Genomic DNA, 72,089 nt, shown 5'->3' on the forward strand with positions numbered 1-72,089 from the left:
AACGTCTGCCAAGTTCTCTACTGCGCTGGGAATTAAGTATTCATACACCAACAGAAAATGACACTTCTAACAAAGCCAGAACATGTTTAATACTTCGTATGCATACCCTTCCGATGTATTACTTCTCGGAATCTCTGTGGCATGGAATAGACCAATTTTCTTGTAGTTTCCGACGTGATACTTTCCCATTCCCGAAGGAGGGCCTCTTTTAAAGAGGCCTTACTACGGATGTCGTGTTTTCTCACCCGTGTTTCCAGCTCACTTCACAAGTGTTCGATGGGATTCAGGTTCGGACTCTGAGCTGGTGTTTTAAGAGTGTGTGGAGTGTTGTAGAGCAACCACAGCCGGACAATTTGCGCCGTATGTTTGGGATTATTGTCCTGTTGGAAGTAATAATTTCTAGGAAGACCCAAGGTGTCAACACTCTGTTGTAAGTTCTGTTTGAGAATGTTCATATACACAAATCTGTCCATGGTACCTTCCACAAACACTAATTTTCCGACACCGGAGGCTGACATACAGCCCCATACCATCACTCCGCCACCTCCGTGCGTCACCGTGGGTTGAATGTTGTTTCGGTCGAGGTCTGCATTCGGTCTTATCCATACCAAGATCCTACCATCATTGTGCACGATATTAAATTTGCTTTCATCACTAAACAATACAGTATCCCAGAAGTCTGCTGTCTTGGATACATGCTGTTTTGCGAATTACATCCTTTTTGCTGATGTGGGGCTTTCGTTTCGGGACCCTGGCTCTGTAGCCCGAACGATTGAGAATGGTACGAACTGCCCTTGGAGTGATGTGGTCATGTACTCGTACATATGCGGATAGTGCCGACGCTGTCGTTTTAGGGTTTGTGTTGATGATTCTTAGTAGCATTCTGGTCTCTCTTGTTGTAAGCTTCTGTGGACGACCGTGTCAAAAAAAAAAAGAAAAAAAAAGTTCAAATATGTGTGAAATCTTATGGAACTTAACTGCTAAGGTCGTCAGTCCCTAAGCTTACACACTACTTAACCTACATTTTCCTAAGGACAAACACACACACCCATGCCCGGGGGAGGACTCGAACCTCCGCAGGGACTAGCCGCACAGTCCATGACTGTAGCGCCCTAGACCACTCGGCTAATCGGGCGCGACACGACCGTGTCGTTCACTGTTTATTACTACGTGTCTGTCCTTATATCGTTTAATGATAGATTGCACAGTCGCTCGGCTTCGTCCTATGATGTTCGCAATTTCGGCATACGACTTGTGTTGAAGATATTGGGCGACAACGATGTTTCGTTCCTCAATGGTCGTTTCCTTCCCCTTGCGTCGCATTCTGTTGTTCCACGGTACCTACGTCCGACGTGCTTTCACGGCCGCCACACGACTACACAAGTGTGCATGCACTCCGGGGCTGCGTCAGCCATTTGTTTGGTTGAAAGTAGTCCGCTGTATGAATAAATTTTGCCCTGTCGTAGACCGTGTGGAGTGTAACATATTTTATTTTCCCAGAATAGATTCATGGCATACGGGAAGCTTCATTACCAAGAACATGGTTATCTGACGCTACATCATTGTACTTACTCGTATCGGCGCTGTGGGTGATTTACTCTCCCAACACACTATCGCAGTTTGTCACCACCTACTGTATGAATATTTATTTCCACGACTCTATATCACTGCCGTGCCAGTCAGTCGTTCTGAACCACCTTGCTGATTCTGATCGTTTTCCTATGCAACTTGTTGTCATCCTGACAGAGTGGCTCGATTGACGTGAGCATTGGTCATATTGGTCTAGTCTGCAACTGGTAAACCGTGAGTTGGTTTCCTCGAGGTCTCACGACAATTTTCGTGAGCACTATGGCCCAAGTGCTGCAGTGCTCCCTTGCTGGTAATCTTCTGAACGGGACGCTAAACTCCAGAGTCTCTCGTTCCCATTGCTCTACAAGACACTACTGCGGGTGTGCCGCTACCGCTGCGGCTGTGTCGGCTTGCTGAGAAAGCCAGTCTGTCGGAGTGATCTCCGGCAGAGTGACCGCAGCGCCGTTTTCGCCCCTGGCGGCGCACGCCAGAGCGCATGCGCGCGCGCATGTGTGCTGCGCCTGGCCGTGTGTGGCCGCTGTGCGCGCACGCGCCTACCTCTTCTCATCCTGCCCCGGTCTCGCCATAGTCCGGCCTCTGCCGGAGCCAACGCCGCACGTCCAGTTGTCCGACGTGGTGCGCAACTCGGCCAACCCAACACAGGACCGTGCCTGGAGCGACAACGATGGTTTTACGAATTAAGGACGGCCAACGCACAGGCTGAGTCAAAAAGAAAGAACATATTTCAATTGTTTATTACAGACAAACTATCAAAGATAGAAATACACTGCGCATGTCACTAGATAGAGGACGGCTCAAAGTTTTGTGTTTGCACAGACAATATACGATTCACTCAACGTGAGGTCCGCCCCGATAGCTGAGTGGTCAGCGTGACGGAATGCCGTGCTAAGGGGCCTGGGTTCGATTCCCAGCTGGGTGCCGGCTGGGTGAGAGATTTTCTCTGCTCAGGGGCTTGGTGTTTTGTTGTCCTCATGATCATCATATCATCCCTTTCGACGCGCAAGTCGCCAAAATAACGTCAACTCAAAAGACTTGCACCAGGCGACTTTCTACCCGACGTGAGGCCCTAGCTACCCGACACTTCACTTCACACCACTCAACATGAGCACCGAGTGTTGCTCCAGAAACATCGAAACGGCAGTCCGCTTCATTCCACACACGAATCAACAGGTATCTGGTTTACTAAATCTACAGCTTCAGCAATTCGTTTTCTCAGCTGTTGCGAAGTAGCTACTATAATTTTACGTAGCGCCACAGAAAAAAATCGCAAGGCGTGAAGTCTGGTGACGTGGGAGACCGAAAGCAATGAACAAGGTCTTGCTGTACACGTCTTCCAATCCAAAGTTGTGGAATGCTGCTGTTAAAGAGAACGCAGCAACTCAAGAAAAAAGTGATGCGGGCCACCGTCACGAATAAAAATGAACTCACTAGACTCTTCGTGATATTGAGGAAACAACCAATTTTGCATCATGTCCAAGTAAGACATTCCCCTTACAGTTTCCTCCGCGAAAAATATATCTCCATAAACTTTGCGAATATTGAATTTAATTGATGAAAGGAGAAAATATAAAAATGCAGTAAATAAAGCAGGCAAAAAGGAATACAAACGTCTCAAAAATGAGATCGACAGGAAGGGCAAAATGGCTAAGCAGGAATGGCTAGAGGACAAATGTAAGGATGTACAGGCTTATCTCACTAGGGGTAAGATAGATACCGCCTACAGGAAAATTAAAGAGACCTTTGGAGAAAAGAGAACCACTTGTATGAATATCAAGAGCTCAGATGGAAACCCAGTTCTAAGCAAAGAAGGGAAAGCAGATAGGTGGCAGGAGTATATAGAGGATCTATACAAGGGCGATGTACTTGAGGACGATATTATGGAAATAGAAGAGGATGTAGATGAAAATGAAATGGGAGATAAGATACTGCGTGAAGAGTTTGACAGAGCACTGAAAGACCTGAGTCGAAACAAGGCCCCGGGAGTAGACAACATTCCATTAGAACTACTGACGGCCTTGGGAGAGACAGTCCTGACAAAACTCTCCCATCTGGTGTATGAGACAGGCGAAATACCCTCAGACTTCAAAAAGAATATAATAATTCCAATCGCAAAGAAACCTGGTGCTGACAGATGTGAAAATTACCGAACTGTCAGTTTAATAAGTCACGGATGGAAAACACTAACGCGAACTCTTTATACGGACGAATGGAAAAACTAGTAGAAGTCGATCTCGGGGAAGATCAGTTTGGATTCCGTAGAAATATTGGAACACGTGAGGCAATACTGACCCTACGACTTATCTTAGAAGCTAGATTAAGGAAAAGGAAATCTACGTTTCTAGCATTTGTAGACTTAGAGAAAGCTTTTGACAACGTTGACTAGAATACTCTCTTTCAAATTCTGAAGGTGGCAGGGGTAAAGTACAGGGAGCGAAAGGCTATTTACAATTTGTACAGAAACCAGATGGCAGCTATAAGAGTCGAGGGGCATGAAAGGGAAGCAGTGGTTGGGAAGGGAGTGAGACAGGGTTGTAGCCTCTCCCCGATGTTATTCAATCTGTATATTCAGCAAGCAGTAAAGGAAACAAAAGAAAAGTTCCGAGTAGGTATTAAAATCCATGGAGAAGAAATAAAAACTTTGAGGTTCGCCGATGACATTGTAATTCTGTCAAGAGACAGCAAAGGACTTGGAAGAGCAGTTGAACGGAATGGATAGTGTCTTGATAGGAGGATATAAGATGAACATCAACAAAAGCAAAACGAGGATAACGGAATGTATTCGAGTTAACTCGGGTGATGCTGAGGGAATTAGATTTGGAAATGAGACACTTAAAGTAGTAAAGGAGTTTTTCTATATGGGGAGCAAAATAACTGATGATGGTCGAAGTAGAGAGGATATAAAATGTAGACTCGCAATGGCAAGGAAAGCGTTTCTGAAGAAGAGAAATTTGTTAACATCGAGTATAGAGTTAAGTGTCAGGAAGTCGTTTCTGAAAGGATTTGTGTGGAGTGTAGCCTGTATGGAAGTGAAACATGGACGATAAATGGTTTAGACAAGAAGAGAATAGAAGCTTTCGAAATGTGGTGCTACAGAAGAATGCTGAAGCTTAGATGGGTAGATCACGTAACTAATGAGGAGGTATTGAACAGAACTGGAGAGAAGAGAAATTTGTGGCACAACTTGACTAGAAGAAGGGATCGGTTGGTTATTCTGAGGCATAAAGGGATCATCAATTTAGTATTGGAGGGCAGCGTGGAGAGTAAAAATCGTAGAGGAAGACCAAGAGATGAATAAACTAAACAGATTCAGAAACGTCGATTCATCCAAAAAATCAGACTTTCGGAAAAAGTGTCCTCTACAGTATCCTGGTCATCTGAAATGCGAAATTCGTACCATGTGTTAAACGGGCGGCGGGACGCAATTGCTGCAGTTAATGGTTCCTGGCCGGCCCGCCTTACAGACTCCCGAGGGCTCCGTGTGAATGCATCCCGGATACGCACGACATTTTCATCCGACGTGCTCTTTCCTTCGCATATGCAACCAGCTTCCAATAATTTTGTGTGCCAGCCACATACCTGCTTGTGCAGAGGCCGCTTCTTGCTGAATCGACGGCGGACTGGACCTAGCACGTGAACAATGGAGTGACTTCGCGCAAACTACAACACAGAAAATGATTTCTCTTGTGGTGTAGTCGCCATGTGAGTACAAACAAATAACAGCGGCCGGCCGCTGTGACCGAGCGGTTCTAGGCGCTTCAGTGCGGAACCGCGCTGCTGATACGGTCTCAGGATCGAATCCTGCCTCGGGCATGGCTGTGTGTGATGTCCTTAGGTTAGTTAGGTTTAAGTAGTTCTAAGTCTAGGGGATTGATGACCTCAGATGTTAAGTCCCATAGTGCCTAGAGCCATTTGAACCGTTTTGAAACAACAGCGCAGCTGTGTCACGACTTTGAACCTTCCTCTGTCTAGTGACATCCGCAATGTATGTCTAACTTTTATAGTTTGTCTGTAATAAACAACAGAAATCTGTTCTTCCTTTTTTGAGCTACTCGGTACAACATGTGCAAGAAACGAGAAGAAACAGAACGGAATACCAATACAGACGTGGTAGGATACTAACGATGATAATTTTAAAATGATTTTTAAATTGAACGTTACTTTGGCGAGTTGCATGTTCCTATTCACCCCAGTTATCCAGTCTCGGGAAAGGGGCTCTACTGTTTAACGTGCGATCCGAATCACGCGTCGTACTTGGCGACTCCTCATATCGCTGAAAATTTCAGTGCTCCGACCGGCATTCTGTCCCGTCACCTCTCGGTTTCCATCGCGTCACTGTTAGACTACCAGACACGACGTGTTTTGATTAAAAACGGCGTAAGTCACGGATAGAGTCTTTACCTTCTGCTGGTCAGAGTACATCGAAGAAGCGATGGTGGAAACACAAGGAAGGTTCAGTAGTAGGATTTCGACTCAGAGTATAAAGATATCACTGATAAGATTTGTTCATAACATTGCTACCCTCAGGGAAAATGAGGAAAAATTACAGGACTTACGATAGTACAGTGCCTGTGTTGTTCAGAAATACTATGCTATGTTCCTTTGGACATGCAGGCAATGCCCGAAGAAACAGGCAGTGCGGCGGCTACAGCGGTTATGAAATACATGAATTCTATTCGCAGTTACGAATATGGACAAACAGTTGTATGATGGAATGACGATAGTGAACATTTGTGCTGGACCGGGACTCAAACCCGGATTTCTCACTTGTCGCAAGTGGTCGCCTTTCCATTAGGCTTTCCAAGCACGAGCGACAGACTGACCCCAAACTTCCATCTGTCACCAACCTTGTATCTATAAGCTGCACCCATACATCCATTATATACATTCCAGTACAGGGGAGACATTTTAATTGAAAATGCATCATCAAGGAACGTTACATCGTATTTCGGAACAATAGAGCCAGTGCAACATCATACACTCCTGGAAATGGAAAAAAGAACACATTGACACCGGTGTGTCAGACCAACCATACTTGCTCCGGACACTGCGAGAGGGCTGTACAAGCAATGATCACACGCACGGCACAGCGGACACACCAGGAACCGCGGTGTTGGCCGTCGAATGGCGCTAGCTGCGCAGCATTTGTGCACCGCCGCCGTCAGTGTCAGCCAGTTTGCCGTGGCATACGGAGCTCCATCGCAGTCTTTAACACTGGTAGCATGCCGCGACAGCGTGGACGTGAACCGTATGTGCAGTTGACGGACTTTGAGCGAGGGCGTATAGTGGGCATGCGGGAGGCCGGGTGGACGTACCGCCGAATTGCTCAACACGTGGGGCGTGAGGTCTCCACAGTACATCGATGTTGTCGCCAGTGGTCGGCGGAAGGTGCACGTGCCCGTCGACCTGGGACCGGACCGCAGCGACGTACGGATGCACGCCAAGACCGTAGGATCCTACGCAGTGCCGTAGGAGACCGCACCGCCACTTCCCAGCAAATTAGGGACACTGTTGCTCCTGGGGTATCGGCGAGGACCATTCGCAACCGTCTCCATGAAGCTGGGCTACGGTCCCGCACACCGTTAGGCCGTCTTCCGCTCACGCCCCAACATCGTGCAGCCCGCCTCCAGTGGTGTCGCGACAGGCGTGAATGGAGGGACGAATGGAGACGTGTCGTCTTCAGCGATGAGAGTCGCTTCTGCCTTGGTGCCAATGATGGTCGTATGCGTGTTTGGCGCCGTGCAGGTGAGCGCCACAATCAGGACTGCATACGACCGAGGCACACAGGGCCAACACCCGGCATCATGGTGTGGGGAGCGATCTCCTACACTGGCCGTACACCACTGGTGATCGTCGAGGGGACACTGAATAGTGCACGGTACATCCAAACCGTCATCGAACCCATCGTTCTACCATTCCTAGACCGGCAAGGGAACTTGCTGTTCCAACAGGACAATGCACGTCCGCATGTATCCCGTGCCACCCAACGTGCTCTAGAAGGTGTAAGTCAACTACCCTGGCCAGCAAGATCTCCGGATCTGTCCCCCATTGAGCATGTTTGGGACTGGATGAAGCGTCGTCTCACGCGGTCTGCACGTCCAGCACGAACGCTGGTCCAACTGAGGCGCCAGGTGGAAATGGCATGGCAAGCCGTTCCACAGGACTACATCCAGCATCTCTACGATCGTCTCCATGGGAGAATAGCAGCCTGCATTGCTGCGAAAGGTGGATATACACTGTACTAGTGCCGACATTGTGCATGCTCTGTTGCCTGTGTCTATGTGCCTGTGGTTCTGTCAGTGTGATCATGTGATGTATCTGACCCCAGGAATGTGTCAATAAAGTTTCCCCTTCCTGGGACAATGAATTCACGGTGTTCTTATTTCAATTTCCAGGAGTGTATTTATCCGCCGACCCCTGGCAAGCAACATTCAATTAAAATGTCTCCCCTGTACGGGAATATACTCTTATATAATGGATGTACGAGTGCAGGTTGTAGACACATGGCTGACGACATGTGGGTACGGCCATGGAGCATGTTCGGATAGCCTAATGGTAGCCGACACGGTAGCTCAGCGTCTTCGGTCAGAGGACTGGCCGCGCTCTGTATTTTTGTTTGTGTGTTTTTTTAAAGAAAACTAAGTGAAGGAGTTATTCGACGAAGAAATTAGAGGGGTGTCAAGTGACGTCCACTCAGACTAAATACCGAGAACAATGACGAACAATATGGTAAGGCGACCGCTCGCGGTAAACGGGAAACCCGGATTCGAGTCCTGGTCAGGCCCAAATTTTCATTGTCGTCATACCATTATAAAGCTGATGGTTGTCCATGTTCGCAGCTGGGATACATTTCATGACGCTGTGTGAACGTCGTCATCATTATTGGAAAGTGTCCTCACTTCATCGTCGTATACGAAATATATAGTTTCAAACGATGTATTTCCTATTCTTAGTTCCTTAAACTAATTTGTATTCAGTATCTTTAGACCTACTTTCATTTGTTTCTGTGATGTGTTATTCTGTTGCTTTAATTACGATGTTCCATCAGCACATGATAATCTCTCCATTGGTTTCACTTACATTACGTATTTGCGATTACAGTCATCATTATTACATTAGAATTCTCTCGAAGTTTCATTACGAACTGTTACGTTAGATTTATTAGACTGTCATGCTTCTACATTATTACACTTTTAAGCTGTCTCTACATGCTCGTTTTTGTACTCTTATTGTTTCTATTCTCTTTCCACTTATCATGGATGAGTACCTGTTGTACTGTCTGTATCCCTTCCTTTGCCGTTGTCAGCAGTGTAGTTGCCTGTGTCTCCAGTACCACTCTCGTTAGTTGCACGTCCTATTCTACATGTATTGATGCTCGTAACCTCTCTCTAACGTATTCTTCTTGTAGCTATCTAGAGATTTTGTCTGCTGTGTTATCTAGTTCTGTCCATCCCTAATACAGCACAGGCAGACCGGTTTGGTCGAGCGGTTCTAGGCGCTTCAGTCTGGAACCGCGTGACCGCTACGGTCGCAGGTTCTAATCCTGCCTCAGGCATGGATGTGTGTGATGTCCTTAGGTTAGTTAGGTTTAAGTAGTTCTGATGACCTCAGACGTTCAGTCCCATAGTGCTCAGAGCCACTTGAACCATTTGAACCTAACACAGCTGTAGATATTGCCATGTCTCAGATCCAGTCATGTGGCCTGTGTACGTAATGCGCATCATCATGTCGTATATTCTGGGGTCCCGAACATACGTGAAGCTGTCTGAGATTCATGCGATACAAATGTGTAGAGTAGGGACTATGAACAGTCAAAAGTGTATCATTCCACGAATCAGATCAATACTGAACCGCAGCAGAACTATAAAGGACAGTCTGGACTGTATGGAGAGTATGGGCCGGCCCACAGTTCGCCAAATTTGTTTCGACTACGCCGCAGAAGTTTCGCTGGGAAGCCCTTACACATCCCCCATACAGTCCCCGATTCCTACCAGTGCGATCTCTTATGTTTTTGGAGCCCTGTAGAAAGAAATTTGTGGCCATGTATTTGCTTCGGACGAAGAGTTGCACGCCTGGGTACAATCATGGCTCCGTAAGCAACCGCAAACATTTTTCCATGCAGCCACTGACCGCCTTGTCTCACAGAGGGATAAATGCATTAACAGTTATGACATTACTTGTAAAATAATACATAGTTTACTTACTTTTTTCCGTCTGTCTCGTTTCCATTTGAGTGCCCCGTAAATGTTTGCAGAAAACCCGGAACATATACTCGCTTATAACAACGCGCCACTCTTGTTGCCTAATAGTCTTAGCGTGGGACAACTTGTGTAACCCACCTTCTGAGCAGGCAGGTGTATAACTCAGCACGGCGAATGGAGATATCTTTGGAGTTCCCGCTGTAGCAAAACTGGTACATAACGCTTGAGGGATAGCCCCTGGTTCCATCCGGCTTATGTAACCTGTGGTGAAGTTTTGTGCGGCAAGCGGTGTCTTGGCGACTGACTCCGCCGACCAGCGGAGAATTTCCGTCGTTTGCTGTTGTTCATAGCGCGACACATTATATCTACATTTATAGCTGTTATCGCTACATCGATTGCGCGACTGGCGGTGTCTCTTTCGTAAGGCTTCCATCAACAACAGTGGGCCGATGTAACGCAAGATCCGTGTGTGCTGCTACGTAACTGCCTTTCCAGATGCGGGATAGCGTCGGCTATGTACAAACAGAGCTATAACTTTCTTTCCGTTTGCAATACACTCAATTTTTTGAAAGAACCCAACAGCGGCTGATACTTCAAGGAATTTGTTAAGGCTAAAGTGACACTATACACCTAATTACGTGTTGGAATGAAAAAAAGTAAGAGTAGGTTTAGCATTCCGTCGACATTGAGGTCATCAAAGACGCAGCACAAGTTCGGATTGTGTCAAAGACGGGGAAGGACATCGGCCGTGGCCTTTGAAAGGAACTATCCCGGCATTTGCCTGGACCGATTTAGAGAAATCTCGGAAAACCTGAATCTGGATGGCTGGACGCGGGTTTGAACCATCATCCATGCGAGTGCGAACCCAGTGTGCTAGCACTGCGCCACCTGGCAGTGTGTGTTTAGTAAAGAGTGTAGCTGATTCACGTACAGTTTATTCTAGCAGTCACGGTATCCCCGGGGAAGAGTAGCGTCCGCAGCAATGTGGAGATCTTTTTTGTTCGGTAGGAGTAAGGAACCAAGAGCGAATAATAAGAATGGAAGGCCAAGAGAGAAGTGCTCGGATAAAAATAGATGTCAAACAGGAATGCAGTTCAACCCGTACATCTAGGAAGCAATGACGGAATCGAAAGAAAGATTAGCAGTGGAATTAAAAGTCAGGGTGGTAGGATTCAATTATGAGACACGCTGACGATGTTGCTGTCCTCAGAGAAAATGAAACGTACTGAACAGAATTAACAGTGTAAGGAGTACAGAATATGGATTTAGAATAAAGAGAAAAAAGTCCGAGCCCTTTTCAAAGGAACCATCCCGGTATTCGTCTTGAGCGATACAAGGAAATCACTAAAACTTAAATCACTATGGCCAGAGGTGGATTTGACAAGTTAAATGCGTTACCACGGGATGGATGAGGAAAAAATATATTCCTCCAGCAACATTGCACGAGGTATTTGGAACATATTAAAAAAGAAATGAGAAAAAGGAATGACAAAAATGAGAGTTTCTTTGAAGGCAAACAATGATGTGATAAAAAGTAGTTTCGGAATTGTAGACACTTTCAGTTATCTTTATTAGTAGAACGTAATTTAGGTCTGAGTACTTTCTTAGTGGATGGATTACAATAGCAAGACAAGTTTAATAAGATTCAACTGCTGCTTTGTCTTAAGAATATTACTCGACATACGCAGATTAGCTACCATTGATACTGAAAATAGCACTCTGTTTTTGATTGCAGAACTTTACGTATCGTTCGAAGTGCTGGTGGAGATCGCTTGGTAAATCGCTTGTATGTGGCAGGATCGATGAGAGCGACCGGGAGTAGGTGATACTGCCGCCGAGACTGCAGTCATATATCGGTCATGCGCGCGAGCCCTAATCAGTTTGATGCGTCCGACAAAGTGTAAGCAAGGGCATAAGAGATTATGCGAAACTGATATACCTAAAAACTATTTATCATCAAAATAAGACGCGCCATTAAGGAATCACGACTATACTGATGGTCTATTACGCACAAAATCGTTTCATCGACTAAGTTGGCAACAAGAGAAATAAAAAATCAGCAGTTCGAATTCCAGCGACCTCTAGAGATTCAATAAGAAGCCACGAAAATATGGGGGCCCTGTATGGGGACTGCGGATACGAAATGCACGCCCGCAAACACGACAAAGCTGACACACGTTTTTTAACTATACGTCGGCAGAAATAACAGTTCCAAATCGCATTTCATTCCAATAATACCCAACATTTTTAAGAAACTATTATTTAAATGGTAAATTAGCTTCCTGAAAAAATACAGCTTAATGCTTGACATGCATCTCTAATGCTTTAGAAAATCTTTCAAAATACACTAATTCTCATGTTTTGTACACTGAAAAAAGTGTTTTCCAAGAGACCATGGCAATACACTGATCGTATCGGAAATTATCGATACGAGCTTATGCAGAAATGCACTTGACGCGGAGACTTCGTAGGACAATGATTCATTTGTTGTGTTCCGATATTCACATAATTACAAGATTTTTAAAATTCAGACTTCTCTAGCACAAACTGTTTGCCACAAGTCTTGGTACTTTCCAAGAATGATTGCCTATCGATGTCGCTGGGTCCAAACGATACATATCGAACGTGCGAAAGTAAATCAATAATGTGAGTCTCGTGGCGGGCGTTATGAGTATGTTTATGGTGGTCACTACAGCAACGACAAAAGAAAAGCGTTACAAAAATACTTGTAATTTCAAAGGAGACGACTAACCTTACTCGTCGTAGGTGTTATCGTCATGTGAAAGTCCATGTGATGTATAAACTACAGGGACAATTCCCTTTTTCCCATCGTCAGGGTAAACTCTGCCAATATCACGCAAGAATATCGGCAGAGTGTCACATGCGTTAACTTTTTCCTGCAAACGGAAGTTCTGGAAGTAGAGTTACTGAAACAACTATAGTTAGTCTGTTTGCCCTGGACGCCCTTCTCTTTTTATGGAAGACTTCATAGATTTCCACAGCCGGTCAATATTCTGCATGTGGACACTGGGGTTTTCCGAAGACACGAACTCTATAGAATGGTTCACTAATTCGTGGTCGAACCCTTCAGCTTTCAGAGTCTTGTACGACTGAAATCCCCCTGTAATGACTTTAGTACCAGGCAGTACGAAGTGTTTTATGAGACCCACTAAAGTGACCTTCTCTCGTTCTCGCTTCCCACGCCCGGGTTCCCGGGTTCGATTCCCGGCGGGGTCAGGGATTTTCTCTGCCTCGTGATGGCTGGGTGTTGTGTGCTGTCCTTAGGTTAGTTAGGTTTAAGTAGTTCTAAGTTCTAGGGGACTTATGACCACAGCAGTTGAGTCCCATAGTGCTCAGAGCCATTTGAACCATTTGAACCTTCTCTCGGGACAATACTCTCACAACGAAACACTTCCGGGACACTCTTTCTATTCCACAGAATACGCAAACATGATCGATGTCACTTTTTGAAGGTCGTCCTCTTTGATTCTTCAGTCTAGCTATATGAGATTCGTCTACTTCTACAACTTTATTCGCTCCACCAGTTGGTACACTATCATTTGTCACTACCACGTGACAGACTTCTCGGCAAAACCCGAAATAGTGACACACGGTATTTGCAGATAGTTTCTGATGCTGTTGCTTGCTACGCGTAGCCTCGAATCTAGCACGATGGAAGAATTATGCTCGTCTGAATGGATAACTTGGAAGAGTCGAACCACGTATTTTTCCTGATATTAGTTCGTTTTCCGCACGGTCGGCAATGAAACTGCAACGGTATTTCAGCATCGACACTCCTTTTACGAAATTTAACAGACTTTGCACCACCACGGTCAACACAGTCCCTCCTTTCCTCGTCCGGCAGAAGTCCATAGTTGCAGCAAAGAGTCAAACAATTCTCTACGCTTGATATGCATGGAATTAGAGTTTTCCATGTCCCATGTCAGAGAATCCGCCGAAGAAACGTCAGGAACGCCAGGCATCACAGTCGCTATCGACAGAAACTGTCTGGGTTTCCCAATCAAGTCACAAATAGTTCGCGCTGGAATGTAATGTAGAGGAACTAAAGGAACGACGGAAAACAGATAAAAATGACGATCACAAATAATTGATCATAAAGCCCGCCACGAGACTCGCATATTCGATTTACTATTGCACGTACGATATGTATCGTTTGGACCCCACGACTTCGATAGGCAAATATTCTTGGAAATTACCCAAGTCTTGATGAAGGGTGTGGATGACTAATTAGTGAAATCAGATTACCGAGACTATAGCTGACGTGTCAAAAATCAAGAGGTTCATCAAATACATGCCTGTGGGAATTTACGCTGTGCTTGCGCGGAAATGTGAAGTCGATTTGACTCCTGTGTTTTCGGTGCCGCGGAATGGCAGAACTAAGATGTCTATTAACAGGTTACCTTGTTACTGCCACAGATCCTCCGTGCTCTACTGCATTTCACGGTCTTCGTAACATTCTGATGACTGGGAATGAACACGTCCGTGTTGATCGCCAAGCGCCTCGTCACGAACTGTTGCTCGGCAATAGCATGGGCCGCTGCAGGTGCCACTGCATTGTTGAGCTCCGCCTCATGTCTCGGTCAGACGAGAAGTTGCGGCACACAAAATGGAAACCACACATCGTAGCAATGGTCCTGATGCCAGCTGATAGTGTGTGTAGCGTCACATTATGAAATAGTGTGTTTCAGTGTGTGGAGTGATTTGGAACAATAAATGAATTAACGTATAGCACTAGTCTTTTACCCTATAAATAATTAATATTAAATAATTATGTGCAGTATTTTGCAAAGTAGGAATAAACCGAATGAAACAGCACTGTTTTAAACAGACTTGCCTTGTATTCGGGACGGTGGAGGTACCAATTTTCATTAGCTCGTCATGGTTTACATTTTACGTTGTTTCTCTGAATTACTTTAGGCAAATGCCGAGATGGTTTATGTTTTAATACCACGGCCGATTACCTGTCCCGTTCTTGTCAAGCTAGATGCCTAAATACGTAAGTGTCTTTATATACGAATTCCATTATTTTCTGTTCTCACATTGCAGTACCAAGAAATGTCCAGTATTCGTGTAAAAGTAAGATAAATAGAACTTTCCTCCACATCAACGACCACCCCAACCACCTCCTCCCTTTTCTACCCCTACTCCATCTTCTTATCGTCCTACTACTACTAGGGGACCTTAGGATAAAGTGGCCTCTCTATGGGAAATTGACTTTTCTCCAAAGTATGGTTATCTATAGAAGCTAACCGCTTACACATTTTGAATTTACGTGCTATACTTCTAAATGAAAAAAAAGAAATAATAATACGAAGTATATCGATTTTTCGGAAGACTAGGTACCTCATTGTCCACAAGAGAATTAGAAGCTGAAAATGATGGTGTCACGACAGCAAGCAGACACATTTATTTTACTTGTAGCAGCTCTTAGAATTGACAAACAAAATTAGGCCTGCTGCCCACCAAGCTTGCATTTTCATTTATCTTGGAACAGTTGTTATATCAAAGGCATAATACCATGTAAGCTTTAAATCAGCATAATTGTTTTATTTCATTTTCCAAAGTTATTATAGTAGATAAATACACAGAAAACAGCGCATGTACAGTCCCTTTGTTTAATTTTTAATTAGTTATTTTTGTGGTTTGCGAATCTGTGCGGACAAAAAAGTGTCCCTGGTCCGTTGACATGTTTACAGAAAGAATCTCAGACTTCAGTATTCATATACTAGTCAGAAGTTAGCTTCTAACATGGTCTGTTATTCTAAGTGATTGTTTTTACTGATTTGACACACAGGTCGTTGCCGATAAGTGTCATGTGGAGACAGATTCATTGAGTTAACTCCAAATGTTATCTGTCCTTCTGAAGAAGACGGGTTTATATGCGTCGAAACTGTGGTCAAGGTTATTTGACAACGACAATTTTTTGCAGTTAGTTGGCAGTCCTATATTCCTGCCGAATCTCAGACCTGCTTCGCCCATTCTGAATGATTTCTGCTTGCAAGGCAAGCAACTCAGTCACAACAGTCCGACAAGTTCGCCATGAAGGTAGAGCTCTAACTGAAGCATCTCGGATACAAATATTGCCCAGTTATACTGTGCTGTGCTTGGCATCCCACTTCCGCACTGTTACACCGAAGCGCCAAAGAAACTGGTATAAGCATGCGTATTCAAATACAGAGATATGTGAAAAGGCAGAATACAGCGCTGCGGTCGGCAACACCTATAATTATAAGACAACAAGTGTCTGGTACAGTTGTTAGAACGGTTACTGTTGCTAGAAAGGCTGGTTATCAAGATTTAAATGAGTCTGGACGTGTTGTAGGGGACGCACGACCGATGGGACACGGCATTTACGAGGTAGCACTGAAGTGGGGATTTTCCTGTACGACTGTACCGGTTGGCCGTGCGGTCTAACGCACGGCTTTCCGGGCGGGAAGGAGTGTCAGTCCCTGGCACGAATCCGCACAGCGGATTTGTGTCGAGGTCCGGTGAGCCGCCCAGTCTGTGAATGGTTTTTAGGCGGTTTTCCATCTGCCTCGGCGAATGTGGGCTGGTTCCCCTTATTCCGCCTCAGCTACACTATGTCGGCGATTGCTGCGCAAACAAGTTCTCCACGTACGCGTACACCACCATTACTCTACCACGCAAACAGCCCGCATCTCGTGGTCGTGCGGTAGCGTTCTCGCTTCCCACGCCCGGGTTCCCGGGTTCGATTCCCGGCGGGGTCAGGGATTTTCTCTGCCTCGTGATGGCTGGGTGTTGTGTGCTGTCCTTAGGTTAGTTAGGTTTAAGTAGTTCTAAGTTCTAGGGGACTTATGACCACAGCAGTTGAGTCCCATAGTGCTCAGAGCCATTAGAACCATTTTTGAACCACGCAAACATAGGGGTTACACTCGTCGGGGGTGAGACGTTCCCTGGGGGGACCACCGGGGGCCGAACGGCCCAGTAACCCTGGGTTCGGTGTGGGGCGGCGGAGGGGTGAAGTGGACTGCGATAGTCGTCGTGGGGTTGCGGACCACAGCGGCTGCGGCTGGGACGGAGCCTTTCAGTCGTTTCTAGGTCCCCGGTTAACATAACATAACATAACATAATCTCCTAAAACATCAAACCTCCGACACCGTTGCGGCCGGAAAAATATCCTGCAAGGACGGGACCAATGACGACTGGAGAATCGTTCACCGCAACAGAAGCGCAACCCTTCCACAAATTGCTGCAGATTTCAGTGCTGGGCCATCAGCAAGTGTCAGTGTGTGAACCATTCAACGAAACATAATCGATATGGGCCGACTCGTGTACCCTTCATGACTGCACGACGCAAAGCTTTCCGCCTCGCCTGGGCCCGTCAACACCGACATTCGACTGTTGATGACTGGAAACATTTTGCCTGTTCGGACGACTCTGGTTTCAAATTGTGTCGAGGGATGGACGTGTACGGGTATGGAGACAACCTCATGAGTCCATGGACCCTGCATGTCATCAAGGGACTGTTCAAGCTGGTGGAGGCTGTGTAATGTGTGGGGCGCGTGAAGCTGGAGTAATATGGGACCTCTGATGCGTCTAGATACGACTCTGGACAGGTGACACGTACTTAAGCAGCCTGTCTGATTACCTGCATCCATTGGTGTCCATTGGGCATTACCACGGACTTGGGCTATTGCAGCAGGACAACTCGACTCCCCATACGTCCAGAATCGCCTTAGAGTGGCTCCAGGAACACTTTGTGAGTTTAAAAACTTCCACTGGCCAAAAAATTTTCCAGACATGAACATTATTGAACATATTTGGAATGCCTTGTAAATTGCTGTTGAGAAGAGAACTCCACCCCCTCGTACTCTTACCGATTTATGGACAGCACTGCAGGATTCATGGTGCCAATTCCCTCCAGCACTACTTCAGACGTTAGTCGAGTCCATGCCGCGTCGTGTTGCGGCAGTTCTGCCTGGCCGCCGATGCTCTACACGATATTAGGCAGGTGTACAAGTATCTGGCGCTCCAATGTACACTACCGGCCATTAAAATTGCTACACCAAGAAGAATTGCAGATGATAGACGGGTATTCATTGGACAAATATATTATACTAGAACTGACATGTGATTACATTCTCACGCAATTTGGGTGCATAGATCCTGAGAAATCAGTACCCAGAACAACCACCTCTCGCCGTATTAACGGCCTTGATACGCCTGGGCATTGAGTCAAACAGAGCTTAGATGGCGTGTACAAGTACAGCTGCCCATGCAGCTTCAACACGATACAACAGTTCATCAAGAGTAGTGACTGGCGTATTGTGACGAGCCAGTTGCTCGGCAACCATTGACCAGACGTTTTCAATTGGTGAGAGATCTAGAGAATGTGCTGGCCAGGGCAGCAGTCGAACATTTTCTGTATCCAGAAATGCCCATACAGGACTTGCAGCATGCAGTCGTGCATTATCCTGCTGAAATGTAGGGTTTCGCAGGGATCGAATGAAGGGTAGATCCACGGGTCGTAACACAACTGAAATGTAACGTCCACTGTTCAAAGTGCTGTCAACGCGAACAAGAGGTGACCAAGACGTGTAACCAACGGCACCCTATACCATCAAGCCGCGTGATACGCCAGTATGGCGATGACGAATACACTCTTCCAATGTGCGTTCACCGCGATGTCGCCAAACACGGATGCAACCATCATGATGCTGTAAACAGAACCTGGATTCATTCGAAGAAAGGACGTTTTGTCATTCGTGCAGCCAGGTTCGTCGTTCAGTACACCATCGCAGGCGCTCCTGTCTATGATGCAGCGTCAAGGGTAACCGCAGCCATGGTCTCCGAGCTGATAGTCCATGCTGCTGCAAACGTCGTCGAACTGTTCGTGCAGATGGTTGTTGTCTTGCAAACGTCCCCATCTGTTGACTCAGGGATCGAAACGTGGCTGCACGTTCCATTACAGCCAGGTGGATAAGATGCCTGTCATCTCGAGTGCTAGTGATACGAGGCCGTTGGGATCCAGCACGGCGTTCCGTATTACACTCCTGAACCCACCGATTCCATATACTGCTAACAGTCAATGGATCTCGTCCAACGCGAGGAGCAATGTCGCGATACGATAAACCGCAATCGGGATAGGCTACAATCCGACCTTTATCAGAGTCGGAAACGTGATGGTACGCATTTCTCCTCCTTACACGAGGCATCACAACAACGTTTCACCAGACAACGCCGGTCAACTGCTGTTTGTGTATGAGAAATCGGTTGGAAACTTTCCTCATGACAGCACGTTGTAGGTGTCGCCACCGGCGCCGACCTTGCGTGAATGATCTGAAAAGCTAATCATTTGCATATCACACCATCTTCTTCCTGTCGGCTAAATTTCGCGTCTGTAGCACGTCATCTTCGTAGTGTAAAAATTTTGCCGGCCGGAGTGGCTGAGCGGTTCCAGGCGCTACAATGTGGAACCGCGTGATTGCTACGGTCACAGGTTCGAATCCTGCCTCGGACATGGATGTTTGTGATGTCCTTAGGTTAGTTAGGTTTAAGTAGTTCTAAGGTCTAGGGGACTGATGACGTCAGCAGTTAAGTCCCATAGTGCTCAGAGCCATTTGAACCATTTTTGTAGCAATTTTAATGGCGAGTAGTGTATATTCAACCAGGATTATTGTGTCAGTAGTACTACTGAGCGTGTCAGTGGTGCAATAGAACCTTCTTAGTGACCAGTGTTATGTCTGCACGGTATACTCGCCGTCAATCTGCGTCCAGCGCTTTGCGGAGTTCGGATGAAGCCGTAGCTGTAGTATGCCTTGTCGAGGCACGACAATTGCGCCAGGCAGTGGCCAGGAAACTTGAAGTGACGTAAATGAAGCTACGGTGGCGCGCTGAGTGTTGGGGGCGCATTGTCTGGAGGCTGCAGTGGGGCCGCACTGTGACCGATATTCAAATGGGCGGCGCGGCACAGTGGCTGGGGCGGCAGCTGGCGCGTGCTGCAGGCGGCGGGCGGCGGGCGGCGGGCGGCGGGCGGCGGGCGGCGAGCGGCCGGCATGTGAGATGAGGCGAGGCGAGCAGAACGGAGGAGGGGCCCAATTAACATGCATCGGTCTTGCCCCGCCCCGCGCCGCCCGGCCCGGAACGTAATTACGCCCGGCTGGGCCGGCCCGCAGTCTGCACCGCGGGGGCAGGCCACAAGAGCCCGGCTCCGGGCTGCTTGGGCGGCCTCCAGCCGCTGTCGACGGCTGCCAAACGGCCGCTATTCAGCGCGCCTAATGTCTGCATCTGCCGCCCGCCGGAAATCGCTCAGCGCGCTGCTTTCCTATCGCAGTTTAGCTCAGTTCGCAAATCTCTCGTCGCGAACGCACTAAATTCGTTTTTCTTCGTGGTGAGCCCTTTCTTTTCTTTTCGTTTCCGAGAAAAAGGATGGCACACGCAGTAGATTGATGAAGATCTAAAAAAATGTCAATCTCCATCTCCATCTACATCATTACTCTGCAATACACAATTAAGTGCCTGGCAGAGGGTTCATCGAACCACCTTAAGCTATTTCTTTACCCTTCCAATCTCTAACGGCACGCATGGAAAACAAGCTCTTTAACCTTGCTGAGCGAGTGCTGACTTCTCTTATTTTATTATGATTATCATTTCTCCCTACGTACACTAGTGGCCATTAAAATTGCTGCACCACGAAGATGACGTGCTACAGACGCGAAATTTAACCGACACGAAAAAGATGCCGTGGTATGCAAATGATTAGCTTTTCAGAGCATTCACGCAAGGTCGGCGCCGGTGGCGACACCTACAACGTGCTGACATGAGGAAAGTTTCCAACCGATTTCTCATACACAAACAGCAGTTGACCGGCGTTGTCTGGTGAAACGTTGTTGTGATGCCTCGTGTAAGAAGGAGAAATGCGTACCAACACGTTTCCGACTTGGTAAAGGTCGGATTGTAGCCTATCGCGATTGCGGCTTGTCGTATCGCGACACTCCTCGCGTTGGTTGTGATCCAATGACTGTTAGCAGAATGTGGAATCGGTCGGTTCAGGAGGGTAATACGGAACACCGTGCTGGATCCCAACGGCCTCGTATCACTAGCAGTCGAGATGACAGCCATCTTATCCGCATGACTGTAACGGATCGTGCTGCCACGTCTCGATCCCTGAGTCAACAGATGGGGACGTTTGCAAGACAACAATCATCTGCACGAACAGTTCGACGACGTTTGCAGCAGCATGGACTATCAGCTCGGAGACCGTGGCTGCGGTTACCCTGGACGCTGCACACAGACAGGAGCGCCTTCGATGATGTACTCAACGACGAACCTGAGCGCACGAATGGCAAAACATCATTTTTTCGGATGAATCCAGGTTCTGTTTACAGCAAGATGATAGTCGTATCCGTGTTTGGTGACATCGTGGTGAACGCACATTGAAAGCGTGTATTCGTCATCCCGATACTGGCGTATCACCCTGCATGATGGTATGGGGTGCCATTGGTTACACGTCTCGGTCGCCTCTTGTTCGCATTGACGGCACTTTGAACAGTGGACGTTACATTTCAGTTGTGTTACGACCCGTGGCTCTACCCTTCATTCGATCCCTGCGAAACCCTACATTTCAGCAGGATAATACACGACCGCATGTTGCAGGTCCTGTACGGGTCTTCTGGATACAGAAAATGTTCGAACGCTGCCCTGGATAGCACATTCTCCAGATCTCTCAGCAATTGAAAACGTCTGGTCAATGGTGGCCGAGCAACTGGCTCGTCACAATACGCCAGTCACTACTGTTCAAATGTGTGTGAAGTCCAATGGGACTTAACTGCTAAGGTCATCAGTCCCTAAGCTTACACACTACTTAACCTAAATTATCCTACGGACAAACACACACACCCCTGCCCGGGAGGACTTGAACCTCCGCCGGGACCAGCCGCTCAGTCCATGACTGCAGCACCTTAGACCGCTCGGCTAATCCCTCGCGGCCCAGTCACTACTCTTGATGAAGTGTGGTCTCGTGGTGAAGCTGCATGGGCAGCTGTACGTGTACACGCCATCCAAGTTCTGTTTGATTCAATGCCCGGGCGTATCAAGGCCATTATTACTGCCAGAGGTGGTTGTTCTGGGTACTGATTTCTGAGGATCTATTCACCCAAATTGCGTGTAAATGTAATCACATGTCAGTTCTAGTATAATATATTTCTCCAATGAATACCCGTTTATTATCTGCATTTCTTCTTGGTGTAGCAATTTTAATGGCCAGTAGTGTAGATGGACGCAAAAAAAAAAAATTTCACAGTAGAAGGAGGAAGTTGTTGATTCAAATATCAAGAGAAGATCCTGCCGCAATGAACAACTCCTTTGCTTTAACGATTGCCACACCAACTCACGTATCATGTCCGTAGCACTCTCTGCCCTGTTTGGTGATAATACAAAAGGAGCTACCGTTCTTTGAAATTTTTTGATGTCCTCCTTTTGTCCTATCTGATGCGGATTGCACACCACAAAGCAATACTCCAGTATATAGTGGCTAAGCGTGGTGTAATCAATATCTTTAATGCATCTGTTGCACTTTGTATTTGCCACTAAACAGCAGTCTTTGGTTTCCTTTCCGCACGACATTATCTATGGGATAGTTCCAATTTAAGTTATATTTCACTGTAATCCATAAACATTTACTTGAATTTACAGCCTTTAGATTAGTGTCATTTATCGTGTAGCCGAATTTTAGGGGGTTTCTTTGTTGCGCTCATGTAAATGACTTCACACTGTTCAGTATTTAGAACCAACTGCCCCTTTTCGTACCACAGAGTTATTTCGCCTAAATCGTTTTGCAGTTGGCTTTGATCATCTGATATCTTTTGAAGACCGTTAATCACAGCATCATCTGCAAGAACCGAAGAGGGCTGCTCAGATTGTCTTCTAAATCGTTTATGTAGATCAGCAGCAGCAGAGCGTATATAACACATCCTTGGGGAACGCCAGATAATGCATCTCTTTTACTCGAATACTTTTCGTCAGTTAGTATGAACTGTGAGTTTTCTGACAGGAAATCTCGAATCCAGTCGTACAACTGAGACGATACTCCATAGGCACGCAATTTGATTAGAAATCGCTTCTGAGGAATGATGTCAAGAGCCTTCTGGAAATCTAAAAAATGTGAAATTAGTTCGATGTCCCCTGTCGATAGCATCTGTGAGAATGAAGAGCTAGTTCTGTTTCAAAAGTACGATATTTTCTGAATCCTTGCTGACTATTTGCCAATAAATCGTTTTGTTCGAGTTAATAAAGGTTCGAACACTGTATACGTTCCAAAGTTTTACTGCCAATCGACGTTAGTGGTAAGGGTCTGTACCGCAGCAGATTACTCCTATTTCCTTTCTTGAGTTCTGACGTGGCTTGTGCAATTTTCCAGTGCTTACATACGCATGTTTCAATGAGCTATCGGTTTATATGATTGCTAAGTATGGAGCTATAGTACCATCATAAAGAAACCTGACTGGTATAAAATCTGGATCGGAAACCTTACCTTTATTAAGTGATTTAAGTTGCTTTGCCACACCGAGGTTATCTACATCTAAGTTACTCATGTTGGCAGTTGTTCCAGATTCGAATCCTGAAATATTTAGTCAGTCTGCCTTGGTGAAGCTATTTCGGGAAACGGTATTTAATATCTCTGCTTTAGTGGCACTGTCGTCAGCGACTTCTACATTGTTGTCGCACAGTGAAGGTATTTTTATCTTTATCCGGAGAAAAGAACTGTAAGGAGTGTGTATCACTGCACACTCATTTCCACATTCTCTGTGGTCTGGGTCATTTTGTTTTGGCTCCTCTAGCGGCATGATACGGTACTGTGTGGCAGGAATTACAGTGTCCACCAGGACTGGAGGCATATTACTTGTTTTTTAAAAAAAATGTCACATATTACTAAAGGGGTTAGTGCTGATCAAATCTAGAGGAAAAATTCGTATAATTATATGTACTGAAACCAGTTGGTCAGTAATAGTCATCCGAAGATGACATCAAATCTTGTCACCAAAAATTCGTGCAATATCAACGACTATAAGAATTTAAAATCCTTCGTGTGTTGTAAACACATTCTCGCCAGTGCTGATCGTCATCGAAGTCTGTCGTGTGTTTGCCACCCACGATCCGGTTCTGGAGAGTTGCGCTGATCAACAATGTCAGAAATTAAGTCCGCCTTGATACACCTTGTTATTCGTTTATTTATTTATTTTCCCAAACTAGTTTTGGCGAAAAAGTCTTCATCATCAGTGGGATTTTTAATCCAAAACATGCCGAAAATAACATGGTCATACACAGTGGCACATTGTTACATTTTTACTATTCGTTTTTTGAAATATAGTTTTCTATGGTTAATTTCATACTACCTTATTTATTGTATGTTACAGCATGTTTTTGAGAATTATTGTCGCTGTTTGCGACATATTTTCTGTGCGCTTTTTTTGGCCGTTTTTGCTCAGCGAACATCATGTCATCTGCAACTATGTTAGCGGCTGTTAGTAAAGAAAATACTGAAATATGAACTTCGTATGTCAGCCATATACACTTTGAGTTGCGGTAGTATTGTGGAGTCCAGTTATTTGGCGTGTACTGAGCTGGTACTTACCCACAACACTACCGCAACCCCATGTGTATATTGCTGACATACGAAGTTCACCTTTTAGTATTTTGTTTGCTGACAGCCGCTCACACAGTTGCAGATGACATGATGTTCACTGAGTAAAAACGACAAAAAAAGCAGCACACAGAAAATATGTCGCAAACAGCGACAATAATTCTCAAAAACGTGCTGTAAGATACAGTAAATATGGTAGTCTGAAGGCGTCCATAGAAAACTATATTTCAAAAAACGAATAGCAAAAATGTAATAACGTGCCACTGTGTTTCTATAAGCATGCTATTTTCTGCTCGTTTTAGATTAAAAAACCCACTGAGGATGGTGATATTTGTCGCCGAAACTAGTATGGGAAAATAAAGAAATAAACGAATAACAAAGTGTTTTGCATCAAGGCGGACTCAATTTCTGATATGCAAACACGGACCAAATGGAAGAGTTCCAAGATAAAATAAGTTGCGCTGATATCGTATCTGTTTCCTGCGTCTGCAGGTGACTGCCGTTCCACCGAGCAGTTCAGTGTCTGACGACATTCTAGTTCCATCAACTATTTACTCCATCCCCTGTGGCTACTTACTCAGCAATTATCTCCTGTGTAAATCATCACGAGTGTACAGAACCCTTGAGCACTGGAAATTTGTTTGCCAGTGGCGTGCCAATTACGTCCTCCTTTTCTTTAATGGTTTATCGTAGGTTGAGGAAACAACGGAGAGAGACGCGTGACTAGATAAAGGCACAGGTCGTTTCGATCTATAAGAAGGGTCGCAACACGACCCGCAGAACTGCAGACCTGTATCACCGAGTACTAAGGGACGAAAGTAGCTTACGCATGATGCTGACGTACCCTCACTTTGGGGGAGAAGGGAAAAGGTAATGCACCCAGGAACAACGTCGGCCAAGCTCATTTTGGTGGTCCACATGTTGTGGTAAAAGGAATCATAATTTTACTTGGACGTACTGATCTCCAAATCTTTGAACATGGTATACTCACCGGTCAGAGTTACTGTGACACTGTACTCTTTCCCCATGTGCGTCTTTACAGGTGAGCGTTTGGTCCTGACGATGCGCTAAACGCATCGCTGGTGGAGAAACTCTTGGAACGAGAGGATATTCGGTGAATGGACTGGCCTCACCGTTCCGCCGGCTTAAATCCTATTTAGCACGTGTGAGATGTGTTGGGCAGACGTATTGCGGGACGTCCACGACGACCAACGAACATCCAACCTTTGTCAACAGTGCAGGTGGACAAATGGTTGCCGCGAGGAGTGGCCGCGTGGTCAGGGGCGCCATGTCACGGATTACGCGGTCCCTCCCGCCGGAGATTCGAGTCCACCCTCGGGCATTGGTGTGTGTGTCGTTATTAGCATAAGTTAGTTTAAGTAGTGTGTAAGTCTAGGGATCGATGACCTCAGCAGTTTGGTCCCTTAGGAATTCACACATATTTGAATATTTTTGGAGAAATGGTACGCCCTACCACTAGAACTTCTTACCAATCTTGTGGTCAACATGGGTGCACTTGCAGAGCATGAATTGACGTCCGTAGTGATCACACACCCTATTAACAACCCTCTTTCGCCTTTTTTAATGTCTAGGGGACCATTATAAATGCTGGTGGCTTCTGTGTAACTTCTGAATGAAAGTGTCATTTCTGTTCATCTCATCGCGTATCTCTTTCAGCTGCCTTCTGTACTATACTGTAGAAATTCTTTCTATTTATCGTCCAAGTTTCATCGAGCTGTATTACTTGGCAATAACATGTTATGCGAAAGTTACTTTCATCCTTAATCATTGCACACCAGTGTAATTTGACTCCGATACTAATGCCCTGAAAACATTTTCCTACTTTACAAAATTCTGACGCATTAATGATCCACAACGCAAACTGACTTCTATCAGTGATATTACGTAGTGACCACGCATTCATAGCGCAACGTAATATATTAAGAGGCCTTCAGTATGTGCAGTACAAATGCAAACATGATTTTAAATCATTCTAACACAACCTATGAGGTGCGTCTTCTCTTACAGAGAAAACACGTGTACTGCAGATATAAACTGCAGCTTGTATGCTTAACATCTGTTAGTAAGAAGCATGAATCTCAAAAGATCCAACTCTGGATGCAATGAGGACTGCAGCACGTGACTTGATGTTTTCTACAGCTCAAATCTACCTTACAGTAATTGAAAGCTGCATCCAAAAAAGAAAGATACCGTATCTGTCGAAAACAGTTTTTCATTATATTATCCCTGCGGAAGGCAGTGAAGTGTACTCAGTGAGCTACGAACGTGAGAAAAGGATAATTAAGCACACATAGCATGACAATAACTGCTATGCGAAAGTGATATGGACTTACGCTTCGCCCTCCTTTTATCACTTCCTGCAGATCCTCTAACGCCATACACTCCGCCTAGCCTTTCGGATCTGCTTACCCTCCCCCAACCGCAGCTTCTACTAACTTATAAAATTCTCCAGCCTTCCATCTTGAACACCTTCGAATATCCTACGTAAACTCGACAGCCGGCCGAAGTGGCCGTGCGGTTAAAGGCGCTGCAGTCTGGAACCGCAAGACCGCTACGGTCGCAGGTTCGAATCCTGCCTCGGGCATGGATGTTTGTGATGTCCTTAGGTTAGTTAGGTTTAACTAGTTCTAAGTTCTAGGGGACTAATGACCTCAGCAGTTGAGTCCCATAGTGCTGAGAGCCATTTGAACCATTTTTTTTTAAACTCGACATTACCCCTCCCCCTAGTTTCCGCCTGCTCCCTGGTGCTGGTATTCTGCCGCACCTCTACCAACATTCCCCCAACGCTACAGCTCCACATCCTCCGCGTCCTCTCCCAACGAAGCTTCCAATCACTTTCCCGTACTGGACCTTGAAATCCGGCCCTCTATTTACCCGTCCTACCAGATCTAGGAGATACCTACCACTCTTACCTTGTCAGGGCTCCCTTCGCCTCCAACCCTATTCACCCACTTCCTACGTCTTGATTCGGAACCGCATCCCTCTTCAGTCTTCCCCCGTCCCTCTCCAAACATCCACCCACACAAACCTCTTCCTGTGCACTTCCTTTAAATGCTACGTTCCTCTGATTCCCTTCTCCCTGGCAGTCAACAGCCTCTCATCTCTTCACTCGTCTATTTATGTCTTTTAATCAGTCAAAACATCTGCCTTTCCTTTTTACCTTATCCAACTGTCTATCTATATTTAAATATTCGTGAGCGACAAACATTCTCCATTTATCCGTGTCCATTTTTAAATTAATCACAAAACCAATATGTTATATTCAACTTTCGCAACCGACGATTTGTATTTTTGTCGGGCAAAACGTCTATTTCTGTCAACCGCCATGTCTAGCTTGATATTATGTTTTTAAAATTATTAGTCTCCTGTGGCTGAAGAGCGGCACATTGTGTCCGCTGACAGCTCACCTGGCCTCCCTCCAATTTGGGGCGGTGCAGGTAAAATAACAATAAAGAAGAAAATTGACGATAAATATAAAGTTTAGAAATATTTACGGCAGGAAAAATAATAAAATACAGAGTTCGAATTAAGGCACGTTATCAGTCGAAAATTAAGCATGAAAGTTCAAAAACGTGGACTATATATACATGTTCTCCATATATATATATACAGGGTCTCTCGCTTCCTGCGCCCGGGTTCCCGGGTTCGATTCCCGGCGGGGTCAGGGATTTTCTCTGCCTCGTGATGACTGGGTGTTGTGTGATGTTCTTAGGTTAGTTAGGTTTAAGTAGTTCTAAGTTCTAGGGGACTGATGACCATAGATGTTAAGTCCCATAGTGCTCAGAGCCATTTTTTTATATACAGGGTCAGTCACTAAATACTGCCACCTAGAATAACTCCGAAAGTATGATACTAGCTGAAAAGTTTGTGGGACAAATGTTGCATGGGATAACGGGAGCCATAATATGACGTTGATTTTCTGGTTGCTAGGTGGGGTGGCGTTAGAGATATGAAGGCCGACTTCGTTTTTTTTAAAATGGGATACCATAGTTTGGTACTTATTTTCTGATAGCGGCTATAGAGATGAATCCAATGATGTGTAACAGTAAGGTCTTTGAAGGTCAACGGATGTCAAGAAGGTGGCATGAACGTTCATTTACAGAAGGTGTTCGAAGTGATGACCGTTGGTATCAGTGCAGTGCTGCAGTCTTCTTATTATGGATTAAGTGGTATTCCCTATCACAGAGCACATGCTATGACAATTCTCTCTCGTATATTGTGCAAATAGTAAATACTCGCCGAATACGGCGTATCCATCTAACGTGCCATTGACATGTAAACATCATTCGACGGTTTCGCAATACAACACTAATAGGAACGGTAAGACTAGTATCGTCGAATCAAGAGAATGTGAGTGGTGTATTCCTTCGAAGAACAAGTAGATATGCTTCTCATTTATGGAGAAACCCAACCAAATTCAGTGAGATCTAGAGACATACGCTGCAAGATATCCTCAACGTACTCACCCTACACGTCGTACATTTAAATATGTGTATGATAAATTGAGAACAACTGTATCTTTAACGCATCGGAAACATATCCGGCAAAGGAGGGAGAGTTACTAACGAGGAAACGGAAATTAGTACTCTTGCCTTTCTGGTTCGAGACCCTTGTATTAGTTCCCCTCAAATCGCATGGGAATCTGGCATGAGTCAGAGTAGTAGCCGGCCGCGGTGGCCGTGCGGATCTGGAGCTGCAGTCCGGAACCGCGGGGCTGCTACGGTCGCAGGTTCGAATCCTGCCTCGGGCATGGGTGTGTGATGTCCTTAGGTTAGTTAGGTTTAAGTAGTTCTAAGTTCTAGGGGACTTATGACCTAAGATGTTGAGTCCCATAGTGCTCAGAGCCATTTTTTTCAGAGTAGTATTGTTCGTGTTCTGCATTGCCATAAATATGATCATGCTCCACCAAGAATTAACTGGTACGGATTGTATGCGTCACATTGAATTGTGATGATGGGCTCAACTTCAGATTCAGAGGGATGACACATTTATTAATTGGATTTTATTTACTGAAGAGGCTACATTCACGACCCATCGAAATGTTAATTTGCATAACATGCATTATTGGGAAATTTAAAATCCATATTGGCTGCCATAAGTTGCACACCAAAAACAGTGGTCGATGAATGTATGGTGTGGGATTCTGGAGGACAGGGTTAGAGGCCTCTATTTCATCGAAGGAAATCTTAATGGTGGGAAGTATACCACGTTCCTGCAAGAAACATTAGGTCTGTTATTGGATGAAATACCTTTAGGAATAAGGTGCAGAATGTGATATCAACACGATGGGTGTCCGGCACATATTACACTGATGGCTAGAAATGAGTTGCAGTGGCAATTCCTAAATCGTTGGATTGGACGCAGAGGAGATGTGTTGTGGTCGGCTCGTTCGCTAGACTTGATGCCTCTGGATTTTTTCTTGTGGAGATTCGAAAAAACATTGTTTATAAAGACCTTCCAACTACACCTGAAGATATGCGAGAGAGAATTGTCAGATCATGTGCTTCGATAATTGCCGATGTAATAAGGAATACCACTCAATCCATGATAAGAGGAATGCAGCACTGCATTGATACCAATGGTCATCACTTCGAACACCTTCTGTAAATGACGTTCATGCCACATTTTTGACCTTCGTTGACCTTCAAAGATATTACTGTTACACATCATTGGATTCGTCTCGATAGCCACTATCAGAAAATAAGTACCAAACTATGGCATCCCATTTGAAAAACAAAGTTGACTTTCATATCTCTGAAGCGACCCCACCTAGGAACAAAAGACCAACGTTATATTATGGCCCCCTTTTCCCACGCAAGTTTTGTCCCACAAACTTTTCAGCTCCTCTCATACTTTCGGAGCTATTCTTGGTGGCAATAGTTAGTGACTCACCCTGTATATATCGTAATATTATTAAATGAGTGCGTGAGTAACATGGCATATATTCGTGAATGACTTGAAGAAAAACGAATATTGATCCCTGTACTGTGAGCAAAGCTTTAATTCTACAGTAGCCGAGCGGTCTAGGGCGCTGCAGTCATGGACTGTGCGGCTGGTCCCGGCGGAGGTTCGAGTCCTCCCTCAGGCATGGGTGTGTGTGTTTGTGCTTAGGATAATTTAGGTGAAGTAGTGCGTAAGCTTAGGGACTGATGATAAGGTTTCCCACACATTTGAACATTTTTTTTAAATTTAATTTAATTAATTTTTTTTTTTTTTTTGAGCCTGGGGAGGTGTTTGAGCCGTACGGCAATAGGTTAGTGAGTTACTTAGACACAGAAAGACAACCTTAAGGGAGTGGAATTTGATGTACTATCTTTGAACACTATGTTTCAGTTCTGTGTCACTCAGCGGCGATTTAATGATTGCTGTAGACGACAAAGAGACTCGAAGTTTATTACTCGTACAATAGTCATCCCTGCTCTACCTACCCTGTTACATTTTCCTTTTCACGCACCAGAAAGTCAGACCAGCGAACAACTCCAACAGTAACATTCGCGAATTTAATAGGAAGGGGCGGTAAATGAGGGTGGTGCTCTATTTATCAGCAGCCACACAGCACACACCGGCCTCCACAGTACAGCTTTAGATACAGAGCATGGTGTTAATCGTTGAGTGCACTTGTAAAATGGATTCGCGTTAACAGTCATAGCTCCTGTATTATCGCGATGAAACGCGACATTAACAGACGAGTTGCGACGCAGCACCGAAGAAATTATTCAGTTTTATTTGAGTCACGACGCCACGCCACTTCCAAATTGATCATCTGCGTCTGTAAAAACACCAAGGGGAGGCACCCCCCGAGCGGAAGTTCCGCTTCTGTCTGGCGCTCGCTACGTGAACAATTTTCTCAACAGACGACCGCGCCGTCAGTCTGTAAGGGGATGGGAGGGTTTCGGCAGGGACGGGGTGAGTGAGAAACGGCCCGAGGGCTGAATATTGGTATGTAGCCCGAGTTAATTAATAGGCCGATTTAATTTTTCCCCCGCAGAGCAGATGCTATCTGGTGGGCGGATATTAACTCCTTGTTCTTAGTCCGCGCGTACCCTCCCTCCGAGCGGCCCAGCGCGGACCCAGTGCGCCCAACCCTTACGGCGGGGAGGCGGCGCTGCTGCTATTTAATATGCACGCTTTTATAACATCCCCCCGATGCGCAGAAGGTAGGCCTATGTTATTTTAAACGACCTCAATTTCCCCTAAAATATGCTATTAACCGGCGCGGCCTGGAAGCGCCTGGAAGCGGCCGGCTGGCTCCAGTTCGCCTCCTTGGATGGAGCGGACGGCTGCGCCCGCTTCCTCCAAACTGCGCGGCGCCACTTTCAGGGCGAACGCCACTCCGCCACTCCACACCGCGCCGGCCAAATTTAATTACGCGCCGCCTCGCTGCTAATGGAGGAGAGCTCTAATTGAAAATTACATATTCATACTGGCAGCTTTAGTGGTGTCCGTTACTCCTCGGTAGCTTCGGTTCTCCGGCCATTACGGCAGGAGGTACTAAAGCGAAATACTACTGGCGGGGCGGCGGCGTCTCGAGAGACCGAAGTGCCCCTGGGCCCCTGGAGGCAGTTCTTAAGCACGCTGTCTCTGCTCTCGCTTTCACTCCTGTGTTGGTTACCAACCTTTACTTCTCGCCTCTCACGATAGATACGTCGTTTGCCAATATCACACTGAAGAGCCAAACAAAGTGGTACACCTGCCTAATATCGCCGGCGGTTCTAGGCGCTACAGTCCGGAACCGCGGGACTGCTACTGTCGCAGGTTCGAATCCTGCCTCGGGCACGGATGTGTGTGGTGTCCTCAGGGGACTGATGACCTAAGATGTTAAGTCCCATAGTGCTCATAGCCATTTGAACCATTTTGAACCTGCCTAATATCGTGTCGGTCCCCCGTGGACACGCAGAAGTGCCGCAACACGACGTGGCATGAATTTGACTAATGTCTGAAGTAGTGCTGGAGGGAATCGACATGATGAATCCTGAAGGGCTGTCCATAACTGTATAAGATTACGGAAGGGGCGGGGGGAAGGGGATGGAGATCTCTTCTGTACAGCACGTTGCCATGGATCTCAGATATGCTCAATAATGTTCATGTCTGGGGAGTTTGCTGGCCAGCGGAAGTGTTTAAATTCAGAAGAGTGTTCCTAGAGCCACTCTTTAGCGATTCTGGACGCGTGGGGTGTCGCATTGTTCTGCTGGAATAGCCCAAGGCCGCCGGAATGCACAATTGATATGAATACCGGAATGAAATTTTCACTCTCCGGCGGAGTGCGCACTGATATGAAACTTCCTGGCAGATTAAAACTGTGTGCTGGACCGAGACTCGAACTCGGGAACTTAGCCTTACGCGGGCAAGTGCTCTACCATCTGTGCTAACCAAGCACGACTCACGACCCGTCCTCAAAGCTTCAATTCTGCCAGTACTTCGTCTCCTACCTTCCAGACTTCACAGAAGCTCTCCTGCGAACCTTGCGGAACTAGCACTCCTGGAATAAAGGATATTGCGGAGACATGGCTTAGCCACAGCCTGGGGGATGTTTCCAGAATGAAATTTTCACTCTGTAGCGGAGTGTGCGCTTGGTAGAGTAATTGTCCGATAAAGGCAAAGGTCCCGAGTTCTAATCTCGGTCCGGCACCCAGTTTTAATCTGCCAGGAAATTTCATATCAGCGCACACTCCGCTGCAGAGTAAAAATATCATTCTCGAAACATCCCCCTCCCCAAGGCTGTGGATAAGCCATGTCTCCGCAATACTGTTTCTTTCAGAAGTGCTACTTGTGCAAGTTTCGCAGGAGAGCTTCTGTCAAGTTTGGAAGGTAGGAGACGAGGTACTGGCAGAATTAAAGCTGTGAGGACGGGTCGTGAGTTGTGCTTGGGTAGCTCAGTTGGTAGAACACTTGCCCGCGAAAGGCAAAGGTCCCGAGTTCGAGTCTCGGTCCGGCACACAGTTTTAATCTGCCAGGAAGTTTCAATGGATATGAATGGTTGCAGGTCATCAGACAGTATGCTTACGTATGTGTCACATGTCAGAGTCGTAGCTAGACATATCAGGAGTCCCATATCGCTCCAGCTGCACCACACCATTACAGAGCCTCCACCAGCCTGAACAGTCCCTTGCTGACATACAGGGTCCATGAATTCATGAGGTCGTCTCCATACCCATACACGTCTATTCGCTCGATACAATTTGAAACGAGACTCGTCCGACCAAGCAACATGTTTCTAGTCTTCAACAGCCTAATTTTGTAGTTGACGGGCCCAGGAGAGGCGTAAAGTTTTATGTTGTGCAGTCAGCAACGTTACATGAGTGGGCCTTCGGCTCCGAAAGCCCATATCGATGATGTTTCGTTGAATGGTTGACACGCGAACACTTGTTGATGGCTCAGCATTGAAATCTGCAGCAATTTGCGGAAGGGTTGCACTTCTGTCACGTTGAGCGATTCTCTTCATTCGTCGTTGATCCTGTTCTTGCAGGATTTTTTTTCTGGTTTCAGTGGAGATCTGATGTTTCACTGGAGTTCTGATATTCACAGTCAACTCGAGAAATGGTTGTACGGGAAATCCACACTTCACCGCTGCTTCGGAAATGCTGTGTCCCATCGCTCGTGCGCCGACTTTTTTTTTTTCACTAGCTGCTTATATTTTATGACCCACCGTCTAATTTCTTATGGTGGGATGTTGCCACTTAGCCGCTGTGACTGGGTCCGGGGTCCGGAGTGACTGAAAGTAACACCACACCGGCTCCCGTCCCCGCTCACACCGTTGCCCGTATCCTGCCACGTGGAGGCGGGCTCTGTTTAGATCCATTTGATATTTTTTTTTGTGCAGCATTAGAAAAACTTATAACTAATACAAAATCAAGTAAGATATTAATAAACAAAACGAATTAAATATTTAGAAAGAAGGAAGAGAACTGAATAGAGAAGGGATAGGTATAATATTGCCCGTCACCTGGTTGTGGGCGGCGGCCCGGGTCTTGGAATGACCCTCAAGACGCTGGCCGTCGCTCACGATGCCTTTAACAACTACCATCCTAAAAACTAACTTAACTAGAAGAGGTTAGGGTACGTTAAAGCTAGAAACTAAGACCTCCATGTCCAGCCTGCTAAACTATTTACGATATACAATAAAGAGGTAACTGATTTTGTGCTTGGCTCAAAGCTGCTAATGAAAGGGTACATGTGGTAAAAGTAATAAGGTAATGACGCTAACGGTTTGTGTTGAGCCTACAAGGCTCCTAGTAGAGTACATCAGGCGCAAGCACCTCCCGGCCCCGCCGACAACACGACCTGAACGGTGGTTTTCCCCGATCTACCATAGGTATCCGTCGGGTTGGGCTCAAAAGAGAGAGACCACAGTTAAGATCCTTCCATCCAGACTGTGCGCTGCCTCTTAACGGAAGGCGTAGGTCCCTTGAAGAGGTACCTACCTTTAAGCTCTTATTAGACATGGAGATGCTGTTAACTATTTACATATAAGGTGCAATCTGTTGTTAGGATTGTGTGTGACTTGTGCACCTCTTGTCGGTTGTTCCACTCTGTTCTTTGAATTTGACTTGGTTGACACTATGGATCATCCGTGCTGGACGCTTCAATATCTGTGTTTGTGCCCTGGTCTGTATCTGTTTCTTCTTCATCACTCGTGGTGCTAATCGTATCTGTGTTCCCCTGGGCATCGTGATGTCTGTTTGGACCGACTTGCCTTCGGTAGGGTCTGTTGCGCAAGTATTCTATCTGTTGGATCTTCGAGATTTCGTCCGTTAGTTTGTTGAGTTCAGTCCACCTTTCCGGGTCGCGTATTATGGCATGTAGTTCGTTCTGTGTGTTCAGGCGATTTACGTGTACTGTGTGTCTTATGTTCGCGCGTTGTCCGCAGAAGAAGACAGTATGTTCAGGGGAACCTTCTTCCCCGCATGTGCATCTATTAGTCTGCTGCAGACTCACGCGGTACAGGGCCATGTCCTGTGATGAAATGTACCATACCGCGGCTGGGATCGACATGTTTTAGTTTTAGTCATTCCCGGATGTCAGGGAAGAAGTTGTGTACACGGCGGCCCTTATCGCTGTTGGCCCACTCGCTTTGCCAGGTATCCACTCACCATGCTCTGAGTTGGCGTGTTGTCTCAATCGGTACACCAGTGATCTGACGAACCTGGTCTATTCTCCCCATCCTAAGCCAGTACATTGCTGCGCGGTACCTGATGCTGATATCTATGGGGAAGATTCCCATGACGACAAGTAGTGTGTCATTTGATGTTGTGTTGAATGCCCCTGTTAGTCGTAGTAGAACACTTCTTTGGCCTCGACGTACAATGGTTCTGTTGGTTGAGAGATTTAACCTGTGGGCCCACGTACTGGCAGCAAAACATAGTACTGACTCGAAGAGAGCGCAATGGTATGTTCGTGTCACTGACAGGGGTAGTCTGAATTGTTCCGAATTTAGCCTAGCCAGTTTGTGTAGTATCTTTTCTGCTTTGTTTGTGCATATTCGCATGTGTTCGTGGAAGTTCAATCGTTCATCAATGTATACTCCTAGATAGCGTGTGACTGCTAGTGTTTTTATGTTTGTGTCCCCGATTTTGACTATTGGGTTCCTGCGCAGGATATCCTTTAGCAATGTATAAGTTGTTTTGTTTCCTGCTATCTTTAATTTATTATCTGTGCACCATTGGGTTATTGTCCTAAGTGTTCCATTGGCTCTTTCTTCTAGCTGGGCACGGTTGTTTGCTGAAACTACGACGAGTAGATCATCAGCATAAGCAACAACTCCATCTGTCAAGACGTGCTCCTCTAGTAACTGTAGGAGCGGTTCTATAACTATGTCCCAGAAGATGGGACCGCAGATCGACCCTTGTGGACAGCCTTTTGTAATTCGTTTAATAACTTTCTAGTTGTCCATTTGCCAAACGACCGTTCTGTCTCTGCAGTAGTCCATGAAACTATTATACAGAGACTCCGGTACCTGCAGGTGTCTGAGCCTCTTGAACAAGGCCGGCCACCAGAGGTTGTCGAAGGCACCTGAGATGTCTATCATAATTGCAAGTGTGTATTTGGAGGGTGTGTCGTGTACTATTTGGAGTGCTCTGTTAATTGCGTCGTCTATAGATTTCCCTTCCCTGAAGCCGTATTGGTGTGGTGTCAGTCCCCGTAGTGTTCGGTGTGCTTGTAGTCTTTTGCAGAGTAGTTTTTCTTGTACTTTACCGAGTGTATTGATAAGGCAAATTGGTCTGTATGACTTGGGGTCTGATGGGTCTTTGTCTGGAGCCTTTTTGATGATAACCGCCTTCGAGGTCTTCCACACTGCAGGCACACGGCCCAGCCTTAATGCATCGTTTAACAACGTTGTGAGAAACGGGGTGATCTGCGGTGCAGTTTGTTTCAGTACCTCAGAGTTGATACCATCCGGTCCAGGCGCCTTTTTGTTTTTGAGTTCTGAGATCGCTGTCGCCACTTCTTCCTGCGCAAATGGACAGGTGACGGTTGGTGTGGTGTATACGGTGTCTACTTCGCGCCTCAGTGCTGCATGTTGTGGTGTGTCTGTGTCTGCGATGTCGTCAGGCAGGAGTTTGCTCAGCAGGAATTCCGCTGTGCGTCTCCAGCCCTTAGTCATCTCACCATCCTCCTGTCGCAGCGTTCCCAGAACCAGTGGGCTCTTAATTTTCTCTGTCACAATTTTGTATGGTTCCTCCCAAATGTTTAGTTGTGTTTGTGCTGCTACATGGCTGTTCCAATGGTCTTTCCTGGTCTTATTCAGCTCAAGTTTATATTTGTCCTTTCATGTAGTCGTAATTGTCTTTCTCTATCTGAAATTGCTCGTTGGTAAAGCTTACGTTTACGTTTTGAGTCTTGTTTGAGTCGTGTTAATTGTGTAGTCCAGGGAATATTTTGGTGTTTTGTCATTCTTTGTGTGGGTATGCAGGTGTTCTGTGTGTGTGTGTGTGATGATATCTGTCAGCATGTGTGCTCTGTAATCAACACTGCCGGTGATGTCTTGCGGTATGTGCTCATGTATTTTTTGTCTGACCCTGTCCCAGTCTGTTTTGTCAAATAATAGTCTTTTTGGTAGTGTTTCTGTGTTGACGTTTGGTGTACCATTTAAGGTCTACATCTACATCTACATTTATACTCCGCAAGCCACCCAACGGTGTGTGGCGGAGGGCACTTTACGTGACACTGTCATTACCTCCCTTTCCTGTTCCAGTCGCGTATGGTTCGCGGGAAGAACGACTGTCTGAAAGCCTCCGTGCGCGCTCTAATCTCTCTAATTTTACATTCGTGATCTCCTCGGGAGGTATAAGTAGGGGGAAGCAATATATTCGATACCTCATCCAGAAACGCACCCTCTCGAAACCTGGTGAGCAAGCTACACCGCGATGCAGAGCGCCTCTCTTGCAGAGTCTGCCACTTGAGTTTATTAAACATCTCCGTAACGCTATCACGGTTACCAAATAACCCTGTGACGAAACGCGCCGCTCTTCTTTGGATCTTCTCTATCTCCTCCGTCAACCCGATCTGGTACGGATCCCACACTGATGAGCAATACTCAAGTATAGGTCGAACGAGTGTTTTGTAAGCCACCTCCTTTGTTGAGGGACTACATTTTCTAAGCACTCTCCCAATGAATCTCAACCTGGTACCCGCCTTACCAACAATTAATTTTATATGATCATTCCACTTCAAATCGTTCCGCAAGCATACTCCCAGATATTTTACAGAAGTAACTGCTACCAGTGTTTGTTCCGCTATCATATAATCATACAATAAAGGCTCCTTCTTTCTATGTATTCGCAATACATTACATTTGTCTATGTTAAGGGACAGTTGCCACTCCCTGCACCAAGTGCCTATCCGCTGCAGATCTTCCTGCATTTCGCTACAATTTTCTAATGCTGCAACTTCTCTGTATACTACAGCATCATCCGCGAAAAGCCGCATGGAACTTCCGACACTATCTACTAGGTCATTTATATATATTGTGAAAAGCAATGGTCCCATAACACTCCCCTGTGGCACGCCAGAGGTTACTTTAACGTCTGTAGACGTCTCTCCATTGATAACAACATGCTGTGTTCTGTTTGCTAAAAACTCTTCAATCCAGCCACACAGCTGGTCTGATATTCCGTAGGCTCTTACTTTGTTTATCAGGCGACAGTGCGGAACTGTATCGAACGCCTTCCGGAAGTCAAGAAAAATAGCATCTACCTGGGAGCCTGTATCTAATATTTTCTGGGTCTCATGAACAAATAACGCGAGTTGGGTCTCACACGATCGCTGTTTCCGGAATCCATGTTGATTCCTACATAGTAGATTCTGGGTTTCCAAAAACGACATGATACTCGAGCAAAAAACATGTTCTAAAATTCTACAACAGATGGACGTCAGAGATATAGGTCTATAGTTTTGCGCATCTGCTCGACGACCCTTCTTGAAGACTGGGACTACCTGTGCTCTCTTCCAATCATTTGGAACCCTCCGTTCGTCTAGAGACTTGCGGTACACGGCTGTTAGAAGGGGGGCAAGTTCTTTCGCGTACTCTGTGTAGAATCGAATTGGTATCCCGTCAGGTCCAGTGGACTTTCCTCTGTTGAGTGATTCCAGTTGCTTTTCTATTCCTTGGACACTTATTTCGATGTCAGCCATTTTTTCGTTTGTGCGAGGATTTAGAGAAGGAACTGCAGTGCGGTCTTCCTCTGTGAAACAGCTTTGGAAAAAGGTGTTTAGTATTTCAGCTTTACGCGTGTCATCCTCTGTTTCAATGCCATCATCATCCCGGAGTGTCTGGATATGCTGTTTCGAGCCACTTACTGATTTAACGTAAGACCAGAACTTCCTAGGATTTTCTGTCAAGTCGGTACATAGAATTTTACTTTCGAATTCACTGAACGCTTCTCGCATAGCCCTCCTTACGCTAATTTTGACATCGCTTAGCTTCTGTTTGTCTGAGAGGTTTTGGCTGCGTTTAAACTTGGAGTGAAGCTCTCTTTGCTTTCGCAGTAGTTTCCTAACTTTGTTGTTGTACCACGGTGGGTTTTTCCCGTCCCTCACAGTTTTACTCGGCACGTGCCTGTCTAAAACGCATTTTACGATTGCCTTGAACTTTTTCCATAAACACTCAACATTGTCAGTGTCGGAACAGAAATTCTCGTTTTGATCTGTTAGGTAGTCTGAAATCTGCCTTCTATTACTCTTGCTAAACAGATAAACCTTCCTCCCTTTTTTTATATTCCTATTAACTTCCATATTCAGGGATGCTGCAACGGCCTTATGATCACTGATTCCCTGTTCTGCACTTACAGAGAGGTTAGTGTGATGATGTTGTGGTCGCTAGCAGTGATCTGGTCATGTACGGTCCAGTCTCGTACGTGGTTGATGGCGGCATTATTAACGAGGGTGATGTCTATGTTTGATGAATGACCGTCGTGTCCGATGTGAGTCGGGTGATTTCCTTCCTTGTTGAGTACGTGTAGTCTGTTTTCTTGGATGATGTCATTTATTATTCTACCTTTGTCGTCAGTTCTGTCTGAATGCCACAGGGTTGATCTGGCATTTATGTCTGCACAGATGAGAAGTTTTTTGTTGCCAGCGTATTGCGCAACATCTCTGATGAGGTCTGCGTATGGTTTGATGCAATGACAGAATTGGGCGTACAGCGACGCGATGATCCAAGTATCCCCCTTGTGTGTGACTTCAACTGTAACTAGGTGCTCGGAACAGAGTTCTGTAATTTTGACTGGATGTATTTCTTTGTTTAGGATTATGACAGATGCCATACAGCCTGTCCCCACCGCAACTGTCACCGCACTTGGAGGAAAGTTGGGGATATGCCCTTGTCTAGTGTAGGGCTCCTGTATGCACAGAATGTCACTTTTTAGTTCACGTAGGACCCGTGGGAGCTCCGAATTTACAAGTATACTCCGCATAGCATTAAGCTGTGCTATTAGCAGTTTGGGTGTTTAACGGTGGCGTAGCACTTGCTGCCAGTTTGACTGTAATCGAAGTATGTTCTCCCATGAGCCCTTACGTGATCCTTGTAAAGCTTGTCCATATCGAGTGGTTCCTCCCTGCGGGCGCACACCTACATGAGCAGGTCTAGTAGGCTGTCTGGATCTGTTGGAATATTCTCCGTTTTGAGAATCAGTCTATCGGTTTGCTCTGATGTACGGAAACAAACAGATTGGCCGTACGGGTGTAGGGTGTGGATGAGCATTCGCTGTGCCGTCTCTAAGATGTCTCTTTTTTCTAGCCTACTTAATTTTACATTTATATCTAGCTTGTCGTAACTAAAACTATCGGTGCCGATGGCGTGTGTTGGCGTCTCTGCAGTCGTGACGTGTCGTGATGGTGTAGTAGCGTTGCTGTGCACCTCTGCGGGGGACGCTGGATTGGCTTCCTCGTTGGTTGTTGTGGGGGTTTCCTTGGGCGTCGGCATTGAGATTGTTGGTTGGGGGGCTGCGAAGGTGTTGGTATCATCAGGGGTATGCACTTTCGTATTACTAGGTTTTGAGGCAGTCTGCGATTGCCGCGATTGGTCGTCACACGCTTTCGCTTTCTTGACTCTCTTAGGCTGTTTGGGTTTTCTATGCGGTTTTAGTTTCCTAAAGGCTGTGATGATTCGTTTGTTTTTGTGTGTGTTTCGTTTGTGCAGTCTTGATGTGTATCAGATGTGTTGGTTGTTTGTGCCTCTATTCTGCACTGATCTGACGTGATTTGGTTCCCACTTGACTGCTCTTCTACGCTGTCTGTGACAAACAGCTTTTGGTATGTTATGCGCACTGTCGCCTCTATTGCCAGACCCTCCGCAGACTTTTGTTGCGGTTGTTGCTGCGGCTTTTTGTGTGGCATTCGTGGTGTCTGCCGGCGCTGTGGCCTGTTCAAGGTCGGTATTACGGTTTCGAATATCATTGATATGAACACTACAATCTCTGGCGTAAGGGCAATAATAGACGTCGTCTTCTTCCTCTGTCAGTGAGTCAGAGAGAGTTATTTTGCGTTTGATTTGATTACAGTCTGAGGTGTCTGATTTGTCCATGTTTTCCGTTTGGGCTTCAGTTGTGCTGGCTTGCGTTACGGTTGTGTTTAGCACCGTTCGATTCAAAATCTCACCTTGTATGAATTTGATTGGTTTGATGCGTCCTTCGCATTTTGTAGTGAAGTATGTGCTTCGTTGTGCTGGAGTGAATGGGTGATATTGAGTCGTTAGCAACGCTGTTTTGTGCAGTTGCTTTGGTTGGTCATGTGTGGTATGGTTTTCTGGTCTGTCGGTATCAGGATTTGGGGTTATCAGGTCTATTCTCAGTAGTTCGTCTTCGAGGTCGTCCATCCTGTTCATAAGGGTCGTCTGGAATGTCATCCAGTACATTATTTGTCTTTTGATTAGTTTGGCGGCTTCTGGTGACATTTGTCCTGTGAGTGTTAGGTCGTCTATGTATTCAGTGATTGCATGATGGCTGTCCTCCAGGTTTGTATTGTGTATCAAGCCTGGAATGTGACCATTGTTGGGGTAGTCGTCAAGTCAGCGCCGACTATAAAACCACGTTCAGGCACACTTAAATCTTGATAACCTGCCATTGTAGCAGATTGTAGCAGAAGTAACCGTTCTAACAACTGCGCCAGACACTTATTGTCTTATGTAGGTTTGCCGACCGCAGCGCCTTATTCTGTCTGTTTACATATCTCTCTATTTGAATATACTTGCCTATACCACTTTCTTTAGCGCTTCAATGTAAATTCCACGTACACGTTAAATGATGCCTATTTGATTTCTTGTAATTTTAACAATGTTTAACAGTTTTATAGTTTTAAATACTTGTAAACTTAGGAACTTGTGATATCGATAGTTCCGATGCCTCAGCGTAGGTGCACGCTCGTGGGTTGGCAAATGGCTCTGAGCATATGGGACTTAACATCTGAGGTCATCAGTCCCCTAGAACTTAGAACTACTTAAACCTAACTAACCTAAGGACATCACACACATCCATGCCCGAGGCAGGGTTCTTACCTGCGACCGTAGCGGTCACTCGACTCCAGACTGAAGCGCCTAGAACCACTCGTCCACTGCGGCCGGCCAGCCCAAACCATAAAACATAAAACATCACCCACCGGTGAATTCACCGTTCCCGAGGGACAGTTTCAAACTGAAAGCCCCTGCCATCATCTACCAACGATGATGTTTACTTAATGCCTAACGCTCAGCAACAACGTCAGTACTGTCTGTCATAAAATCTTTGTGAAACGACTCTCTGGTTCTAGTCCATTCTAACCTAAAACTACCTCTACACTGCAATCTAAACAGAAATAATCCTATGTCAACTAAGTTAAATACGTTGGTGGCTGCTGCTTAAGGAGGATATCTCTCAAGTGTGTCCAGAAATGCCATTCATACACTTCCGTTCCCTCATTCAGAATACGAATGTTGGAACAGGACTTTTATAGTTTGTCCATTGTCCGAGAACAATTTGTGTTTCAAATGTTTGTGTGACGATTGCCACCCAAAAAACTGTAAACTCGCAACTAAAAATAAATTTTTGTGACTGTTGCAATGTGAATACTAATGAATACTAATGCAATATTAAAACTAATAACTATTTAGATTTTTAGTCCCTTGATCGGTATTTTTAAATGGTTAAATATTATAATATGTAAATAAAAAAGAATTAAAGCCATGTGGACAAAGATTCCAAAAGAAAAAAGAATGACAGGAAGTCAATATGAGAACAAATAAGGAAGTTAACACAGTGGTTAAAATAACGTGGCAAAGGATTCGAAAATGTAAAAACATTACATTTGAAGCAAGTAACTGAAGAAAAATAAAATTTAAAAACTAAACAATATATGTATGCACTTCACGGGATTGGTAGCAGCCACATTCAGCTTTTAATCTGTTACGCTACCCGTTACGCTACGGCTGCATTCGGTAATTATTGTGAAATTTAATGCTCTATAGAGACAGGATAACTTTTTTCCGCTTTTACAAGTAAACGAGGGCTCGCCAGTATGAATGGCTTTAGGGTGTGATACTTGGGATCTTAACCTACACCACCATACAGGTGGTTGCATAAAGTCCATTGCACGACTCGAGACAGTAGTATTTCTGCACGAGACAGTTATCTGCACAGTGCCGTTGTGACGTAATTAAACAGGATTAGAGAATATGAATTAGTGCAACAGAAAACCTAAAAAGAAGTTTTGTTGGCTGTCCCTTTTTCATTATTCCAATATTCGAGAGTTGATTATTATATAAAATTTTTTTCGTGATGTTTGTTTTTACTTTTCTAACGAGACGGCGAAAAAATGTTATAGTTATTTTACTTGTCTATAAAAAGCAGAAGGATAAATAAAGAAAAAATGAAAAAAATAATGGACAAGCAGGTGGTGCAAATCGCTTACCGTATTTACTGTAACAATTTCACGGTTCCAAAAGTATTGTTTTTTCATGACACTTCGGCACCGCCTACAGCGTCACTGAAACGAAATTAATTAGCTCAGAGATTCGAAACTATGAATAAGTGCAATAGAAACGTAACATAGGTTGATGGCTGTCACTTGTTATCCTGTTACCGTAAAAAACCCAAATAAAGTAATATTTGAGCTGTGTGCGAAAACGCTCAATACCATTGACTTTCACATCTTTAAGCCAACTTCACTTCCTGCTATCAAATTGTTAAGCAGTATTGCTGAAGGTGATCTGTCTGTTACATCCGGCCGCGGTGGCCGAGTGGCTCTAGGCGCTTCAAAAATGGTTCAAATGGCTCTGAGCACTATGCGACTTAACTTCTGAGGTCATCAGTCGCCTAGAACTTAGAATTAAACGTAACTAACCTAAGGACAGCACACACATCCGTGCCCGAGGCAGGATTCGAACCTGCGACCGTAGCAGTCGCTCGGCTCCAGACTGTAGCGCCTAGAGCCGCTCGGCCACGCCGGCCGGCTAGGCGCTTCAGTTTGGAACCGCGCGACTGCTACGGTCACAGGTTCGAATCCTGCCTCGGGCACGGCTGTGTGTGGTGTCCTTAGGTTAGTTAGGTTTAAGTAGTTCTAAGTTCTAGGGGACTGATGACCTCAGCTGTTTAGTCGCATAGTGCTCAGAGCCATTTTTTGTCTGTAACAGCAAAGTAATGACACATTAAATACGCTAAGCGTTATACGGACTAAAATCTGCCGAGCTGCAGGAGATGTTGTGGATAGAATATTCGTTCCGCGCATCCGAATGCTCAGTCCATAGATATTTATGCTCTGCGGACAATACTCGACTGCTTTTGTGGCATTTAAAAGGCCTGCTCATAGCGGGGCACGCGATAGTATTCACTTCTCATGGGTAGCTCTACAACTCGCCAGTTGTTTCACTTGAGATACCCCCCCCCTCCCCCCCCCCCCCCCCAAGCTCGTCGATGGCTGCTGGGCTTTCTTGGTATAGAAGCAGCTCTGTAACACACTTGCGGTTTAGAATACTCGGAAAAAAGAATGCTTCTGGAAGTGGTCATTGCGACAAGTAACTTTCAACTGTAACCTTAATGTTGCATACAAGTTTCAGGCAGCCAGTACATTTCTCCTCTGTATAGCACGTGAAGAGCTGTCAAGCCAATGAAGTATATGAATGTAGTGCAGTTAAATAGTACCTTGTACTGACGGGATTATAATAGTGACGTTCAATACAGAACGCCGGTTTACAGTAATGCGTAAGTTGTAAGACTTCGACGACAATAAAAGTATGAACTCAGAACTAATAGCCTCCATGAAGTTTACATACACGTTTTATAAATCTCTTCCATTCGATGCCACAGATGATAGCAATTCTTAAGACTGACTGACGCAGTAGCCCAGGTGTATGAAGCTAATATCTGGAGAAGAATATTCAGAAGTCTTGAAGGACAAGAGAACCAACTCTTGATCTTTCGTATCTTATCGATGTCGAATGAAGTTTCAGGAGAATTGCTGTATCATTGCTCGACGGCGATCATAATGTTTGCAAGTAGTTGGAACCCTCAAACAATGCGCTCTAAGATTCATCGTCTCTCCCCTCTGTCGCTTCTCGACCGTTCGGATTTTGCGCAGAGTGCTTGCGGCTTTGCCGGCTTACGCTCAACTAGTAATTAATCTTCGGACTCTGCTCATAGCTGTCGGCGAAATTTGTTATGGGAGGGAATGCGGCCGCAGAGAACTCATCAGAAGGGTAATTAATCGCTTTGCCGTCTCCCCTCTTTCTCCGGCCACTTGCCCCCTATGAATTACTTCTTCTTGGGCAGTTATGTGAACAGAATGCAGCGAACGTTTCTGCTGTCAGCTTTCACAGACTTAATGAGGTCACCATTATTCTGAGGAAATTGGCGGGGAGCCTCGTTAACTCTAGTCTCTTTGTGAAATTCGAAAAGCGATTCAAGAAAGCACAATGGTTATCGCTCAAAATATTTGAATGAAACTTGCATGAATCACGGAGGGTTTTGATTGGAGTTTCACATGACTGGTCCTTTTAAAAATTTTCCTTAGGTTTTAAAGACGTAGTTTCACTCCATGATCTGACAGAAAAAAATAATTTTTTTTCTCTATTAAGAAAGGATTCCAGATCGAGAGAAAAAGAAATACGAAATAATGTGTTTATCCAATGTTTGAGTAAGTTATGTACTCTAGAAGGGTGTCCCATCTCCGTAATAACAATATACACAGTAAATCACAATGCTCAACTGATAATTCTAGTTAATCTTTCCCTAACGAGATTCAACGAGCATTAAATAACAAAACAATACCAGTCAGTGTTTTCGGTGACCTATTCAAGACATTTGCTTTTATAAACAGCAACATTTTGTTATAAAATCTGAGGTTTTATGGAATTAACAGCGAAGCTAACAGCTTTCCCACGCCATTTCCAATAGAAATAATGAATAGAAGGAAAAGCCAGACAAATTTCCAAATTTCGCTTACTTTATTTACTCGATGACTAGTTTCGGGTCGGGACCCATTTCCAAATCATCGTAACATAGTCAAAAATGGTATTTCCGAAAATGCAATAACCACGTCAAAAATGTGCAAGCGAACTGTTACAGCGCATACAGATAACATACAACACGCAACTTTTGCCGCTTTTTCATTGTACTGATTAACAGAAGTTGCGGACCTACAATTATTCCAGTACGCTTTAAATTCGTAAGAATAATGAAGAAGCTGTACTTTTGAGTCATCAACTGTAGGTAGGAGATGAACTTCTGATCAGAGAAGAGGAGTAGATAATTAATAAAGTATCTCTGGGTTCAATACAATGTCCTCTATTCCTTCTCATATATATTGATGACTTTCCATTTACTACAAAAACAAACAGCAAATGACCCGTTTTAGTACATCTGTAATTACCGAGGGAGATTGTGCAGTGGTTAGCACACTGGACTCCCATTCGGGAGAACGACGGTTCAAACAAGCGTCCAGCGATCCTTATGTAGGTTTTCCGTGATTTCCCTAAATCGCTTCAGGTAAATGATGGGATGTTCCCTTTTAAAGGGCACGGCCGACTTCCTTCCCCATCCTTCCCTAATCCGACGAGACCGATGAAATCACTGTTTGGTCTCTTCCCCCAGTTCAACCAACCAACCGTCTGTCACTTTCAGCTTCTATATTTTATTATCTCATTGTTATGTGTAGTTAACACTTCTTTCAGATTCGAGTTTTCTGTTGGGTGAGCAAGCAAAGTTATGTGTTGAAATGTTACCTCTGATAAGAAAATTTTTGCTATAAATAATTTGAATCATTGTTTGGTTTGCCTGATTTATGAACTGTGGGAGAAAATTATAGTTATACTAAATTCTCCTTATCAGAAACAACATTTCGGCACTTGACCTAACGAGAAAATCCAGCGGAAACATCATATGAGAAAACAGTATCCACAACGCAAATTAATGTAACAATAACATACTGCTATTGGCACCTGAAAATGAAAGTTCTACCGAAACGCATCGTTCCATGTTAATTTCGGAAATAAAAACGTGGTTCAAATATGGAACCCATGAAGTTACGCAAATATTTCCGTTGAAGTATGGATGAATGTAATTGAATGCTGTGTTTAAGGAAACTGTGAAAGCGTGAAAGAACGGTTTTCAATTAGCCCTCGGTTTTTCTATCATGATGGACATAATTTTAATATCAATAGCGACCACTCGAAACTATGTTATTGGAACTCATCTTTAACCTAGTGTATGGTGTATCCATGTGATAAACATGAAATTAATTTCACAGGGTGTCCCGGAAGTGTTGCTACAAGCTTCTAGAGGAGGTGGGACATATAATAAGGATTGAGAACTGCATAGCAACCCATGGCCATAAACATCGCTAGGTAGTGCTGTACACGGGAGTACTGGCGAGAAACGTGAGGATTTCCTCATTCGAGCGCTTGCCAGCATACGAAGAGCATGGAGCGGTATACGAACAGTGAGCTTGCAGACATGCACTTAATGTATGGAATAGCTAAGTGCAATGGACGAGCCGCGGGTCGCATTCATCGAGAACACTTCACAGCAATCAACCGCTGCACAGTTTGTTTATACGTTTACATCGAAGTCTGTGCGAGTAAGGGTCATTAAGAAGAGGCGGGGCTAGTGAGGGCAGGGCACGATCGCGCGTGTGGTCGTTGGGGGAGAAAGAGTGTTGGATGGAGTGGAGACTAATCCAAGCATCACTGTAGGCTCCCTGGCCTCTGACTTAAGAATGTCTCGTAGCAGTGCCCAGTGTGTTTTGAACGCCGAGTCCTTACAAAACTCTCACCTCCTAACGGTGCAGTTATTGCACCCCAATACCACCCTGCACGTGTGCTTTTCGCACAGTGGTTTCTGCAACAAAGTGACTGAGATGTGTATTACCAACTTACGTGTTGTTCACTAATGAGGTCGCATTTTTAAAACTTGTGGTAAGGTCTTATGGGACCAAGCTGCTGAGGTCATCGGCCCCTAAGCTTACACACTATTTAATCTAAACTTACGCTAAGGACGACGACACACACCCATGCCCGAGGGGGGTGGGGGGGGTGGGGGAGGGGGGGAGGAGCCACGCGGACCGTGACAAGACGTCCTGAGACAACGCGGCTACCCTGCGCGGTCGATGGTGTATTCAGTCACCACAATGAACATTGGTGGGCACCAGAAAACCCCCACGGTGTGAGGCACCACATGGCACAAAATCGTCTCACAGTTATTGTGTGGTCGGGTTTGGTCGGCGACTGCTTAATCGGGCCGTATTTTTCACCTTACCGCTTGATAACTGCGAATTACCAGGCGTTTCTGGAACTGGTTCTTCTGGCTTGCCTGATGATGATCCACCAAATGTGAGGCGCAGCATGGTGTTCCAACATGATGGGGTAACTACTCATTTTGGACTGGCTGTCAATCGTCATCTGAACAGGTCATTCCCGCATCGATGGATTGGGATTGGTGGACCGGTTCCCTGGCCCTCACGCTCCCCGGATTTATCGAGCCTTGATTTCTTTCTGTGGGGAGCCATGAAATCTCTTATGTACCGCGATCCTGTGAAGTCTCATATGGATCTCGTCGCAAGAATCGCCTGCGTATCTGCTACAATCGAAGAAACTGCCGGTGTGTCCGGCAGTTAACGCCCCGGCGGTGTCAGTCAAGGGTGGCGTCTGATGATGCAGACTTCGAGCATCTACATCTAACTATATACTCCGCTAGTCACCAAGCGGTGTTTGGCGGTGGGCACAATTTGCGCCAAAGTCATATTTCCCCCCCTCTGTTCCACTCGCGGATCGCACGAGGGACAAACGACTGTCTGAACACGTCAGTACGAGCTCTAATTTACCTTATCTCTGAATGGTGATCATTGCGCGATTTCAAAGTTGGTGGTAATAATATATGCCCTACATCCTCGGCGAAGATCGGATTTCGGAACTTAATGGCCTGCCCCTTCCGTTTAGCGCGTCGTCTATCTGCAAGTGTGTCGCACTTCAAACTTTCTATGAGATTTGTAACGCTCTTGCGATAGCTAAATGTACCAGTCACGAATCTTGCCGTTCTTCTTTGGACCTTCTCAATCTCTTGAATCAGACCCAACTGGTAAGTGTCCCACACAGACGAACAATACCCTAATACTGGACGAACTAACGTATTGTAAGCAATTTCCTTTGTTCAAGGACTGCATCGCTTCAGGATTCTACCAATAAACCGCAACCTAGAGTTCGCCTTGCCCGTTACTTGTGTAATCTGATAATTCCATTTGAGATCATTTCGAATAGCCACACCCAGATACTTGACGGATGTTACCGATTCCAAAGACTGGGTATTTATTTTGTACTCGTACATTAATGGGGATTTTCGTCTTGTTATACGCAGTAGGTTACACTTACTATTATTTAGAGATAACTGCCAGTCATTACACCACACATTTATTTTCTGCAAATCCTCATTGATTTGTTCACAACTTTCGTGAGATACTACTTTCATGTAGACTGTAGCATCATCGGCAAACAGTCTAATGCCGCTGTCAATACCATCAACCAGATCGTTTACGTAAATCGTAAAAAGCAGTGGACTTATTACGCTGCCCTGGGGCACACCTGAAGTTACGCTTGTTCCTGTTGAAGTCACCCCATTCAGGACGACATACTGCTCTCTGTCTATTAGAAAACTTTCTATCCAACCTCATATCTCATCGGATAGACCGTAAACGAGCACTTTTTGGATCAAGCGACAGTGTGGAACTGAGTCGAACGCCTTTCGAAAGTCGAGAAATATCGCATCAACGTGGGTGCCAGTATCTAGAGCCTGTAGTATATCATGCACAAAGAGGGCCAGCTGTGTCTCTCATGACCGCTGTTTCCTAAAACGGTGCTGGTTTCTGCAGATGAGCTTCTCAGAGTCCAGAAAGGTCTGTTGTAACATGAGAGCTGTATTGATGTTGCCCACCGTTTGTACTCATCATGTCCAATGAATGTTTCAAATGAATCATTCTCTTGTTTCCTTTCCGATCTTCGACCTCTACTACCACTTACTCCTGACGTTTGCGGGGATGGGTTGCTAAGCAGTTCCCAATCCTTATGATGCGTCCCACCTCCTCTAAAAGTTTGTCTCAACATTTCTGCGGCACCCTGTGCTTATTTGTTAGAGATAAAATTACATGCCCCTGCATTTCTTGCACGCTGCCAGTAAAAATAGCCAAGAAATAGTCCACATATATCAAATTTGGAAATTTTTGGCAATCAGAATATAGTTTTTAAATATCGGGGTCTGCCAAAGTGTAAGGCTTCATTGATAACAGGTGCATTACACCAGTTTCGATGAGATTGTTGCCAAGCATAAGGGCAACAGTGAAGGCTTTAATGGCGTCATGCAGTCGTATACCTTTTTGCACTTCATCTTTAAGTGACGGTATGTTGGGAAACATCAGTGAAAGTGTGTTCTCCGTCATATCAAACAAGTAGTTCACTAATGGTATAAATAGCTACCTGGAATGTGTAACTGTTATGATAGTCAATTCTGATGTCATGCTACTTTTTACTACATACAAAATTACGAATCTTTCCGGCATTGATACATACCTCCAGCAATTTTTTATCGTTAGTGAGAGAAATGGGCTCATGTGAGAAAGGGTAATATAAAGCCACAGGCGTTCTGCACGTAAATGTATCAATCAGGTTCTGGGTGTTCATAGGACAGAAAATATTTAGACTATAAGGGTATTACTGGAAACTACCTGCACGTAGCTCTCTCACTAACGTTTAAAATTATTATAATTTCCAACACACGGTAAGCGAAATGAAGTAGAAGTCCGACTTCCATTACTATTGCGGTTACTCGTGCCCACAGTTTCTACATTCTTACAATATATTGCATTACGTCCTTGTAAATTTAGCACTCCTTTGGGTTGGCCTAAATCCGGAGCGCTACAGAAGAGACTATGGTTCATTCACTCTGTACAATTTCTATTATCTTCATCGTTATTTAATTTGGAAACGAACCGTGGTCATTCAAGAGTTATTTCAGCAAGTTTATTGCCAGTCTAAATCGCTGTAACACATTCTATCTTTAGCAGTTTCATGTAAGTACCGTCATCTTTTTCTTTAAGTTACGTAAGTAACGCATCACTAACTGTCTAATCATTGTACATGTTCCTTGAAGTCCAGAACGCTCTTTTGTTCTACATGTGGAGTAATTCTTACAGACTTTCCGTACATGCTAGATGTGTTCTGCTAAAGTACACTGCCGTTAGCGAAACAGAATCTGAATTGACAGGTCGGATTGCGAAGAATTAGGAAATTTTATGTCAGTCTTAAGCAGCGTTTGTTTCCTTTCTAGAAAGTACTGAAAATACCAGCATCTTAAACAGATTCTTATGAATCATTGAAGTTTTTCCTCTATTGTGTACCGGCCTGACTTAAGTTTTCCGAGATTTCCATAAATTCTTAAATTGGGATGATTGCTACCCCAAGCACAGCTTTTGTTTCGTGTCTTGTGGCCTTGCCGTCGAAGACACGTTAAATCCCAATCTTCCTTCCTGTGTTACTGCTTACCCATCTCATTAATTTCTTTTACGAAGTGATGTGAAGGAGATTAATCAAATCAAATTTCTATTGCAGGGAATGGGAATCGGAGAACAATGTGGAAATTACATATTTTAAAACAAAGAAAGAAGCCTTCCTCCTTAAGTCGGACGCTGAAATGTTGTAAACCGTGTTCACCAAGGTAAGGGTATCTATGTGCTCTCTAAGCATTTTCATGCTGAAGTGGAGAACTTTTAGAATTCTTATGAGAAATGTGGAAGGAAGAGGTGATGTAAAATTACACATTTCTGTCATGAATTAGAATATATGCAGGAGGAAGTTGCTAGAAGCTACGTTATACGACTTTTGTGCTGAAAGTGTGCCATCACAGATACTATAGGCACGAAAGTAATTCAGGGCTCGTGGATATCGGATTTTTATTGTGTTGTTTGACACTTGGACTGTTACTGCTGTAAAGAAAAAAATAGGTTGTGAAATTTTCACTGTATGTAGAAATTCACTTCACAGATTCTTTATCGTATAAAACACAGTGTGTGAAACTTCATTCTTGGTCCACGCTTACTGCAGCGCTAGTTACTCTCTGCTGGAGTACTTGTTATTCTTTGCGGTTTACTGTCCCTCTTAATACATGTCGATAAGACCAAACAGGGTCTGTTCTATCGGCTGGAAGTGAAACTCCGTTTTAAGAATCATTTTGTTTGTAACGGGAAACCTGTAGTGGACTGACAAGGCAGCCAGTCCACAGTGAAGTAGCCGAAAGGGCACGCGTCAACTCACGCCGTCTGGCGTTAAGTCTGGAACAGGATTCGTAATGAATGTGATAAAGAAAAGAACGTAGCTACTAGAACACTTAACTTTTATATCGTCCTTTGGTATACAGCATTCTTGATGATACAAGTGAGACTATCTTGAGATACATGCAATGGTACAAATGGCGCCTTGCTAGGTCGTAGCCATTAACTTAGCTGAAGGCTATTCTAACTGTCTCTCGGCAAATGAGAGAAAGGCTTCGTCAGTGTAGTCGCTAGCAACGTCGTCGTACAACTGGGGCGAGTGCTAGTACGTCTCTCGAGACCTGCCTTGTGGTGGCGCTCGGTCTGCGATCCTGACAGTGGCGACACGCGGGTCCGACATGTACTAATGGACCGCGGCCGATTTAAGCTACCACCTAGCAAGTGTGGTGTCTGGCGGTGACACCACAAAACCAACTGACGCTTTACGTCCGTACTCTGAAAGACACGATGAGCAGTATTTGTTTCGGCTGACTCCAGCTACAAATTGCAAAAACTAAACTGCAAATATCTACCGAAACATCAGAGTAAAAGCGCCTGACCACTCTTATGAGGTACACCTGGTATATCAAAGTTCGGGTCCATCAAGGATCTGCTTTGAATTCACTGTTGTTTAATCTAGCCATGAACTATACTTCTACAGAACTCCATGGACAATTTTATACGCTGACGATATAGTCCTAATAGGAGGATCTCTACCAGAAATCTAAGGCAATCTTAATGCTTGGTGCAAACGATGTAATGCACCTCCTCGAAAATGACCACCACTTCTACGCCGCAGTTAAACCCAGACAACGCCCTTATAACACCAGCCGATCATTTCAAGTACCTTGGATCGTTATAACATCCATAGCTTCTGCAGATAAACACATTGAAAACCGTATAAAAACTGTGTGGTTGAAATGGAGCTTGCCGGCCAGTGTTGCCGAGCGGTTCTAGGCGCTTCAGTTTGGAACAGCGCAACCGCTACGGTCGCAGGTTCGAATCCTGCCTCGGGCATGGATGTGTGTGATATCCTTAGGTTAGTTAGGTTTAAGTAGTTCTAAGTTCTAGGGGTCTGATGACCTCAGATGTTAAGTCCCATAGTGCTCAGAGCCATTTGAACCATTTTTTGAAATGGAGTTGACCAACAGGTGTCATCTGGAATGCAAAAATGCCTGTCGTCGAAGGAAATATATAGAAACACGCGATAAGACTGTTGTAACTTCCTTTGCATGTTTTGTAGTTCTTTAGTGGATACAGGAGCGATGACCAGATGCGGTTCGTGGACAGAGAATTCAGATGTTAATATATTCTACATCTAATATCGAACAGAAAAAGCAGTTACGTAACTCCGTTTGCTGTAGTTACAGCGCCTGTTGCTAGCAGCATATTTGAATGTTGAAATACACACAGACACAAAGGTTTACAATTAAGTCAGTTTTCAGTACAATGATTATTCCGTAGATGAAGAGCCTTGATCAAGATTGTAAATTCAATAAAATGTTAACACGCAAAATGGGCTCTGCGCATCGATGTTTGAACTTCACACCCGCCGCTGTAGCTCCGGAGAGGGGATCCCTGCATATGATTAGCACCGGCGTAAGCGTAGGCGCCCTCATGCCGCAGTGGCGGCAGTAGGAAACGCAGTGACGGGACTGACTGCGCGGATGGCGGCCGATGCCGCAAATACGATGCTGTGCTGGTCTGGACAAGTGACCCTAAGTGATAGTGTAAGAAACGTCCACATCCGAGGCTCGTTTAAAGTAGCAAACATAGCTGAAAAACCTCAGGAATATTGCCTACACTGGTATATATGTGTCATTCGTCATGAACCTAACCATCTAACAAGAAATGTATATGACATAAAAGAACCGAAAAGAGGCTCTGTACGCTCAGGAAATATATGGATTAGGACCCTAAAAAGCCACCTGAAAACGATGGAACAGCTTCAAATGGCCCTGAGCACTATGGGACTTGACATCTGAGGTCATCAGTCCCCTAGACCTTAGAACTACTTAAACCTAACTAACCTAAGGACATCACACACATCCATGCCCGAGGCAGGATTCGAACCTGCGACCGTATCGTTCTCGAGGTTCCAGACTGAAGCACCGGGAACCGCTCGGCCACACTGGCCGGCGATGGAACAGCATCATGAAGTGTCTCAGATACATCCAGAATGGCGTAACAAGACTAGGAGGATGGACCCAAGATAGATGGAAAATAAGACACGGAAGAAGAAGAAGGAGAAATGTGTGTAATTCTCCGTAGTCTCTGGAAATGAAAGTATATTTTATTTCATTTGATGTCTCAGAGTTTTGAAGCAAAATTTATTTTGTGATAGAAACTCGGATTTTCATGCGGTCACTAATTTTACAAAAATTATTTTTGGTCGAAAACTATGGTCCAATATTTGTTAGTTAACATTTAAATTTGATAATAAAAATAGAATTTAATGACAGAAAGTAAAGTTGCGTCTAACGAGGATCAAATCCGCGGCTTCGCGATAGCAGCGATTGGAACGCTGTACACAGCATACAGCTGCAGGAAGCTCTGTTTAATTTTCGTCCGAAATTGTTTATTTCTAATACTGCACGTATCTTAAAATACTCCCAGTCAATTTCTTCAAGTGTTTTGGTGAAATTCATAATACCGCTTTCCCGAAATTGTTGTCCTATAAGCATGAAGAAAATGGGAGGGGACCAGTCCATAAAACGTCCTTGTTAATTATTTCAGTCTAATATCAATTTACTATCCAATTTGCCGCCGAGTTAAAAAAAAAGATATAGAAAGTCCTTAACGAATAGCTTTTTTCGCATAGAGAGTTTACTTTCAATGTTTCCTCCATGCGTTTGTGACGATATGTGTACAAAAAGAGCAATCTCAAGGTATTTCGGCATGGTTCACCAGTGATGTAGTCTCTGACTACCTGCAGGTATTTTACAGCGCTATAATTTTCTTGCTCCTGTCTTTTCACTTTTGTATAACAAAAGTTTACATCTCTCAGGTGTTGCTTTATCAGTTCATGAATAAATGCCTCATGTTATAGTTGAAATCCTGCTGTTGGAGTTTTTCTCAGAAATACACACGGAAAATAAAAACCTGGAGACCGAAATACATGTAGTTGGCGGGCGTTGGTCATAAAATGTGTAGTTACTGTTCAGTCTTTTGAAGGTGAATAGTAATTAGGAGAAAATGCTATATCTGGACTGTGCAGACAATGGCCACATGACTGCACATATCAATAACGAAGAAAACAAATGCTACGAAATGTACGGAATATGGCACAAAAAGCTGGATAACACGTTCTATGAGGAATAATGAATAGACGACTGCAGTCTAAGAGGCAATTAGAGAGAGAAACGTTCAGCTTCAGAAGGAGCAAAGCTACAAGAGATGCAGTCATACTGTTAAGAATAGTTTGAGATATGTACCCAGACAGAGGAAGAGACGTTTGTGCAGTTTTTGTTGACTTTAAAAAAGCGTGTGATTGAGTTCAGTTGATGAAACTTATAAATGCCCTGAAGAAGAGCGGGATTAAGGAAAGGAGACTAGTATGGTATGAAAAGCTCGTACGGGTGCAGTTGCAGGGTAGACTGCGCTGACAATTAATCGTTGAGAAAAAATTCGATACGTTACACCGCTTCCGAGTTAATTAGCATTGAAGTTAGCCGGTCAGGCCGTTTCACGCGGGTCACCAGATAAAATCGGTGCCACTTGTTTTCATAGCGTAGATACCGAGGTGTCGTCCGAAGAACGAGGTCCTAAGGCAAGATTGGTACCTCGCGACGGAACCACAAACAAGCACAGTCGCTGCCAGAGCCAACGACGAATGAGAGACGTCGTCGCAGACACCCTCTCACGAGTTGCAGCCGCCACCACTGCTGAATGCTGACTTCACGTCGGAGCGGAATGCCTCTCAGCCCAGTCTGCAATTGTCGCCGAAGGCAGCAGCATCGTCACTCTACAACCAGCAGTGTGATATTTGTATTAGATTATACAGTAAAGTTTAGGGACAATTATACTTTGAAAGAAGAGACTATTGTCTTGTACTGTATCCAGTGACACGTTCCTGTTTAGTGACAGTAATAAATACAGATGACATTCCTATGGCCATAGATTGTTACAAAGAGAAGTATTTCATTTTGTTCAAGTTATAACAAAGTGATGTAATGTTTTGTGTGTGTTGTAGTAACAAATCGGCCTCCTCCAGAAGTAAATCTACAACCTGCCACCGGGCTTGATGCTTGCTACCGTCTCATGTGCAATTTTTGTACCGCTCTCTTTTTTGGTTTTAGGAAACAAAACGAAGAACACCTTCGGCAACACCGTCTCTGACGGGCCGCTTAGATTTGCGTGCGAAACGGCCTGATCTGTTAACTTAAGTGCTAATTAAGTCGGAAACGGCACAAGGTATAGAATTTTTTCCTTAAGAAATATTTCTCAGAAATGCCCTTACGAGCTTTTCAGACTGTTCGTGGCCAATCTAAGTATCATAGAAAGGTATCATAGAAAGGTAAAACTAAGAATAGGAGATAAGATGACAGAAGGAATTTTAAGACTGGGGTAGTGGTTGTCTGAGGTAGTGGTGTTTCACCTACTTCATTTAACATCTGTTTAAATGTTTTAATTAAAATTGACTGTATCAAAACAGTGGTGTGATAATAGGAGGAACGATAGTCAAATGTATCAGATTTGCTGATGACATGGTACTGCTAAGTGAAATGAAAAGGCAGTTAACAACATATTATATGCACTGAACACTACAAGGAATGTGATGTGGAATGAAGGTAAACACGAAGCAGACTACGACAATGACACTTTAGAAGGCAGTTAAGGATGATAAGAGTGAAAATTCATGATCAGTTAGTGGAACAAGTTGATAACTTTAGGTACCTAAGATGCGAAACAACCAGTAACACATGTAACCAATATATAAAAACAAGGATATCTATTGGAAAAGACAGGTGTACAGAAGGAGGAGTTTTTCTGTCGTGAATTAAATAACCAATTAGGGAAAATATTAGTGAATCTCTGGAACAGTTCTGAAGCGAATGCCACGAAGTGGTTCCTTCATCTTCGGAATCAAATAAAATCACAAGGACTTAAACCCGGGGACTACGTTGAATGGTACAGTACTTCCCAGCCCCATCGACTGAACAGAGCAGCCACGGCTTGCGCTGTATGCGCCTGCGCATTCTCGTGCAAAATGATGGGTGGTTTGCGCAGAAAGTATATCCGCTTCTTTCGCAAAGCTGGTTGCAGGCGATGCTCCAGAAACGAACAGTAATACTGTCCACTGATGGTGGCATTCGCTTCAGAACTTTTCCAGAGATTCGACAGGCAGTAGACCGCTCCATTCGCACCATCAACAGAGTAGAATCTGCTGACGGTATACTACGCCTTCCACATCGCTGGCAACGGTTTCTACACAACGCTGGTGACAACTTTGGACGATAACAGGTGCGAATATGCAACTACAGTACTGGCCATCAAAATTGCTACACCACGAAGATGACGTGCTACAGACGCGAAATTTAACCGACAGGAAGAAGATGCTGTGATATGCAAATGATTAGCTTTTCAGAGCATTCACACAAGGTTGGCGCCGGTGGCGACACCTACAGCGTGCTGACATGAGGAAAGTTTCGAACCGATTTCTCATACACAAACAGCAGTTTACCGGCGTTGCCTGGTAAAACGTTGTAGTGATGCCTCGTGTAAGGAGGAGAAAAGCGTACCATCACGTTTCAGACTTTGATAAAGGTCGGATTGTACCCTACCGCGATTGCGGTTTATCGTATCGCGACACTGCTGCTCGCGTTGGTCGGTATCCAAAAACTGTTAGCAGAATATGGAATCGATGGACTCAGGAGGGTAATACGGAACGCCGTGCTGGATCGCAATGGCCTCGAATCACTAGCAGTCGAGATGACAGGCATCTTATCCGCAAGGCTGTAACAGATCGTGCCCGGCTTGGTCAGGGATTTTCTCTGCCTCGTGATGACCGGGTGTTGTGTGATGTCCTTAGGTTAGTTAGGGTTAAGTAGTTCTAAGTTCTAGGGGACTGATGACCATAGATGTTAAGTCCCATAGTGCTCAGAACCAGAGCCAGATCGTGCAGCCACGTCTCGATCCCTTAGTCAACAGATGGGGACGTTTGCAAGTAAACAACCATCTGCACGAACAGTTCGACGACGTTTGCAGCAGCATGGACTATGAGCCCGGAGACCATAGCTGCGGTTACCCTTGACGCTGTATCACAGACAGGAGCGCCTGCGATGGTGTACTCAACGACGAACGTGGGTGCACGAATGGTAAAACGTCATGTTTTCGGATGAATCCAGGTTCTGTCTTACAGCATCATGATGGTCGCATCCTTGTTAGGCGCCATCGCGGTGAACGCACATTGGAAGCGTGTATTCGTCATCGCCATACTGGCGTATCACCCGCCTGATGATATGGGGTGCCATTGGTTACACGTCTCGGTCACCTCCTGTTCTCATTGACGGCATTTTGAACAGCGGACGTTACATTTCAGATGTGTTACGACCCGTGGCTCTACCCCTCATTCGATCCCTGCGAAACCCTACATTTCAGCAGGATAATGCACGACCGCATGTTGCAGGGACTGTACGGGCCTTTCTGGATACAGAAAATGTTCGACTGCTGCGCTGGCCATCACATTCTCCAGATCTCTCACCAATTGGAAACGTCTGGTCAATGGTGGCCGAGCAACTGGCTCGTCACAATACGGCAGTCACTACTCTCGATGAACTGTGCTATCGTGTTGAAGCAGCATGGGCAGCTGTACCTGTACACGCCTACAAGCTGTGTTGGACTCAATGCCCAGGCGTATCAAGGCCGTCATTACGGCCAGAGGTGGTTGTTCTGGGTACTGATTTCTCAGGATCTATGCACCCAAATTGCGTGAAAGTATAATGACATGTCAGTTCTAGTATAATATATTTGTCCAGTGAATACCCGTTTATCATCTGCATTTCTTCTTGGTGTAGCAATTTTAATGGCCAGTAGTGTATTCTGTATCGGTTGTGAACAAATAGTTGCCACTATTTAAGTTCCAACCCTCGTGTAAATATAGTTGCAATGTATTAGCCAGCTCCTTAATCGTTGTCAGAGAACGCGTAAGTTTCGTACCACTGTAGCCGCACCATCGGCTGGCAGAGGAGTGTCGGGCTGGTCTACCTGTGGTGTTGGTATTCGCCAGACGGCGGGCAGCAGGTAATGCATGCGGCGCACAGCTTCAGCCGACGGCAGAGCCGCGTTGGCTGGCGGCGCTGCAGCCCCGGGAATTCCCATTTATATTAACAAAGTTTGCCAGTCACGATAATGTCGCGGGGCGCCTCCACGCCGAGTTTTTGTTTGGGCCGCATTATGAGCAGATTAATAACGTCGCCGTGGCCGGGCCAGCCCACAAATTAGGCCGAGCTGCCACGCGCCCCGGGGCATGCTGGAGTTGGATATTAGTTTGCATTAGGCCCGCTACGGCCTTGGCCCAAAACTGGCCTTCCAGCCTCCGTCTGCCACCGAGCTGACAAGTGCGGATCACACACGTGACGCCCCCACATTCTGGGGAACGGCAGCTCGCCTCCTTCCGGCCGGGAAGAGCCACTTAGCATATCTTAGCATTTTGAGCGGGTCGCGCTCTTAATGTAGTTTTAAACGCTCTCGTTTGCCGCAATTAGCGCTGGCGGATTCCACGGTGCGGGCGCTCGTCGATAAGATGCGGCAGAGACTCCTCGTCCATCTGGCCGATTTCTTAATCGCCGCTTCCGTTCTGTAAACACACAAAAAATATACGGGTAACTTGGAATTCGACTAGCTTTACAACATAATTTTCTAAATTGTTTCGCCTAAACTGTCCGGCAGGCAGGTAGTGAGTTCGAATTTTTTACGTATTTTAATTCGATTTTTTATCGAACCAGTTATTTTTAGCTACTGATAGAGTTATTTATAACTTATATCCGGCTTGGGTATCAAAGTAATTAATCAGAATCAACTTCCGGTATTCTGAAAGTTCAGTTCGTTGCTTTCGTATTCCATGACATCGCTGTTCAGCTTCGAAACAACTTATATTTGTTTGCAGCATGCCTTAAATCACTCAGATCGCAACAACGGATTGTTCTTGTGTGGTAAATCATTACTGTACATAAGATGTGTGAGAAAAATGAGACTGAGTTTTTATCTACGAAATTTTTTATTTTTTTCAAACAATATTGTGACCTTCAAAGTAATTCGCTTGAGCAGCTATACGCCGGCGGAGTCATTGTTGCCAGTCGTGGTAGTAGCGCTCAAAGGCTTCAACTGGTAGGGCCTTCAACGTGTCTGTCACACTCTTCTGAATGCTCTCCAGAGTCCTAAATGATATCCTTTTAAGAAATTTTTCAATTTATGGAAAAGAAAAGAATCACAACGACTCATATCAGATGAATAGGGCGGCTGTGGAGCATCAGGTATGCTTTATGGAGTCAAAAATTCCGTAATGGAAGTGGCCGTGTGATACGAGGCATTGTCACGATCCTGCATCCACTTGTCTCTAATGTTCTGTCTCACTAGTATCGCCCTTTTTCTGAGCGCTTCAAGGGCTTCTTTGTAAAACACTTGGTTGACACTTTGGTCTACAGGAACAAATTTTTTACGTATAAAACCCCTACTGCCAAAAAAGCAAATCAGCATTGCTTTGATTTTTGATTTAGTTAGATTTTTTCGGTCGAGGAGATTTCTCAGTGTGCCACCCATTACTTTTCCGCGTTTTCTTACGATAGTACTCAGAAATCCAAGATTCATCGCCTGTGATCACACAACTAAACAGTTCGTGGTCATTGACAGTCCTCTCAAGAACGCACACGTTTCTTCGGTTATCCTTGAGCTCAGTTGTGCGGTTTTCGGCACAATTTTGGCACAAACCTTCCGCATGTGAAAAAATTTGGTCAGAAGGTTATTCCTTATCAAGAGCACAAGTTTTTCCCTGGCACAAATCAGTTTTAGGAGGCTGACAAGACGTTAAAAATGAACCTCGCTCAGGAAGACCTACAATTTCAAAAACCGACGAAAACGTCGAACTTGTGCCTGTTATTGCACAAGTGTTAAACGAGTCGCCCGTCATCCTTATTTTTAAACGTCTATCTGGCAATAGCACGCACACGCTCGGCGTTTTCGTCGGATTTTGATACTAGAAGTCTCCCTCAGCGATGTTCATTTTTAACGTGTTCTCAACCTTCCAGAACTGATTTGTCAAAAAATGGCTCTGAGCACTATGGGACTTAACATCTGAGGTCATCAGTCCGCTAGAACTGAGAACCACTTAAACGTAACTAACCGAAGGACATCACACACATCCATGCCCAAGGCAGGATTCGCTCCTGCGACCGTAGCGGTCGCGCGGTTCCAGGCTGAAGGGCCTAGAACCGCTCGGCCACACCGGCCGGGACTGATTTGTACCTCCGAAAAACTTACGCTCATGGTAAGGAATGTTCCCTATAGTCCAAACTCTCAATTTCCCCAAGTTTAACACAAAACTTAATTGTATAATATTGCCCTAAATTCCGTTGTTCCATTTACGTATCGCGCAACAAAGGCACAACTTCAGTGATGCCGCTCTTAAAAATCACGTGATGGCTGTACAGAGCTGAAACTCTGACTGAGCGACTGGGAGAGAAGAACACTCAGGTCTCTCACTACTTTCCTCACACACCAGTATCTCGTGTATTATTTGTCATGCTGTTTAGATCACTATAAAGTTTCATTGTGATAAATGCCTGAAAGAAAGTGTGAAGACAATATCTCAATTTTGTTAAAGGATATTTGAAGCATTCCACTTCGAGTGTTTTCTCGCAGGTATTCAATTTATTATAACTCGCACGATTGGCCAATTTCGGCCTTAGACCATTTTCACACGCAGTCTACAAAGAAGCAGATCAAAGAACAAGTCTGTCTTACCACCTTACAATGAAGGAATGTTGTGACAGTCTCAGAACGAAATCGCAGCACAAAACAAAATTTTGAAGAAAAGAGCACAAGTTGGGGAGCAGGCCCACATGTACCTCGGACGTCTGCTCTAATCTTGTGCTACTCGACAGGAGAACATGCTTCCTCTGTGTGGTATCAATCCTACAGCTCGAAACAGGTTGATATTGTTCTTCACCAAACTCGCCGCCAGGTGACAGGAATCTTAACATCAGTCCCACTTGAGAAGATCCAGGTTCTGGTCGGAATAACTCTATACATTAGGCAGATAGTAACAGCGAAATCCGGAAGGAGCAAAGCCAACCCTGATGACAGACATCCATTTCACGGCCGTGAACCTGTTGCTCGAAGTCTTCGCTGCAGAAAAAGCTTCACCTCAAATATCTCCCGCTTAGTGAAGGCAAAGGCGGATGAAAGGCTTCAACGCTGACAGGAAAGAGCTAAAAGTGATTGGGTACTACCAAAAGAGGAGTTACCCACAGGAAACAGCCTCCCATGGACAACATGGAGATCACCTAATCGTCTTCGTATGAACATTGGCCGAAGTCAAACTGCCATGTTAAAATGGGGATTCTGCAATAACCGAAATGCGTCCTGTACATGTTGTGTTGAGCAGACGATGATCCATTTCCTTCACTGCTCTGTTTACTTCATCTCCTCTGGCATCATGACGCAAGAAGATGTGGCATAAGGAAGCGCAAAAGCAGTGCATCTTGCAGACGCACTGCACTTCATTTAGGATGGTTGTCATCGACACGCTCAGAAGAAGATTCGCTTACAAAAGTAAAGTTTTACAACGGACAGCCTGAAAATGTACATGTAAATGTCGTTGTGTTATACAAGTATCCTATTAATAAATGGCGATATAGACGATCTGGAAGCAAGCACGTGACGTCCAATCGTAGGAGTTATAAGTGGCTCACTTCCTGATCTCCTACATCGCTGATTATTAACAGGGTACTTATATTAGGGAAATTAAACTCTCAGTTGTAAAATAATATTTTTGTAAGTCATGAAACCAAACTTATAGTTGTTGTACCTTTCATCTCTTCCATTGTGACTATTCTTGAAAACTGCCTGTAAGGCCGAAATTGAACAATCGTGCAAGGCACAACAAATTCAATACTTGCGAAAAAACAGCGTAGGTGGAATACTTGGAATACTTCAAAATGATCTTTAACAGCATCTGCACTTGATATTAACTGAGGTGGTAAAAGTCATGGGATAACGATATGCACTTCTACAGATGGCGGCAGTATCGCATACACTAGGTATAAAAGGGCAGTGCGTTTGTGGAGCAGTCATTTGTACTCCGGTGATTCATGTGAAAAAGTTTCCGACGTGATTATGACGGCACGACGGGAACTGACATATTTTGAACGCGGAATGGTAGCTGGAGCTAGAAACATGGGGCATTCCATTTCGCAAATCGTCAGGGAATTCAATATTCTGGTACTCACAGTGTCAAGGGTGTGCCGCGAGTACCAAATTTCAGGCATTACCTCTCACTACGGACAACGCAGTGGCCGACGGCCTTTACTTAATGACTGAGAGCAGCAGCATTTGCGTAGAGTTTTCAGTGCCAACAGACAAGCAACACGGTGTGAAATAACCGCAGGAATAAATGTGGGCCGTACGATGAACGCATCCGTTTGGATAGGATAGCGAAATTTGGCGTTAATCGTCAATAGTAGCTGAAGAACGACGCCAGTGCCTTAGCTAACAACACAAGTCTGCAGAGCCTCACCTGGCGTTATGACCATAGCGGTTGGGCGTTAGACGATTGAAAAACCGTACCCTGGTCGGATGAGTCCCGATTTCAGTTGTTCAGACTTGATGGTAGGTTTTCGAGTGTGGCGCAGACCCCACGAAGCCACGGACCCCGGTTGTCAATAGGACACTGTGGAAGCTGGTGCCCGTTCCATAATGGTGTGGGCTGCGTTTACATGGAATGGGCCAGGTCTTCTGATTCAACTGAACAGATCATTGACTGGAAATTATTATTTTAGGCTGTTTGGATACTATTTTTAGCCATTCATGGCCTTCATGTTCTCAAACAACGATGGAATTTTTATGGATGACAACGCGCCGTGTTACCCGGCCACAACAGATCGCGATTGGTTTGAATAACATTCTGGACGATTCGAGCTAATGATTTGGCAGCCAACTCATCATTTATGGGAGATAATCGAGAGATCAGTGCGTACACAAAATCCTCTCCCGGCAAAATTTTCGCAATTATGGACAGCTGTAGAGGCATCATAGCTCAATATTTCTGCAGGTGACTTCCAATGACTTGTTGAGTCAATGTCACATCGAGTTACTGCGCTATGCGTGGTAAAAGGAGGAGAACGATTCTAGTGTTTAACGTCCAACTAAGTCATTTGAGACGGGGCACAAGCTCGGATTAGGAAAGGATGGGAATGGAAATCGGCCACGCCCATTCAAATGAACCATCCCGACATGTCCCAAAAGCGATTTACGGAAATCACAGGAAACCTAAATCAGGATGGCCGGACGCGGGTTTGAAACGTCGTCCTCCTGAATGCAAGCCCATTGTGATAACCACTGCGCACCTCCTCGGTCCGGGTGAAAGAAGGTCCGGCGCGGTATTATGAGGTATCTGTTACCTAATGTACACTGTCTCACAAGAAAAGGGAATCACCCAGGGGGTGGGGGGGGGGAAGAGGAAATGAAATTAAGCTTCAAGCGTTGAGAGGGTATGTGATGTTAGTTCAGTGAGTACAAACCGAGTTAAATTTACACACTTGGAAATATGAGGTCACTTATCAGTATGACATTGCAATGCTCGTGGCCTGGACAAAAGCGCTGATTCGATTGAGAAAGTAGTCAAAAATGGTTCAAATGGCTCTGAGTACTATGGGACTTAATATCTGAGGTCATCAGTCCCCTAGAACTTAGAACTACTTAAACCTAACCAACCTAAGGACATCACACACACCCATGCCCGAGGCTGGATTCCAACCTGCGACCGCAGCAATCGCGCGGTTCCGGACTGGAGCGCTTAGAACCGCTCGGCCACCGCGGCCGGCAAGGAAGTAGTCACAAAGCCGTTGTATCTCCTCCTGAGGCAAGCTTGCCCGTAGCTGTCGCAAAGTGTTGTCGATTTCCTGTATGTGATGACATCAGAGCGGGTCCCACAAATATTCTTTTGGGAAGTGATCTCCGGATCTAGCACTGCAGTACGTCAACATCACGCAGACACACGTGTCACATGTGGACAAGCTTTGTCCATTTAAAAAATGGCACGACTCTATTGTCACGCGAGGAAGCAGGATCTCCGTGAGGCACAATGTTCTGTTTATAACACTAAGAGCCGTGACCTGAAGTCGTACACATTAGACCCCCACACCATGACGGGGTAAAACAGCTGACCTCCCCAAAACATTGCAAGAATTGGACCTCACACCAGCTGGCCATCATACTCGCCAACGATTGTCATCAGGAGCAGCGCAGAATCGCGATTTATCGCCGAAAACGATGCGACGCCATTCATCAGCAGTCCTTACTTGCCTGTCACGGTGTCACACAGCCGTTTGTGTTGTGGTGTTAAGGACAACGTACGCATAGGACGCTAATTTCTCTAGTCCAGCTGCTGCTCGTCTCCGATTCATGGTCTGCGGTGCCACAGAGTGTTGCTGAGAGCCCATCACTGGTTGTCGATTGGAAGATGTGGAGGGATTACAACGTTCTGGGTGGTCAGTAAGATGATAGTTCCTTATGGTGAGCCGGCCGCTGTGACCGAGCGGTTCTAGGCCCTTCAGTCCGGAACTGTGCTGCTGCTACGGTCGCAGGTTCGAATCCTGCCTCGGGCATCGATGTGTGCGATGTCTTTAGCTTAGTTAGGTTTAAGTAGTTCTAAGTCTAGGGGACTCAAGACCTCAGATGTTAAGTCCCATAGTGCTTAGAGTCATTTGAACCCTTATGGTGATCGGCTGTAATCGACTGCAGTCTTGACGAAGAGTAAGTCTGCTTTCAAATTCTGATGCGATCCAATATCAGGCCAGTGTCACATCCGAATGGCGCGCAGATCTGGATATTGCGCGGTTCGCCGACTAAATTAAACTCACGGTGAGGCCCTTTCGAACTCTGTGATGTGCTGATAACGCTGTCTGACACGATTACGCGGTATGTCCATATCCTTTACAGGAAACACTCAACATGTGACGCTGTTAGTGCTCCTTACATAATCTACTTGACCTGGTGACAAAACTATACACGGACAATAGTAATGCACTCCTGGGGGTGTTCTACCAGTCGCAGAGAAGAGCACATCCAATAATTTACACACCCGTCGATGCTGTGCGAAGTTACGTGGACATACGATCAAACCTTCTGGGCGTTTTACTTTCTTTATTAGCCTGTGTAGATAAGTGCAATGTACTGTTTATAACTGTCACAAACAGTCCAAAAGTATCCGATTAAAAGAGGACATTTTTGGAACCCATAATGTTGTTTAAGTATTTGTAAGAAACTCATTATTAGTTTATTCATTCATTATAGTCCACTTTCATAATGACAAACATACACCGCTAAATATCAAAGCACAGTCATTACGGCAAATATTCTTTTTTTCTCTTCTTAATGCTGAACCACGTTTAGAACCTCTGTCATATTACTTTTCCGTTTTTCTTTTTAGGTTTGTTACCATCACTCTAGCCAACGACCTTGCTGCAGTGGTAACACCGCTTCCCGTCAGATCATCGAAGTTAAGCGCTGTCGCACTTGGATAGCACTTGGATGGGTGACCGTCTGCGTCTGCTGAACGCTGCTGGCAAACGGGGTGCACTCAGTCCTTGTAAGTCCAATTGAGGAGTTACTTGATTGAGAAGTAGCGTCTCCAGTCACGAAAGCTGACCAGTGACGCCTACTGTCTGAGGATGACACGACGGCTGGTCGGTACTGTTGGGCCTTCCGAGGCCTGTTCGGAAGGGGCGAGTAGTAAGTACTATTACTTTAACATTTAGATGACTATCAATACTATACTCTACACGCAGTTGTAGGATGCCAACTTTTTCGAGCTTCACTCGGATTTTCCTTTAGTACGACAGAAAAAGAGCCGTAGGTTCTCTTTATTTGAATCTACTTTATGTAATCTTTCTATTACCTTTATCATTTGCTGCACTTTTGGAAGTAATATTACTAAGCGATGTGAACTAATACAACACGTAACAGTAGGCAAGAGTTACAGAGTTTGAAGGGAAGTTGCCTCCGTAAAGGAAACAGCATAGAACGATCTACTGAGCGTGCCAGTATCTACAGTCCTTATTAAGTAAACGCTACCGCAGAAGCGGAGTGAGGCGGTTGTAGGATCGTAATAGATTATACGAAAGCGTAAAAGAGGGACTCTCCGAGCTCCAGTGACATGCTTTGGTTGAAAAGTAACCTTCCACGTCGGTGGCGTAACTAAGGATTCGGAAATCCCGTGGAAATAAATTTTGGGGACTCTGTTTACTATCAAAACTTCAAAGAACAAATATGGCAACAATAGAATTCCACATAAAACAATCCACGTTAAAAGTGAAATAAAGTGATTTGTTGATGTACTTGATAATTTTGCCGTCGCGCCATGCATTTTCTCCGTCTAAGACAACAATCACATTACAGACACTGCATTTAAGGTAGGAGAATAACATGGCAGGAAACCGTTCAGTTTTCGAACCTGTTTTAATATAATTTTAATAAAAATCTCTGCTAAACGATCTTTTGGTCTTAGTGTCCCCGAGTCTTGCGTGATCTGCTGTTTATAGTTTACTTTTAGTTTAGTCTTTTCAGTCACTTTACGTTGGAATAATCCTCTATCAGTGATAAGTAGTGCATTTTGCTGATTATCTCGCAGATGAAAAGAACAGTCTGTTGGTGAGGAATCGGCGTGTATTGCTGGTGGTCAGTTTTAAAATTGTGCATCATCAGAATTTACACCTGATTCGTACTCACAGCTGATACCGTGCTCTGTGCGATCTGGCAAACAGCCAGAAACTTCCGCCGTTTGGTTTTTGCAACTGTATTAACTTCCAGTTTGCTGGCACACTACGGCTCGCTTCTCCTTAATGAGTTTCCACGGCCACTTTTAATTCAGAAAGACATCCCCCGCCCCCCTCCGCACTGCGGTGATTGCAGGCCGTTATCTACGTCAATGCTTCGCATAACCTTTTCGGATAATTCTGGAGAACAGTTATTGAAGAAAGAGACCGACTAAATATTCCACTGCCTCAATTATACTAGCCTGAAGATGTGTTTATGTGTGATTCTATGCAGATTTATGTTCTTGTACAGAACGCAGCATCCGGAAACATCGACATTTCGACATGGTGAATGTTAATATGGTTTTGAAAAATTATTTATTTTCCGGTGCACTCATATATAAATTCAATGAGGAAATACCGTTTCGAACTGTCACATGCCCTCTTTAGAAATAGTTCTGCGACACGAGTGAAACAGTCCCACTAATTCTGGAGAATTCTGTAGATGCAACTTTTTAACAAATCTCCCCATGTGAGTGATTTCGCGATCACTGAAGACGATGTAAGTTCAAACAATAATACCCTCGCATCAGAAAGTGCAACTTACGGAACCGTTATGGTCTTTTAAGAGATTATAATTACGCATTCAATTGCGTTCATTTCAACGGAGATTGGTACATGTGCTTTGTATGTCCATATAAAACTTTGTTTTTATCGCATGTCCAACTGATGGAATGCAGAACTCCAAACACCAATTAAAATAAAACAAAAGAACTATTTCGTTAACGCAAGGTTTGGAACGACAGATGGTGAAATAAAGAATGTGCATGAGTTTCTATCGGCTTCCAACTCTCTACCTAAGATCGTTCAGAGACAAGGTCAACCTATGTGTAAGTACCATGAAATTTTTTATACAGTTGAACATAATTTCAGTCTGCTCCTTTGCTCCTTAGGGAAAATGCATGATGATCGGTACGTATACTTATGTTCAAACGTTATACATAATGAGGAATGACAATACATTTCTGGAAAAGGATACTGGGAAGGTTACAGTGATATGCGAAGGCTACTTACAGGAAATGTGACACAATTATTTATTTTATATATTTATTTATTTTTATTTATTCGAGGGTAATCCCACAATGATATAGTATTTGTCACGATAATAAAATAAAAATCAATACCTAAGTATAGTGTATAAGGATAGGACACGTGATCTGCCGCGCCCTTGATGATGGAAACATCCCGGAATTTGCCTGAAACGATTTAGGAAAGCCCAGATCAGGATGGCTGGACAGAGCGAACCTCGTCATACCGAATCTGAGGTCCGTGTCTTAACCTCCGCACCACCTCAACTTGGTTCGTCCGTGTTATACAAAGTTCTTTGATTTAAGCGCAATTTGCTGCTCATAACTTATAATATAAAACTTAGTTTTGCTGTTCCTCACCGCATACACTAAGGACGGCCGGTGATGACTTTTCGGCCATGAAGATACTGCTATACCCCTTCCATCAATTCCAGTCTGTTAGGGAAATCGACTCCAGAATCACCAACATTCAACCATGCTCCATGTTTGTCTTCCTGTCCTTCCGTCTACTCCCGGCGGGGTCAAGGATTTTCTCTGCCTCGTGATGACTGGGTGTTGTGTGCTGTCCTTAGGTTAGTTAGGTTTAAGTAGTTCTAAGTTCTAGGGGACTGATGACCATAGATGTTAAGTCCCATAGTGCTCAGAGCCATTTGAACCATTTTTTTTTTGTCCTTCCGTCTATCAAAGTAGAAATGTGTATCAGGGAAAACGTACCAAAATTAGAAAACCACTGCTCTAACAAGAAGGTAGTTAATGGTGGATATTGTTATACCTAGTAACCACGCAACCTTGTTATCGATGGCAAATGCTCCATATCGGTTGATTCATGAGCCTTATTGCAGTCAAATGCATTCCCCAGAAAGAGACCTCTTCGGAGGTCTGGTGTACTTTTCTGTGGCTGATAACAAGTTGCAGTTCATCGCCACAATCGATCCAAACGTGCTCCACAAAATACAGGTCCAGCCTCTCTCCGCAGTCGAGATGGTGGATACAGCCACCTCCATCTACGACAAATTTAACTACCAGACCAATTACCTGGACCAACTGCAGCTTTGAGGAGGTGGTTTCAGTACATCTCTGTTCTTCTGGATGTTAATAGTGTTTTCCAACCACCAGTGATAATGGTAAGCTTCATACGCCCATACAAACTCTCACAAAGGGCTCACACAGGCTCCAAACTGATCGTTTTGCGCGACATTCCTGCAATCGTACCGGTTATCACTGAACACCAATTCTCTAAATTGAAGTGACATGCATGTGTGAAGAGCACATTGATCCTGCGATTCCTCTAGGTGTTGCTGAACCACCACATATCAATTAACCGCTACTAGGCATGGCAGATGACTAAAAAAAAAAAAAAGAAATTCTCTTTCCAGACGACACAAGTGTTATTGCGAAAGACGTGGGACGTAATATACGGTGCAGTCACATCAATGTGACCACCGCTTATGTTCCACGTCAACGTGCAGTAACCACTTAGAAACGGGCCGGCCGTTGTGACCGAGCGGTTCTAGGCGTTTCAGTCCGGAACCGCGCTGCTGCTACGGGCGCAGTTTCGAATCCTGCCTCGGGCATGGATGTGTGTGATGTCCTTAGGTTAGTTAGGTTTAAATAGTTCTAAGTTCTAGGGGCCTGATGACCTCAGATGTTAAGTCCCGTACTGCTCAGAGCCATATGAACCATTTGGCCATGCCACTGGAGTCGGCGTGGCCCCCACATCCCTGGTGGTACCTTTCAGAATCTCATTGAATCTTTTCCTAAACGTCTCACAGCGGTCCGCACTGCAAAAGGTGGTTATTCAGGCTTTTGACAGGTGGTCGCTTTAATGAGACTGGACAGTGTATAAATGATGCACCCAGTACGAAAGTCAGTAACTAGAGAACATGGCTTTCAGAAAACAAAAGCAATGTAACAATACGCAGTGGAGGCAGTTTCTGACACAGAACTACTGCAATAGCGAAATTTTGTGGATCCAAGTGAAACCGAATACTTGAAATTCTTAGCACTGAGGGTAGATGTAAGGCTTTCTTGGAAGCACCACATTCAAGATCTTGTGCAGTAATTGAATGCCGCCACCTTCGCTATAAGAATGGGCTCCATTGTCCAACACTAAAATGAGAAGGCTTGTCTACTTTGCTTACTTTCCCTATTATCCCGTATAGCATTACACGTTGATATTTTTTTCAAGGTCCTGTCGGTCACGAAATTAAAGCCACACTGGAAATAAGATGAATTTTTGCGCGGATTTGTTGCACAATGTCTCTAGTCTGCTCATCGACCGCGTCACGTCTCACTTTCCACTTCTAAACGCACAGTGAGCACGTAAAGATGACTAGAAGATAGAGTG

At 44.9% G+C, this 72,089-nt stretch overlaps 1 protein-coding gene across 1 annotated transcript; it reads right to left on the reverse strand.

Annotated features, from left to right (window-relative positions):
- Positions 1 to 19,507: 19,507 nt before the first annotated feature.
- On the reverse strand, positions 19,508 to 34,456 carry LOC126252193 (protein Shroom2-like). Its single transcript, XM_049953064.1, has 2 exons — positions 34,376 to 34,456; positions 19,508 to 20,017 (listed from the first exon to the last, which is right to left on the reverse strand). Exons 1-2 carry the CDS (start codon positions 34,454 to 34,456, stop codon positions 19,508 to 19,510), a joined length of 591 nt encoding a protein of 196 aa, XP_049809021.1.
- Between the last annotated feature and the right edge of the window lie 37,633 nt (positions 34,457 to 72,089).

Source organism: Schistocerca nitens, chromosome 4 (genome assembly GCF_023898315.1).
Source record: "Schistocerca nitens isolate TAMUIC-IGC-003100 chromosome 4, iqSchNite1.1, whole genome shotgun sequence".
NCBI lineage: Eukaryota > Metazoa > Arthropoda > Insecta > Orthoptera > Acrididae > Schistocerca > Schistocerca nitens.

Coding starts and splice junctions, on each gene's coding strand:
- LOC126252193 (XM_049953064.1), bottom strand. CDS start 34,456: ATGGTAGTTGTTAAAGGCATCGTGAGCGACGGCCAGCGTCTTGAGGGT. Junction 20,018..34,375: donor GGGCCGCCGCCCACAACCAG/GTGACGGGCAAT, acceptor GCCGTTTGGCAG/CCGTCGACAGCGGCTGGAGG.